Below are 71,676 nucleotides of genomic sequence, written 5' to 3' on the forward strand. Positions count from 1 at the left end.
TAAAAAGTGTGACCATGAGGTGGGTTTAGCCCATGAGGGCAGAACTTTCATAAACAGGATTATTGACTTTATAAGTCAGGTGCTAACTGCCCAGGCCAGCAAGAAAGCCATTATAGAAATTCCTTGGCCTTCATCTTGGACTCTTTGGGCTTTCCAGTCTTTATAACTCTAAAATAAATTTCTGATCTTTATCCATTACCCAGTCTCAGGCATTTTGTTACAGCAGCATAGTCTACCACACCCACTCTCAAACTCATTACTTTCCCCTGTGTTCATGCCTCTCCCCTCTGCAAGCTGAGTTATGCCCTTGCCCCCGAAACTGAAATTAAGCCCCTCCCACTGGAGCCAAGAGCAGCCAGGCTGAGGCTAGCCCCGACATACAGTGATTCCACATGGACTGGGAAAATGTTCCCCTTCTTTACCAGACTTGCTTCCACTGTCAGAAAAGGTCACTGTAAGTGTGCCATCGGCCCACCATGTGCATGGGGCCCACTGGTGTACAGTGTGCTACCTGCACTATTCATGGAGGTCCCCAGCTGCCTCCTTTCTGCCAGAGTGAAAGACCATACTCCAGTCCTTATCTGACTTGACCACTCCCAAGCTCCCCTGTGGCCTCCCCACCTGCTGAGCCGCTATCTTCTGGGCAACTGTGATACCACACTGTGTTTTCTGCTCCTTTCTCACCCCCCTCAAACTCCTCTTCCTCAATATCTTGTCCATTTCAGGGTCCTGTCCTGGATCCCCCCACCCCTTGTAACTTGGTTCACCTCTGAGGGATCTCAGTCACCTTCACTTAGGACTTACCGATGCCTACACTGTGCCTGGCATAGAACAATGCTTAGAACATTGTTCAGTGCCTAGAACAAGGCACACATCACTTGCAATCTCCAAACAGGTGTGTAACTCAGACTCAAGGTCCTCACTGCCTCTATGAGGTCTGGCCTTGGACACCAAGGCTTCTCTCTGTACCTAGTTCTCTTCCCAGGTTCCTGGTTTTAGCCAGTGATGTTCATTCAGTTGCCAGGGCCTGAGCTGGAGAAAGTGTCCTCTAACCTTTTTGCTTCCCAGCTGTGTCTGAGTCTCCCTACTTTTCCCCAGCCCTGTCACCACCACCCAGTCTCTGTGGTGGTAGAAGCCACCATCTCTCTTATGGAACCCTGCAGCAGGCTCCCACCGCCACTGTCTCCGACCTGCCTGACAGTTCACTCACACGACTTTTCCTAGGCACAAAGCAGATGATGTTGAGCTCCTGCTGAAAACCCCAAGATGGTTTCTTCAGCCTTCAGAATTTAAGTTCAGGGCTGAAGATGTCACTCGGTGGTAGATCGCTTGCTTAACATGAGCAAGGCCTTGGGTTTGATCCCCAGCACTGGAAAAAACATTTTTTTTGAATTCTTCAGTATGGTTTGTAAGGCCAATCATGATCAGGCACCTCCTTCACCTCTCTGCTGTCCTTTCTCTGCATTTGCTCCTGCTCTTCATGCTCTTTCGTTCATTCATTCATCCCTCCACCCATAGGGAACTCCTCTTAACTCCTGAAAACACTGCTCATTCTCTCTCTCTCTCTCTCTCTCTCTCTCTCTCTCTCTTTCTCTGTACTTTGCCTATGCTATTCTCGTTACTGGAGCAGTCCACTCATTGTGCCTCCATCCCTTTACCTTTCTTGACACCACCTTTTCTTCAGACTTCAACAGAGATCTTCCTTTATGGAGGATACCTTCTCTGAACCCTCAAATCTAGAATAAGAATCTCATTTTGGGCTGCCATCATAAGCTAGCAGTATGTACCACACTCTGGGGTGACTGCCTGTTAATAGACCCAGGTTTCCCTCTATCACTTCAGCTACTCCATGAGCTCCCTAGTCTCCCTCTAAACATAAGCATGTAAGAAGGCAGGGGACGTTGCCTTGTTTAATTTTTAAGCCTTGCATTGTACCTGGCACATAGGAGATGCTCAGTAAATGTCGGCCTAATGGCTAGTTGGATGGGTAGTGGATATAGAATCCAAAAGGCTTGGTCCTCACACCCCACTGGATCTTTGGAAAGACTTTTTCAGTTCTGTTTACCTCCATTTGTAACATGGCGATAAACTGTTACGTGGCAGTTTTAAACATGCTCTTCAAATTTTTTCACACTCCTCCCACTGAGAAATAGGGCCTATGTCCTTGCCCTTAGAAACTGAGCTCTGTAATTTTTTGACACAAAGATCATGACAAAAGAGATGTTGTGGCAATTTTGGTTTTAAGAAACTGACACTTAGTCGGGTGCTGGTGGCTCATGCCTGTAATCCTAGCTACTCAAAACACAAAGATCAGGAGGATTGTGGTTCGAAGCCATCTGGGCAAATAGTTTGAGAGACCCTATCTTGAAAAAAACCCATCATAAAAAAAAGGCTGGTGGGGTGGCTCAAGTGGTTGAGTACCTGCCTTGCAAGCTCAAGGCCCTGTGTTGAAAAGAAAAGAAAAGAAAAGAAACTGACACTGAGGGCTAGAGGCATGGCTTGAGTGCCCTTCTAGCAAGTTCAAACTCCTAAATTCAACTCCTAGTACTGTTGAGGTGGGAGTGAAGAAAATGTCATCTATAGCTAGAGGCAAGGGGACTCTAGGTATTTTGGAAAACAGGGCTGTTGTCATTGCCCACTGTGCTGTGGAAGTTAGTGAACTTCAGGAACTCAGTGACTTTTTTAAAGATCCCTGGGCTGAGCCTCCAAAGCACTGCTTCCTGGCTGGGAGCACCCTATCTACCATGATGTATGCACCAGGCATGGCTACATGCATAGAAACATATGTACCCTCTGGCTTCTTCAGGCCTCTGAACAGTTGTCATTGTCACAATGAAACTGCCCAACTCCTTGTCTTCCTGGATGCTCAACCCCCTTGGAAAAGGTGGCACACAGAAGGTCCACATCACTAGCACTGCCATCTCAGACAACCAGGAATGGGATCGGCAGACCAGCCACCTCCAAATTGCAAACCACATCACCTGTTCTCACTCACCTTGGTTCATGTGGCTTTTCTTATCACTGTACTGCAGCTTCTCCTGCCCTCCATGATTTTCATTAAATTTTGTAAACAAAGTGTATAAAGAATAACCAGCCCTCCTTGCACCTAAGCCACAATCTTAAATTGTGTTTAAGATTTTCCTCTAAAGACACATACTATATATGTTTCCATAGCAGTATATTTAATTTTGCTTATTTGTGAACAGAAATGGGATCACACTATATGCATTCTCGTACAAGGTTTTTTTTGCCTTAATCATTGCAACTAGTCTATGAAACGAATGGCTACTCTGTCTACTCTAGGTCACATTAGATCAGGTGATCAATAGACACTGCAGGTCTGTGCTGGGTAGATGTGGTCATGGACTAGTCAGCCAGGTGTAGTTGTAACATTTAGGAATCAGAGTTTCCAGATGAAGTATTAAACTTCTAGGCAAAGGGTAAAAATAAATCATTTGGGAATAAATCTTTGCAACACATGTATACAAAATGCATGACTCCACATTATTTAATTTGACAAAAGCACTTTGTACTACAAATGCAAAAGGAATAAAATTTGACTACTCTGTCTTTCCCATCATCCTTGCAGCTCTGCATTAGTGCAAATAATGGAGAGCAAACCATCAGAGGGGGCATGGAGAGACCAGGCTGCCTCACCCTCTCTCCTAAGTGAATGCCATAAGCAACAATGTAGAGTTGAAAACAAAATAACTGAATCCTCAGGGCATCAAGCTTACAACCTAGTATTTTTCTAGGTACTAGAGTATTTTCCTTCTTAGGTTCTCAATCTTGGTCCTTCCTTCCTTCCTTCGTTCGTTCGTTCCTTCCTTCCTTCCTTCCTTCCATCTATCCATCCATCTTGATTCTCCCTTCTTCCCTCCTTCCCTCCCTCCCTTCCTTTCTTTTTTTCCTTTTGATCTGCTTATGTAGCCCAGGCTGGCCTCCAATTGGAGATTCTCAGGCATCAGCCACCAAGATCTGGGATCTGTTCATTTTTTGCGATCACTTTTGAACTTCAAAAAATTCTGATGCCTGTGGGCTAGCAGAGTGAATCAAGTGATAGAGTGCCTCCAGGCCTGAGGCCCTGAGTTGAAACCCCAGTACCTACCAAAAAAAAAAAAAAAAAAAACCTGATGCCTGTCTTGCCCCAGGAGATCCTGATGCAATTAATCTGGGGTGCCTGGGTTCCAGTGACTCCAAGGTGCAGCAGAGTTTGAGAACCTCTGGTTTAAAGTACCGTTGTCCTCCTTTGACAGCATCTAGACAGTGCCTGAGGAGGCTGATGCTCAGAATGAATGCTCTATTGGTTTTTATTTTATTTATTTTTGTGGTACTGGGGTTTGAATTCCAGGCCTTACTCTTGCTAGACAGGGGCTTACCACTTGAATTACTCCACCAGTCTTGTTTTGTGTTGGATATTTTCCGAGATAGAGTCTCGCAAACTATTTGCCAGGAGCTGGTCCTGTACTGCGATACTCCTGATCTCTGCCTCCAGAGTAGCTAGGATTAACAGGAGTGAGCCACCACTCTCGGCTAAATATTCTATTGGTCAGGACAGAGAGAAGCATGGTCTTTGAACCACAGCCATAAATCAACCACAAATGGGCCATAGGGCCTTGGTAAAGGCCATAAGAGGGCAAATCCTTCCTTGTCAGTGGTGAGGGAGGCCCTCCTCACCTCCCCCGCTTTCAGGTTTCTATTTTGACTCTAGGTAGAAAAAGTTTCAACCCTGAAGTGCAGGTACTGCCCAGCCGAGGGTGGAAAGGTCTCAGAAGAAGCTCATGGATGCCTGACTGTGTCTTGTTTGTGCGTGTGAGACAGGTGTGAGCATCGAGATCTGGCCCAAGTCTGAGTGACTTCAGAATCAACCTAAGCCTCTCTGGGCTCCACATTGCAGCCCCTCCCGCGCAGGGAAAAGGAGGTGTGTAGAAGCCCAGTGCGGGCTGGGTCAGGCCTGCTCTGCGGGGAGGAGGGTCTCCAAGCACGCTTCGGCCTGCACGTGGCGCGCCGGGAGCTGCTGTCCCGGGGCGCGCACAGGCAGGGGTGTGGACTACATGTCCCGACATGCCTCGGGCAGGAGCGGGGCGCACAGGAGCGGCCCGGGAGGCCGGCCAGGCTAAGCCTGCGCAGTGGTTCTTGGGAGTGGCGGGGCGGGTCCTCCTGGCTGTCAGCTGTGGCCCCCGGCGCCCGGGTAGGGTGGCCGTGGCCATTGGCCGAAAGGCGGTCAAGGGCGGGGTCGCCGGGAGCCGCTGCGAGCTGGGCTGAGCTGGTGGAGGCCGGCAGCCAGCCGGAGAGGCAAGGTCTGGGTTGCAGAGTTCCGGCCCGGCCATGGCAGTGGCGCCCCTGAAAGTGTGCATCGTGGGCTCGGGGAACTGGTGAGCTGCGGCAGGAGGGCGCTGCGGGCTCCGCCTCCAGGAAGCCCTGCACGGAGGGCGAGGGCTGCGCGCCCCCGCCGCGGCGTGGGCACTGGGCACCGCGTGCAGGGAGGCGGGGCGGGTGACCTCGCGGCCAGGCTGGGTACCGCTCGCCGGAGAGGCCGCGCCGAGGTACGCTCCCCGAGCCGCCGGGCCTGCGTGCCCGCCGGGAACGAGCGGAGAGGGCAGCGCGCGCCCACTGGCACCTGTCTGTGCTGTCGTAACCAACCGCGTGGCGAGCCGTCACCTGCTCGCCACGCCAGGATGTTTTGCACAACATGCGGAGGGCGTTCTCCCCGGTGGATTGCGAGGATCGAGGAACTGACGGAGGCTGAAGCATTTTTAGTGTAGTTTTGGTGTTGGGAACACCGAGGCACAGAAGGCTAAAAAGGACTCTTGCTACCCCAGGTCTCGGGCAGGGCATGTGCTGACCTTTAAGGTTGTATCAGGAAGCAAATCCAAGTTCCAAAGGGCCTTCCTTCCAGGGACGTTGAGAATTCTCTGGGAAGGTGTTTGCAAGGCTTTGCGTCGCCGCTGGGCTTTATTTGACTGTAACATTTATAAGGCACTTTGTGCCAGGCTCTCTTCCAAGCACTTTACAAATGTCAGATCTTTTAGTACCCTTTATCAGACTTACACGGGGGATTCGGTCGTGCATTTGGGTGAATGGAGCGCAGTGGAGAGAGAAGGCGGGGAATAGCAGTGGCATTTTCAAGTTCTTTTCCACTGCGGTGAACTCTTTTCGCACAGCCCAGGGAGCGGTATAGTATAGTTAAGGGCGATGTTAGACTTTCAACGTTTCTGTTCACGTGTAGCCTGCTTCTGTGCTGACTCCAGCTTCTAGGGCTTTTTTTTTTTTTTTTTTTTTTTTTTTTGGTGGTACTGGCGTTCGAACTCAGAACTCCATGCTTGCTAGGCAGGCGCTCTACCACTTGAGCCAGTCCACCAGCAGGAGTTCCTATGAGGTCATTGGTCTTAGTCTCAGTCCTTGGGGGAAACTTTGCCTGGCTCTCCACTTCCCACCCCAGCAAGGCCAGCGACCTCTCCTACCGCTCCTATTTCGGACCGCTATCATGCATTGGTGTAATTTACGTTATTATCTGGCTCCACTTTTCACATGTTTGTCCCTCTCTCCATGATGGAGAACCCAAGGTTACTGTAGTTTGACCTCAGGGCCTCCGACTTAATAGGTAGGCTCTACTACTTGAGCCACACCCCCGGACCGCCACCCAACTCTTTTTGGGGACAGGGTTTGAACTCAGGGCTTTGCACTTGCAAAGCAGGCACTTGAGCCACACCTTCAGTCCATTTTGCTCTGGTTACTTTGAAGGTGGTGGGGGGGAGGGGTCTTGCAAACTCTTTGCCCAGGCTGGCCTTGAACCTTGATCTTCTCAATCTCAACCTCCCAAATATGTAAGCCACCCAACTCTTTATTTTATTTTTTATTTTTTGTGGTACTAGGGTTTGAACTTGGGGCCTACACCTTGAGGCACTCCACCAGCTCTTTTATTTTTTTGTAATGGGTTTTTTCAAGATAGGGTCTCATGAACTATTTGCTCCAGCTGGCTTCAAATTGAGATCCTCCTGATCTATGCCTCCCAGGAGTGGCTAGGAGCCACTGGCGCCCAGCTCCAACTCTTGAAACCAACATTTACCCTGGTGCCTGGAATGTGCTAGTAAGTAAACGTTAAATGAACACTTGAAGGGTGTTTTTTTCCCCATTGTGCTGAGTCGTCAACCCAGGATCCTTTGCATGCTAAGAACATGCTCTACCAGTGAACTACACCCCCAGCCCCAATCTAATTTTTTAAACTATATTTGATTAGATAATGTATTCCCGTTGTATGTGTGTATGTGCACACCTGCAGTGCTGGGGATGGAACCTGCAAGCACTCCACCTCTGACGTTGTACCGCTTCCCAGCCCAACACTCACATGTTTTAAAAACCAAAAGGTACCAGAAAATACAGTGAACCATCTCCCATCCACATTTGTCCCCAGAGGCTGTCCCATCTGAAGGAATACCAGTGTTACTGATCTTTTCTGTCCTTTCTGGGAGAATTCCATGAGATCCAAATGAATGTTTTCATGTGTTCATGTTTCTCTCTACCCTGCAAAATACAAGGGTACTGTTTCAACCAGCAACAGAATGTCTACACAACATCTAATAACAGAGTTGGTACCTGTCCATTGCAGAGCTTTATTTGCACCTTCAGCTTGGCTTTGCCAGTTTGATCTCAAGGTCTCTCCAGTGAGATGTGAATTGTCACTGGAAAAGCATCCTATTAGCACATGTTCTCTCTCTTTCTTCTTGCAGTACTGGGGATTGAACTCAGCCTCTAGCTTGTTCTACCACTTGAGCCACACCCCAGTCCAGCACATGTTGTCTTAGCATTAGTTTCCTCTTCTATAAAGTTCCACAGACAATAGTCCCTGTTCCTAATTTGTGAGGGGCTGGTAAAAGCCACACAGCTTTGCCATGATGGATGGGCCTGAGCAACAGCAAAGAAGTGAACCTCCCATACCCTCCACGGAGACTTGGCTGCCAGCCCTTGGCGTCTTTATTCTGATATACTTGATTGTTTTCTTGGCCCACTCCAGCCCAGGAAATGGAGTAGAACTTGGCCAGTGACACGGAAGCACAGCTATTGAGAAATGTGCTCATGGTTTGGGCTGGCTGCCTGACTCCATTAACTATGGATCGGACAAGAACAATAGTTGGCTTTTCTGCTACTGCCTTGGGTACAGAGCCACTCCAGTCTTAGAGAAAGGATCATGACCTCCCCAGAGAGGTTCAGGCACTAAGGAACTGAAAACGACATGGAGAGGCTCAAAGGAGGTGTGGTGTGTCCAGCTCTGATTCAGTAAACATTCCAGTGTTTGCCTCAGGTAGGTACTTTGCAAGGATAAAGACACCTGGACACAGTCCCTGCTCTTGGGTAACTTATCTTCAGGTCTGAGATAAATAAGGGTTAGGAAGATAAGGTCAAAAGAGATACAAAGTGGGCTGGTCCAGGTGGGTCACACCTGCAATCCCAGCTACTTAGGAGGCAGAAAATTTATGGAGATCATGATTGAAGGCCAGCCCCAACAAAAGGTTAGCAAGACTCCATCTCAAACAATAAATAAGCTGTGTTGGGTATGCTTGTCACTGCAGCTACGTGAGAAGTTTGTATAGGAGGACCTTGGTCCAGTCCAGCCCAGGGCAAAAAAACTGTGAGACCCTATCCAAAAAATAACTAGAGCTAAAAAGGGCTGGGGGAGTGTCAAAGTGGGGGAGTGCCTGTCTGACAAGCAAAAGTGACCTGAGTTCAAACTCTAGTCACATCAAAAAACAAAAAAAAAAGGAGGAATGGAGCATCTATCACTAACATAAGGGTTGTATTTTATTTATTTGTTTATTTTTCAGTACTGGGGCTTGAATTCAGGGCCTACACTTTAAGCCACTCCACCAGCCCTTTTTGGAGGATTTTTTCAAGATAGGGTCTCGAAGACTATTTGTGTGGGCTAGCTTTGAACCTCAATCCTCTTGATCTCTGCCTTCTGATTAGCTAGGATTACAGGTGTGAGCCACTAGTGCCCAGCTGAGGTTGTATTTTAAATAGTGTTTCTTAAACAGTGTGTGGCCCAAAGACTACTTCCCACCAGAATTAGCACTGCAGCCAGGCTTGCTGAATCCCATTCCCTGAGGACAAGACAAATTTTTCCCTAAGGGACTTTAGCCTTTTGGTAATTTTAAAACAGATCACTAGGAGCTGAACTCACCCTTCCAGAAGTGGTCCTCCCTTCAGGAATATAAAGTTGCTTAAGCAATATTTACACTTGCCATTTTGAAGTAGTTTAAAATAAAGATGTCGTCACGTACGTGCTCATAAGTAAAGGACAAACTATAATCCTCCCTGGAGGTCTTCAGTGGCAGTGAATTCAGCTGCTTTGCCAGGGAGCTTCAATCAGGAAGGACCTGGCTGGGAGACTAAAATGGGCCTTGTTACTGTACCCTTGACCTGCCTTTGGGGGAACTTCCTTCCCTCTAGAGTGGTTAGAGAGAGAGGCTGCTGCCTGACACTGGGGTTTAGGGAGAGGTACCTGACTTTGTTGTCTTGTGACTTGTAACTTAAAAAAAAAAAAAAAAAAACCAAAAGCTTCCCAGGTTTTTCCAAAGATGTAACAAAGTTTCTTTACCTTTTTTTTTTCTGTACTAGGGCTTAAAGTCAGGGCCTCAGGCTTGCTAGGCAGGCATTCTACCACTTGAGCCACTCTACCATTTCTTTTTTGTACTGAGTATTTTCGAGTAGGGTCTTTCTGTTTGTCTTGGAGCCAAAATTCTCCTGATCTCTGCCTCCTGATTAGCTAGGATTATAGCTATGAGCCACAGGCTCCGGTCTGTGTTGGGTATTTTTAAGATAGGGTCACGCTTTTGTTGCCTGGTCTGGCCTCCTGATCCTGTTTCCCAAGTAGCTAGGATTACAGTTGTAAACCACTAGCGTCTCACTACAGCCAGACTTCTGTGATACAAAGCATATGTCTAAAAACACATCCTGGTACTCCTTTGGAGGAAGATAAAAGGAGGAGGTTGGGTTTCTGTCCTGGTTGTCAGCAGTCAGACCTTAGGCAAACTGTTTAATCAGTGAATCATTGCGTATGATACTGGTGCCTGCTTTATGGGATTGCGGTTAAGATTACCTGAGATGATCCGAGGAGAATGCATGGCACCTAGTACTCAGTAAGTGTCAGCTGCTATTAGTTATTATCATTTGTATTAGTTTCATCATCTTTGAACAAAGCCATCACTAAGTTACAAAGAGGGCTGGGTTGGAGTTTGGCCAAGAAATTGAGGCAGAGAATGGGAAAGAAAGCAAAAGATAATGACTGATTCTCAGATGACAGTTTTCTTAGGAGTTGCTGTCTCTTTCCCTTGGCATTTTCCCTAACTCTGAAGGTCAGGGGCAGTCTCAGCTCACTTTGCTCTGATGCCTGAAGTGGGGGTGGGTGGGCTTTGGCTCTACAGGAACTTGCTGAGTATGGTACCCAGCTCCTCACCCATCTCTTTGTGCCCTTTGTCTGCTGCTCAGTTCCTGTCCTGATACTTGCTACAAGGAGAGCTGAGATACAGTCTGAATGATTATCATTTAGCAATTTTATGGTCAGAAATGATCCTGTCCCTGTTGGGGGCTGCACTGACACCCTCTGCTGTGGTAGCTGGAGGAAGCCTTTGGTGATGGGTTGAGTTTGAGCTGAGCTGAGAGAAGATTCACCATTCCCTCCTTGAGCAGTGATGCTTAAACCTGTGTCCACCACCCCGTACACAAACCTGCTAGTATCAGTACCACAGAGCTACTCTAACAAGTCTAAATTTTCCTCAGAAGCCCTCATCTTCTCCATCTTTCTCTTCTACTTCCTGTCTCCCTTAGGAGGGGTAGTAGTAATAATTACCACCCAGTGTGTGCTATCTGGATTTTTTTTTTTTGGCAGTACTGGGGTTTGAACTCAGGGCCTCACACTTGCTTGGTAGGTGCTCTGCCACTTGAGCCACACCCCCAGTCCTAAACTTCATACTAAACCCGTGCAGGGAGATGACATAACTAAGATTAAGAGTGAATCTGCTCAAGCTCAGCAAGCGAAGGTGAAGTTCAAATCCAGATTCTTTTCACTCCAATACATTCTCATTATTTTCAGTGAGAAACAAAATCAAGTTGAGCCTGGTGGCACATACCTTAATCCTAGCACTGAGGAGGTTGGGCGGGAGGAACGTAGGTTTTGAGGCCAACCTGGGCTATATAGTGAGACTTGGCCTCAAAAAAAAAGCAAAACAAAAACAAACAACAAAAAAAGGAGAAGGAAATCTCATTAGGCCTTAAAAATCATCATGTTCAATTTCCCTCCAAAGCTGGTACCCCTTCTCCTGCAGATATTCAATCATAGTATAATGCTTGGGGAACTGACCTTAAAACTGGTTTTAGAAAGTATTTTTTGCAGGCATTCTACCACTTGAGCCACTCTGCCAGCCCTCTCTCCTTTTTTTGAGGGTCTTGCTATGTTTGGATTTGAACTCCTGCCTCTGCCTACCAATTGTAGTGCTGAGATTATAGATGTATGCTACCATGCCATACATGAGGCTTTTTTGAGTAGAGTTATCAACAACAGATGATTCATAAATGAAACACAATAAAAATGATTTTTACTTTGTTTTTTAATTTTATTTTTGAAACAAGGTCTTGTTATGTAGCACAGGATAGCCTCAAATTTGAGATCCTCCTGCCTTAGCTTCTTAAGTGCTGTAATTACAGTGCTGGGATTACAGCTACCCCACCAAATGATGTCATACCTGACATCAAAATGATTTTTAGGAAAGCAAAGAAAGAATAAAAATTTAATTTGTTCCAAATTAAAGAACAGATATTTTCCCATTAGGACAATTTATCTGAGTCTATAAGCAGAAAGGGGCATAATTGTTAGAAAAATCTTTTTTTTCCACTCACTTTTGCCTTTCATCTGTTAATCCTAGCAATGCCCGAGTGAGTTACTCTTTTCATAAGACATGCACCTTTGGCTAGAAAGGTCACATGCTCATTAAATCTTACATAGATAAGACCAAGCCAAGTAGCACCCAAGTCCCTCAAGGTTGGAAGTGGGCAATGGTTTCTGCCCCCTCCCCCTATCCACCAGATCACTCCCACTCTGTGATGTCCCAAAGTCTTCTGGGCTCTCTTAAGGTTGTGCTGGTGGTTCTTTCTTTCTTTCTTTCTTTCCTTCCTTTTTTCTTTCTTTCTTTCTCTCTCTCTCTCTCTCTCTCTCTCTCTCTTTCTCTCTTCCTTCCTTCCTTCCCTCCTGCCCTCTCTTTCTTCCCTCCCTCCCTCTTCTCTCCCTTTCTTTCTTCCCTCCCTCCCCCTTTCTTTTCCTTCCTTCCTTCCTTCCTTCCCTCCTCCCTCTCTCTTTTTCTTTTGTGTCTGCTCTGGGATTTGAACTCAGAGCCTCACATCTGCTAGGCAAGTGCCCTACCACTTGAGCCATGCCCCAGTCCACCTGTCATTTTACTTTGGGGCTCAGTTTCTTCTATACCTGGGAGTTGGATCTGAATCAATTATTATTGCTGCCTAGCAGCAGTTGAACTGAGTAGCTCGAAACAGCAATCATTAGTGAGCCAATGATTCTGGGGGCCAAAATGTGGGCTGACTAACCAGGCCAGGTGTTCTGCTGGTCTAGCCTGGGCTTATTCATATAGCTATGGTCAGCTGGGGGTGGGGAGGCTGGGACACTTGGTCCTAGATGGCCTCCTTCACATGTCTGGCAGTGGACAGGCTTCAGCCAGGGTAACAGGAGTGACCCAGGCCACCTGTCTCAGCAGGCTAGCTTGGGCCTCTCTACATGATAGCTAAGTTTCAACATATGTCAGAGAAGACAAAATGAGCACTTTTAAAGCCTCTGCTTGAAGTAGGCCAGGGGCTTTCCAACCTGTGATTTCAGGAGATTCACTCTCCTAAATCAGTGGCTTTAAAAATTTTTTGACTTAAAAAAGAAAGAGAGAGAGAGGAAAAGAAAAGAAAAACAAACAAAAAAGTATCCTTTTTTTGTGGTACTGGGATTTGAACTCAGGGCCTACGCCTTGAGCTACTCCATTAACCCTTTTTACGTGAAGGGTTTTTTCAAGACAGGGTCCACGAACTATTTGCTGGGGCTGGCTTTGAACTGTGATCCTCCTGATCTCTGCCTCCTGAGTAGCTAGGATTATAGGTGTGAGCCACCAGTGGCCGGCTCAAAAAAGTTTTTCTGACTTACAGCTAAGGGCCGTAGGATTTATGTTATAACCCAGGATACTTCACATACAAACGGAAACAAATGTTTCCCATAGGAACTGTTACTGCAGGGGATGAACACCCATATTTTCATTTCCTCTCTGCTTCAGTAATTTTAGTACCTGCATAACCCTTAGTTTGAGAAACACCAGCCTAGGTAGTAAAACTGTTCCTCATTCTCAAGGTTTCAGCCACAGGCTTCCCCAGGTGCCTGTGTATGTCCCAAGAAACCTGTGTCCTCAACCATTTCCTTGTCTCTACCTGGCTTTCCCTGTGCTGAGAAAAGGAAGTAGCTCGCACAGTTTAAAGCCAGAGACACCAAGTGTCTAGAACTTGCATCTGCCCATTCTTAGAGGAGAACTTTGACCTAACATTCTGAACGCTGGCTGTCCGCACAGAACTACCCCCTGGATGAAGTGAGTCTGAAAGTATCTTCAAGCAGCTAAACCCCTTTCTTGTACCATTAGATTGAACCTTTGTAACTTGGGTTTCTGTTTGTTTGTGTTTCTTATTTTTTGAGTCATTGTGTAGCCCAGGCTGGCCTTGAACTTGAGATCTTCCTTCCTCAGCCTACTGAGTGCTAGGATTACAGGTGTGAACCACACACTCAGCTCCTTATATTTAATTTAGTCCTAGTTGGACTAATTCACTTGTACTAGAGTGGAACCCCTCTATGAGGCCGTGCCTGACAGCCAGCATGTGCTTGATTTGGACCACAACTGTGCTGGTATCAGATTCAGTGATGAGACCTAACCCTGGGGACTCTCCACACAGGCCAGGCACTCTGAGCCCTGCCTTGTGGCCTCAGCTCATCCTCGCAGTCAGGCTCCTTAACATCCTTATTTTGTACATCAGGAGTCTGATGCATTCAGAGGTTGTGGCAGGCAGTCTATGTCACGCAGCTACTAAATGGTGGGTAGTGGGAACTTCCCTGTCCTCCTACACCCACTTGAAAGGTAGAACTAAATTTAAGTGTTAATTAACTAAAATTAACACTCAGATTTAAGTTTACATACTTCTTGTGGCTACCACATTGAACAGTGGAATTCTGTATACTACTTTCCTCTTTGACCTTTATCTGTACGTAGAGAATATTCTCGTTCTTTTTTTTTTTTTCTTTTTTTGAGAGCATCTCACTATATGTAGCCTAGGCTGGCCTCAAATTCATAAGCCTTCTGCATCAGTGCTGGGATTAATGCCAAGCTTATAAATTAGACTATTTTCCTTGCGATGCTGGGTATTGAACCCAGGGCCTTGCACTTGCTAGGAACATGTTTTACCACTTAGCTACAGCCCTAGCTCTCTCTCTCTCTCTTTTTTTTTTTTTTTTTAATAGTTGTATTCCCAGGTATGCTTCACCTTTGTTTAATCAGTCTACCTCTTGATGGATATTTGGTATTTGTTTTTTTCTGTTATTAGCAGTTCTGTAGTAAATAACCTGTGCATCCATCTGCAAATATGTCTGTAGAACCTAACCTTATTAACGCATGAGAATTGATTTAATCGTAGTTTCTTATTTCAGTTTTTACTTTGTATCAGGTAGGTATTAGGGTGGCAGCCCATCTACACTGGGGATAGAAACATGAGCAGAAAGTAGGTTTGTTTGCTCTGGATGATTCAGCACGTTAGGGAAGAGCTCAGATTTGAAACTGAGGCTTTGTTCTGTGTCTCTGTGTGTGTTTAGAAGTAGTTTCTAGTGACTCTTGGGCAGGACAGAGAGATCTTCAGTGATTGTATCCACAAAGAGCAGGTGCCAGGTATACTTCCTGGTTCCCTGCAGGGTGTGTTTGTCTAAAAGGCTTGGGCTAGATGGAGGACATCCTCATTGGGAGCTCCAGGGACAAGGTGGCTCACTGCCATCTGTGGTCCCTGAGGCAGTTTATGGACCATGGCGTAGATATCTCTGCAGCCCTGTGAGTTGTTCCTGCTACATGTGTCTTTGATGCCGTATCAGCTTGTCCCTGGGCATCTCCCATTCACTTGGGCACATTTTGCTGAAGCATGTGGAGTTGATGGTATGACCAAGCAGGTCATGGATAGATGTTTTAGAACAGGCAGATAGAGGTGTGGCCCACCCAGAACTGGGTGCTCTGAGGAAACCTAGAAGTACCTACTGGCTAAGGTGAGGCATAGGGACTGTCTATGCATTCCAGTCCCCTCCTCTAGTTTGTATTTTCTGGTTGCCCAAGAGGACTTGGGGCCTGCTGAAATTTGTCTGCTTTTCATTTGGGGTCTGTTAAAATATCCAAAAAGATGAGAATGATTGGTATCAAAATGAAAGCAAATTTACATAAGTTATACATGTCTATTTTGGAAAAAAAAAGTATGAAGAATACAGTACCGTATATCTGTGATTCTACCAACAAGAAGGTGACGCATTCACTTGCAATCACACTTTTCTGTGCCTGTGCATCTCTCAGGGTTGGCTATGATGCACAGTGTGTGCAAACGGCCTGGGGCTCAGCATTCCTGATGGATTCCCAGGGATGCTTTCACTGCTGGGCCAAGAACTAAGTCACCAAGTTCTGTGCTTATTCTTGTGAGTTTGTTTGGATCCTTTCCCTGTGTGTGTGTGTGTGTGTGTGTGTGTGTAATTGTGAAAAGATACACACAAGATAGTTTCTCATCTCGACCATTCTAAACTACACAGTGAGTAGTGTTAAGTACATTCACACTATGGCCCATCTAGTCTCTAGAACTCTCTTCCTCTGGCAACACTGAAGCTGAGTGTTCATTAAACAATTCTCATGCCACTCTCCCTCCTGCCCCTAGCAGCCACCCTTCTACTCTCTGTCTCTATGATTTGACTCCTCTGGGACTTCAAATAGGTGGTCATATAAGTGGAAGCTGCATTACTTGCCCATCTGAGTCTGCTTATTTCATTTAGCATGATGTCTTCAAAGCTCATATATCTATTGCAGTACGTGTTAGAATTTCTTGTTTAAGACTGAATGTACCACATTCTGGTTTGTGCACTGTCAGTCGATGGACTTGGGTTACTATTGTGAATAATGCTGCTATGAATATGGGTACCATATCTGGTTGAGACCCTGGTCCACACCCAGTGGTGGGGTTGCTCGATCTATGGTAATTCCATCTTTAGTTTTTGAGGACCTATATACTGTTTTCCATAGCACTGTAGCACTTTATGACCCTGAAACAGTACCTAAAGATTTCATGTTTCTCCACATCCTCAGCCTTGGCCACACTTGTTATTGTCTGTGATTTGGTAGTAACCATCCTAGTTAGTGTGAGGTTGTGCATTTGTTAATTTTGCCTCCTGCCTTTTTGTTGTTGTTGGAACTGGGTTTTGAACTCAGGGCTTCACACTTGCAAAGCAGTTGCTTTACTGTTTGAGCTATACCTCCAGTGCATTTTTTGCTCTGGTTATTTTGGAGACGAGGGGGTCTCATGAACTATTTTTCTGGGCTGGCCTCAAACCTCGCTCTTCTCGATCTCAGTCTCCCAAGTAGTTAGAATATAGGCATGAGCCATTATCTATCACCTGACTGCCTCCTGCCTCCTGTCTTTTTCAGTGCATCATTCTATGCTAAGCATTTCCCTCTGCAGTAGACAGGTCTTTCTCATCTCCCTCTTTTTCTTTAAGTGAAGATGTTCAAATTGATTTTTTTTCCCCCTCTGTGGCTTCTCGCTTGATTTTAAACTTAGAAAGCCTCTCTATCCAGAGATTGAATAAACATTCACCAAGTTAAATCTAGTTTTTAAATATTTCATTTTTTGCATTTGCATCAAGAGCTCTGGCATTTGATTGTACTTTAAAAGTCCTTTAACTGAAGAAAATTACGCAAGATGTTAACAGTGGTTCTGCCTGGGTGGTGAGACTATTCATAATTCTTTTTACTTTCATGTATTGCTCTTATCTGTTATTTAACCCAAAATTGACTACCCTCTTCTCTTGTCCATGGAACCATATCCCAGATCAGCTCTGGGAGAGATCCCTATCTCCCAGATTCCATGGATTTGGAATCTGGCTGAGCCCTTGCTAATTCTCCCTGGACTTCAGTTTCCTCCTTGGTAAAAGAAGAGATGGACTGAAGGGTTCTTTCTGGCATCACGTGGTTTTGCACCCTAAGAAGGGCATGGACCTTTGAAAATCTGTTGGGCTTTGTCTCCACCTTCCCCTTCTTCCCCTGCAATCCTATTCTTTCTTTCCCTCCTCTTTTCCACTCTTCCTGCCCCCCCCCCCTTATCTACCCAGCCTTTATAAGTTTAGCCCTAGCCATATTCTTCGCAGCTTTCCCTGAATACCTGACAAATGTCATTGTCACTGTGCCATGCCTCCTTGACCACCTGGTCACTGGGCTGGAACATCCTCATTTTTCATTTATCAGTTTCTAAGCTCCACGAGAGCAGTGAGTTGTCTGCTTTTATTCCCTTATATCTCTTACACCGAGAACGGGGTCTGTTTTCACAAATGCTCCATCTGAATTGTTAATAAATGATTTTACTTTACAACAGGGCAGAAAGTGCAGGTTTTGGAAACAGACAGATCTGGTTTGAACTCCTGGCTCTAGATGCACAGTGTAACATTGGTAACATTTATGCTCTCTGAGCCTCTGTTTCTTTATTTTGTAAAATAGTGATAACGTGTGCCTCTCTTGTAGACTGCTATAAAGATTACGTGAGTTCTTATATCAAATACCCACCCAATCCCTCTTCAATTTTGTTTGCATGACATTGCAGAAGTGAACCAATGTGTACTCTGAGGCTTGAAGGTTAAGGTATATTGCAAGGATAAGGGTGATTTTATACATGAGTGTAAAGACCCAGGACTGGCTATTAGCTGACCTGAGTGTATCCCAGTTCTGCCAGTACCTAGTTACTGACCCTGGCTCCAAAGGCCTTCCTGGAAGGCTCCTCAACCCCTCCCTAGGTCATGCCTACCTGGGGGCCACCCCTGAGGCAAGGTCAGAATCCTGACAGGGTTAACCCATCCTTATGCTTGCATACCTGAAGAGTTATTTGCTTGCTGTTCCTTCTTTAAAAGAGGGCTTTAGAGCACTACAGTAAATACCACAAAGAGAGGCAACAACAAAACCCAGTAGCATGAAAACAGAATTCTTGCCATATGTTACTACCTGCCATGGCTGAGAGAGGCCTCTCCCTACTTTGTGACCAAGCACAATGGCACATGCTGATTGATGGCAACACACACAGGGCACGCAAGCTCTCTGGACCAGGGGGCTGACAAGGGCACGAGTGAGTTAGTGTTGTTTGGTGCTGTGTGAGTGCAGCACTCAGCCTTTGGGGTACCCCTGCCTGCCATTTCTCACTTTGGGAAGCACTGGATTCTATCAAGACCTGAAAAGGACCTTACAGGCCATCTGCCCTACTCTTTATTTTTAGATGGAAGAGCTGCTCATGCCCTTGGCCCAGGGAAGAACGACCCATGCTGACTGTGCTTGTACAGTGTCACAGCAACCCCTGAAAGCTGGGGAGCCCATCAGTGTGACTGTGAGACCCCAACATGCCAATCATAAACAAACCACCCTTGAGGACTGCAGACAGTACTTTGATCTTTTTTGTTTTTTATTTTATCTATCTATCTACCTAGCATCTCTCTATTTATTTTTGGTGCTGGGGATTGAACCCAGGATCTCACACATGCTAGGCAAGTGCTCTACCACTTGAGTTGTGCCCCAGCCTTCCTTCTGATCTATTTTCCTACTTGATTTGCTAGACTTGGATTACTAGTACCTTATAGCCCCCACCAATGGGTGCCAGATCCCCACAATCCATGTGTTCTGTTAGCCTTGTGGAAGTTACTTGATGCCAGGGAGCTCTATGCATGAGCTATTTCCTTCCTGTGAGTACCTGAACAGCCCTTCCAAGATTAAGGAACTGGTGATAGCGATGAGGAGGGGAGGCTCCTGGCCTCCTGTCTACAAAGTGTCAGGAGGAGAATTGGATTTATGGGTGTTCGTCTAATGAGCTGTCCTGCTGGCATTGATAAGGCACAGCTACCTAGCCTTGACATTCACAGCCATTCTTTTGGCAGGTTGAGGGGATGAGAGTTCTAGGTCATTGTGAAGAGCAGCAGTTTTCAGCCCTTGCTGCACATCAAGTCACTGGTGGCTTCAAAAATGACACCCTAGAGGTGCCAATCTCATGCCTGAGACTCAGAACTTTCAAACCTCCCAGGTAATTCTGGTGTGTAGCCAAAGTTAAGATCACTGGTTTAGTTTATCCTACCTCAGGAAAGCAGAAGTAATTACAACTTTTGTAGTTGTCAAAGCACACAGATTGAAATGTTGGGACAAATTGGATGATGAACATCTCCGTTACGTTCTACCTCCATTTAACTGCCCCTCCCCATTGTCACCCCCACTCTGTCTCAGTCGTCACGAGACTAATTATTAGAAAACAACAGGCGCCCTAACATGCTTTCGTTTGTTGCTTGCACTGGGAAAGTTGTCTAAGAAACAAGCTGTTTCTCAACTCAGAGTCTGCGGGTGGAAACTTACTGGCTCAGCTCGTGTCCACTGCTGCCCGCTCAGTGGATTCTTTGAGACTGCAGAGGGCACCAGGGCCAGGATGACCCCTGCTACACAGCCATGCTGTCCAGGACTGGCGTGAACCAGTCAGGGTTTATTCACTTCCCTGACGCTTTAGGAGAGACTGTACCAGAACTTGTTACCTAAATAGAGATGCAGAAATAGGAGGTTGGAGACTCGAGGTTGCCTGGATGCAGTGGGTGGTGCAGGTACTTGGGGACCTGGGTCCAGTGCTCTTTGATTCGTTTCTGAACTCCACTCAGGTTCTTGTCTTTCTGATGATGATTCTGTCTTGGGCCTGCTTCAGTTTGTCAGAACACAGTTTATTTTACAGTAGCTACAATTTAATTTCCTTGATGGATTTGAAATATAACTTAGTTTCCTTGGTGGCTTGGAAAACCCTTAGTATTATTTTTGTGCTTTTAGGTGAGTTTCTCTTCTTTTTGTGACACTGTCATGAAGTAGGCTGATTCTTACTAGTTTCAAGGGGTGGTGCTTTTTTGACTTTGTACCAAATTGTGGGGTTTTCCAGGTGAGAACAAGTAAGTTTCAAGTGACTCAAGGCTAATATACATCTCTTCTTGAGCACACTCAGTGCTTGAATCAGAATTGAAACACAGGTCTTCTGAATTTTAATTGAATACGTTTTCTTTTCTGCCCAAGTGAACTTAATTTTTTTCTTCTCCATGATATCTTTTGTAGGGGTTCAGCTGTTGCAAAAATAATTGGTAATAATGTCAAGAAACTGCAGAAGTTTGCCTCTACTGTCAAGATGTGGGTTTTTGAAGAAACAGTCAATGGGAGAAAACTGACAGACATCATAAATAATGACCATGAAAATGTAAAATATCTCCCTGGACACAAGCTGCCAGAAAATGTGGTAAGACTGTGAGATGAAAGGTATATTTGGCTCACTCTATAGGTCACGAATGGCTGAAGGTAGCAGCTTTCCTTCCTCCAGTTCTTCTCTATGCCAGTTACTGGCATGTTCTGGTTTTCCTGACTCTGAAAATACTTCATAATTAATTTTCTAGGACTGCTGTAAATTAAGTGCCATGGGCTGCATGGTTTAAATAACAGATATATTGTTTTTTACAATTCTGGAGGCTTAAAATATGAGCTCGAGTGTTAGGGTTGTTTCTTTGGAAGCCTCCCTTAGCTTGTAGATGGGTATCTCCCCATGTCTTCTTACAGTCTTTCTCTGAACCCAACTGTGTCATGACTACCTCTTATGGGGATAGCAGTCATATTGGATCAGGGTACCCCATTGACATTGGTTTTAGTTAATTTCCTCTTTAAAGACACTGTTACAAAATACAGTCACATTCTGAAGTGCTGGGGACTTGGATGTCAACATATGAGCTTTTTTTTTTGTTATCAGGCTTCTTCCTTGGCATTCAGAGTGTGGGTCACATGAGAGCTGGAACTAACAACTGCCTTCCCTGCTTGTGTTCCTCTAAGTGGCTTCTGATGTGCCTTCTCTCAGTGCATGTGACTTTGATCAGCTCTCCAGACCAGCTAATGCCCTGGCCTGTAATTAAAGTCAGGATCAAGGCCTAACTTACAGATGGAGATAGAAGACAGTGGAAAATTGTAAGACTAACAGTTTGAAATTCAAGCTTCTTAGGTCTTGGAGAGAAAAACATAGGTTATTGCCTGGCCTCCTTCTGATTTGCAGGGGTAGAGAGAAATGGGCGTGGGAGAGAACAGAGTGTGTACCTTGCTGCTTGTGTGGGTAGAGTTTATAAACTTCATGTGCTGCCACGTTCACCCCTCAGTGGCTTTCTATAATAGTCTGTTTGAAAACCAGACAACTGTGGCTTCCTGATTCCCTGGGCTTACCTGAAAAACTCATCTCCTTTGTAGCAAGATCCCTTTGCTGCATGTGTGCACTCACCCAGGCTCCCTGAGCATGTCCTGTGACTGTGTGCAGGGCTGTGTGCTGGGGACAGAAAGAGGAATAGGCTGGCACTGCCTTTTTGGAGGAATGAGCAAGGAGGCCTGTTTGAAAACCAGTAAATGTGGGGAAGTTTGGAGATGCCAAGGCCCAGCTTTCTGTCCCACCCCCACACTGGAAACTGAACCCTGGGCCTTGCACATACTAGGCAGGCACTCAGCTATACCCCCATCCCTTTTTATTCAGCTTTTAATTGTACAGTAGTCATTAGCATGAAGCACCATGCTAAGCACTACATACATTGTCTCATTCCCTCTCAACAACCTGTAGGTCCATGCTATTTTCCTGTGCTGATGTTATCCTTGTACAGGGGAAGAAACCAAGGCTCAGGCGGATGGACAAGCTGTGTCAAGGCTGCATGGCCAGGGTTGACCTTGGGATTTGTCACCAGTGGGCTCATTGTTGAGTTTGTTGAATCTTACTTTCTAGACATTAATGGTGTTCTTTGTGTCTTTGTGTCATTGAATGAGCACAAACCACATTTCCCCTAAGTCAATGCTGGTGCCTGTGTGGGGGAGGAGGACTGTAAATTTGAAAGTTAAGTTGTTCAAATAACTGATGGAAAGAATAAGAGAGGCTGCCACTGAGGGCATCAGGGGCATCTCTAATCCATTAATCCATCCGTTTAGGAGAAAGTTCTTTTGTGCTTCACTTTCCTCATTTATATCAGAACTGGTCCATACTTGTAATGTAACTTTGCTTCCCTTAAGAACCTTCCTTTTTGTGTGTGTGTGTGTGTGTGTGTGTGTGTAACTAGGTTTTGAACTCAGGGGCTACACCTTGAGCCACTCCACCAGCCCTTTTTTGTGAAGGTTTTTTTGAGATAGAGTCTGGAGAACTATTTCCCTGGACTGGCTTAGAACCATGATCCTCCTGATCTCTGTCTCCTGAGTAGCTAGGATTACAGGCGTGAGACACTGGTGCCTGGCCCCCAGACCTTCTTGACAGAACTTCACCATGTCATTGACAGCTCACTCAAAGCAGGCCTAAGTCTATGATTTTCTCTTAGACCTGAATGGAAAGAACACTTATTATTTCCTGTCATTGCAAGATAAAAATTGCTGGTCCTATTTTATAGCTCTTCATCCAAAGCCTGTGTTTACTTAGAGTTCATCCAGATAGAGGTTCTTCTTTTCCCTCCAGCTTCAGCCAGCCCCACTTGACACCAGGATTATAATCACAGCCTTCTCCATGAGATTCAGTTGTCTTAGTCTCATCTTCACTCTCTGAGTTCTGCCAGCCTCTTTTAAGAACTGCTTTACTAGCAGTGGCTCACACTTGTAATCCCAGCTGCTCGAGAAGTAGAGATTGAGAGGCCAGCCTGGCAAAAAGTTCTTGAGACCCCATCTCAATAAACAAAGTGGAGCAAGGTGGCAGGTGCTTGTGATCCCAGCTACTCTAGAGGTTAGGGGAGGAAATCGTGGCTCGAGGATGGCTTCAGCTAAAAGCCTAAGACCCTAATTTGAAAAATAACCTAAAGCAAAAAAGGGCTGGAAAAGGGGATGTAATAGAGCACCTGCCTAGCAAGCTTGAAGCCCTGAGTTCAAACCCCAGTACTGCCAAAAAATAAATTTAAAAAGCCCTGCTTTACTGAGCTTTAGTCTACAGGCCACACAATTCAGTGATTTTTAGTATATTCATATAGTCGTACAACCATCACCATAATCAATTTTCAAACATTTTTATCAACCCAAAAAGAAAATATGTACCCTTTATTAAGTCCTCCAGTTTTCCCCTGTTGCTCCCCAAACCTGGGCAACAAGTATATTTCTATTTCTGTAGATTTGTTTTTGTTTTTGTTTTTTTATTTTGTGGTGTTGGGAAGCAAACCTAGGTCCTTACACATGCTAGGCAAGCGTTTTACACTGAGCTACATACCCAGCCCAACTTGCCTATTCTGAACCCTTTGTATAAGTGACATCACATAATATGTAGTCTTCCGCATTTGGTGCATTTTCAAGGTTATGTGTGTCATGGCACCTGTCCATTAATGCACTATGTGTATGTGTCTTAGTCCATTTCCTGTTGCTGCAACAGAATGCTGCAGACTCATCAATGGACAGAGGAAAGAGATGTCCTTCGCTTACGGTTCTGGAGGCTAGGAAGTCCAAAGCAGGGCAGCAGCAGCGTCCTGCCTCCCAACATGTCAGAAAGGGAAAGGGCGAGTGAGTGCAGTGTGTGCGATTAGACAGAGCATGAGGGTGGGCTCGCTTCGGAACAGCCCTCTTTCATAATACCCAGCCCACTCTCACAATAATGTCATCAGTCATGTGTGGGGGTCTATGCCATGACCCAGTCACCTCCCACCAGGCCCCACCTCCCAACAACACTGCTTGGGGCTCCAGCTTCCAACACACACATTCTGGGTTGTGCACTACAGCCATCATAGTGCAGTTGTAAAAAATTCGTCCATCATTTGTTACTTGACGGGTGTTTGGATAGTTCACACTAATACATTTTGGTTGTTGTTATTGTTGGCTTTTGTTTTGTGAGATAAGGTCTTGCTTTACAGCTCAGCCTGACTTCCCAACTCACAAACCATCTACCTCAGCCTCCTGAGTGCTGGGATTATAGACGTGTACTAACCAGGCCTGGCCCTATCTGACTTTTTAATCCTGGCCATCCTAATGGGTGTAACGCCCATTATTTCCTATTGGTTTGATTTTCATTTGCCTGATAGCTAACAAGCATCTTTCTAAGTGCTTGTTGGCCTTTTTGTTTGTTTTTTGGTGTTTCTGGGGTTTAAACTCAGGGTTTCATGCATGCAAAGCAGGTGCTCTACCACTTGAGTCACAACTCCAGTTTTTGCTGTGGTTATTTTGGAGGTGGGGTCTCGCAAACTATTTGCCTGGACTGGCCTCGAACCTTGATCCTCCCAATTTCATCCTCCCAAGTAGCTAGAGGAGTGAGCCACCTGGCAGTTTTAAGAATTCTTTATATATTCTAGACACAAGCCCTCTTTCAGATATGATTCACAAATATCTTCTGCTATGGGTTGTCTTGTCACTTGCTTTAGAGTGTCCTTTGAACACAAACATCTTTAATTTAAAGTCCAATTTTTACTTTTTTCTGTCCTGCTAACTCTTAGGATATGGTTTCTTGCATAGGTTTGCTTTCACTGGTGTTTCCTCAGCACCTAGAATAGTGCTTAGCATTATTTGTTGTTTGAATAAATGCCAGGGATAGGTGAAGGAGAACAAATCAGAGTGTGGTCCTGTGGTAGAGTGCCAGCCTAGCAAGCTGGAGGCCCTGAGTTTAAACCTCAGTACTGCCAAGAAAAAAAAAATGAGGACATTTGTATCTCTTCTTTGGATTATCATTGTTGTGATATTGGTATAAAAAGGATATGGTAAGATTTATGGATGTAGGTTTTTTTCTGATGATAATCTCTTTCATTTGCTAAGATATTTGTAGTTTCAAACCCCTGCCATTGATTATTTATTTATTTATTTTTGTGGTACTGTGGCTTAAACTCCAGGGCCTTCACCTTGAGCCATTCCACCAGTGCTTTTTTGTGAAGAGTTTTTTAAAGATAGGGTCTTGAAAACTATTTGCCCAGGCTGGTTTCAAACCATGAACCACCTGATCTCTTCCTCCTGAGTAGCTAGGAATACAGGTGTGAGCCACTGGTTCCCTGCTCATTGATAATTATTTTGAAACCTACATCGCTTCTTTGATTCTTTTCCATTTCACCATGTTAAAAATGCACTGAAAAGGAGGAAAGGGAAGGGTATATGTTTTAGAGGGTGATAGGTAAAGAAATAAACAGTAGATCCAGAGATGTAGAAAGGCTCACTTAAAATCCAGCCTGCCAGGCTCCACTGGAGAAGCAGAGCAGGGAGTGTAACCTTCTGCCTGAGCAAGGGTGGTAATTCTAGGAATATGAGGGCTCAGAGTTGTTACACAGGTGGGGGTGGGGGAGCCACAGGCAAGGGCCTGAGAGCACAGTGAGCTTCATCAGTGAGGGACAAGCAGGTGGAGTATGTACAGGCACAGGGAGGTTAATGGCACAGAGTAAGAAACTGCTTTGTGGGAGGAGTGCAAACTCCAAGGGCAGTAGGGCTAGTAAAAGAAGGTGGACCGCTGGTACAGGGGCAAAATGCAGGGCAGTCCCTTCCTGTCCAGCATTAAGATCACGGCCAGCATTCCTGTAACAGAAAGGTTAGCGAGGAAAGCATAGCACATTTATTTGAGCGTGTTTTAGGTGACATGAGATCCAGGGTGGACTGTCCTTTCATGCTAAGGCTCAGCGAAGCCAGGGCAGCCATATGGAGATAAGATTGGACAGAATGTGATCCAGTGGTGAAAAATGACCATGACCTCCTGGCCAGCAAGGCTTCCTGCTCAGAGTCCTCTTTGCCCTCACAGTGCGGTTCTCCTTGTCTGGTACGGAGCAGGAAACTTTCCGGAATAGGGGTCTTAAGCCCTACTATCAGACAAGGTAGATTAGAGAATTTCCTTATGGTCAGCTCCTCCACAGAAAGGTGGTGTGTGAGGCAGGGGCAGGGGAAAGTCAGAGCAATCTTTTTAGGTTTTATGGCTGGCTTTGGGCAAAGGGGGCTCTGGTTTCTCTGCTTGTTTTGAGGAAGGGAAATTCTAGTTTCTATGGTGGGGAGGAAGGAGGTGTGAGAGACAGAGCAGGAGAAGGTCAGGGAGAAACTGAGGGCTTTGCTTTGGGACATCATTTTTTCTTTTTTCTTTTTCTTTGTTTTTTTGGGTGGTACTGGGGTTTGAACTCAGGGCCTCCAGCTTGCTAGGCAGGCATTCTACCACTTAATCCACTTCGCCAGTCTCATGAATTATTTGCTCAGGACTGGCTTTGAACCATGCAATGCTCCTGGTCTCTGCCTCCTAAGTAGCTAGGATTACAGACATGAGCCACCAGTGCCCAGCTGGGGCATCATTTTCTGAGCCCCAACATTGGTAATAAATCCTTGCTGTCATCGGTCCCCCAACTAGATTACTGATCTGGAGAGTTCTTTGGGAGAGAAACACAGGCTTCCCCTGCCTCTGGCATGTGAAGAGAGGGAGGCAGTGCTAGGCTTCTGTGGGGAATGACTCTGCTGCCATCAAACCAGCGTAAGCTAAGATAGAGAACGATTGGGTTCCTGTAACCAAAACATCCAGGAAGAGCTGGATTCAGGTGCATTGTGGTAATGAAGTCAGTGAGATCCTGCTTTTTCCTCTGCCTTCCACAGTTGGCTTCATCCACATAGGAGCCTCTGGCATAGGTTCTCCCCACACATTTCTTTGGGTTTTTTTTTTTTTTTTTGGTGGGACTGAGGTTTGAACTCAGGGCTTCACACTTGCAAAATAGGTGCTTTACTGCTTGAGTCACACCTCCAGTCCACTTTGCTGTGGTTATTTTGGAGATGGAGGTCTCATGAACTATTTGCCTGGGCTGGCTTCGAGTCTCTATCCTTCCAATCTCAGCTCCCAAGTAGATAGGATTATAGGCGTCAGTCACTGGCACCTGGTTTTCCTCACACATTTCTAAAATGGTTGCAGTAGTTCTAGACTTCACACCACCAATCTACACTGTTTAAGGAAGAGACCCATAACCACTGCTGAAGAGTAAAGAAGCATCCATTTCCCACAAGCCCCCTCAAACATCTGCCAGCTTGTTGGCTCTGCTTGTTTGATGTACCCATTGGTTTGAACAAGTTACAGACCATCCCTGGGATGAGGGAGGGGTCACTTCTACCCAAACTGCAGGGCTCAGTGAAGCAATAGCTTATAAAAGAAATGTGGGAGCTGTTTTCATGGTACATACCTGTAATCCCAGCACTTGGAGAGGTTTGAGGCTGGGCTACACAGCAAGACCCTGTCCCAAAAAAATGGAAGGAAATGTTGGGGCCCTTTTCCTAGAAAACAGGGGAATGAGGGCACCCCTAAAGTGGAGTGTTATGGCAGTCCCCCTCGCCAACTAAAGGGGTAAAGGAGTAAAGTGTCAGAGATGGATACAGGTGTGTCTGTTTCCCCTCACGGTTGCAGGTGGCTGTCTCCAATCTCAGTGAAGCCGTGCAGGACGCAGATCTGCTAGTGTTTGTCATCCCCCACCAGTTCATCCACAGGATCTGCAATGAGATCACCGGCCAGGTGCCCAAGAAAGCCCTGGGCATCACCCTCATCAAGGTGAGTCCTGAGCCAAGTATGCAGGAAGCCCATCCTGGAAAGTTCACTTCCTCTCCCGTCTGCCTGCAATGGAGAGCTGGTGGGACATGGGGTTAGAGTTTCGGATTTTGTTTGTGTTTTTAAGGATGTCTGGAAGGTAATTTAAAACATACATTCCACAAGCCTAGTTCAGGTCAAGTTTAGGAGTGGGCTGTTTTCTGCTGCAGCAGGTTAGCCCCAGCAAGGCCAAGAAGATAGCACCAATGCTGCCTACTCATCTAGCCAGCACCTGACGTCCACAATGTTTTTTTTTTGTTTTGTTTTGTTTTTTGTGGTACTGGGGCTTGAATTCAGGGCCTACACCTTGAGCCACAGGATCTGTGAAGAGATTTTTCGAGATAGGGTCTCCCGAACTATTTGCCCAGGTTGGCTTCGGTCCTCTATCCTCCTGTTCTCTGCCTCCTGAGTAGCTAGGATTCAGGCGTGAGCCATCGATGGCTGGCCTCAGTGGTTTGCATTGGCCAGGATGCTAATCACTGTCAGCCTGCACTACTGGGTGAAGCCCCTGAAGTGGGGCTTTTTAAATCAGAAGTCCTTAGCCCACCCTCCAGAGGTCCATGCACTTGACTGTGGAAGAAAATCCCCGTGTGTTTATTCATTTTAACCTCTTAACTGGAATGCACATCTTCTTTATTTAATCTGCTTCCTAAGGGATCTTTTATTTTATGCATATGGAATTCTGAAAATAACTCCATAAATTTCACTACATTGCTAGGGGTGGATCCATATAAAAAAAAAAAAAGGCTAGGAACCTCCTAGAGTGTGCAGAGGTGAAAGTTTGTGAAGCGAACTGGAGCAGTCTACATGTCAAACGGATGGAACATACAAATGACAGATAATTTCAGTGAGCAGAAATGAACTAGAATGTTCCTACAGCATGTGGGTGAACTCTAGAACAGTGATGTAGCACAGAACAGACCATCCAGATAAATGGTGCAGTTCCATTTAGAGACTTTCAGAAATGGGCTTAATGACCAAACATTGTTTAGGGACAGTTACATGTGACAAAATGAAGACGAAAAGTAAGGGAGTAAAGCTTGCAGCATTCAGAACAGTGGCTCAGCTTGGGAACAAGGAGGAAGAACTTGGGGAGAGACACTGGGAACTTCCAGGATTTGGGTGATATTTCTGTGCTTGTGTGTGTGTGTGTGTGTGTGTGTGTGTGTGTGTGTGTGTCATGTTCTGCTTCTTAATTTGAATGGTAGGTACATGCTTATTTACTCTTCATTTTATTATTACTTAAGCAGTACCTATGTACTATATATGATCTCTCTTGTAAGTAAGAGATTTTTCAAGTTGTGTGTGCCGTTGGATATCTAATCTAGATTACTTATGAAGCAGCCTCTTTGATTTGGTGATCACCTTCCAACTTCTCAACATCCTTGTAGGGCATAGATGAGGGCCCCGAGGGGCTGAAGCTTATTTCCGACATCCTCCGGGAGAAGATGGGCATTGACATCAGTGTGCTCATGGGTGCCAACATCGCCAGCGAGGTGGCTGCAGAGAAGTTCTGTGAGACCACCATCGGTAAGGGCCACCCGGGGGCCCCAGGAGCTTGGGCGGTGACAGTTCCATTTCTGGTGTTTGTCCCTTCCCTCCTCCTCTGCCCCCCTGTGGTACTGGGGATGGCACCCAGGGCTCACGCATACTGACATGTGCTCTGAGCTATGCCCTCAGCCCATTTCTGGTATTTTCTGCATTGGATTCTTCGCTGCCCTGCTTCACAATGCTGTGGCGGCCATTTAGTGGAGTCAGGACTTTATGTAGGGAAGCCATTCTGTGTACTTGAAGTGTCTCAGCAACCTGCAGGATGAGTGTAGAGCCGAGGACACTGCCTGATTTTTGTGTCACATTAGGCACAAAAGTTCAAGGTGCTTTGTACCAAGAACTACGTGGGACACTCATGTTGGAGGTCTTGGCCCAAGAAATCCACTTTTTGTTGTTTTGAGACAGGGTTTTCCTATGTTGCTTAGGCGAGCCTATCTTCCTGCCTCCACCTCCTAAGTAGCTAGGACTTCAGATATGCACCGCCACGCCTGGCTCAGCTTTTCATGACTCACAAATGCCAGTCTCTGCTGTGTCATTCTAATGAGAACTAAACAATTGGTGGGAGTGGTTCCCATTTTCTGGCTCAGTAAATAAGTTACCTGCTCCAAGGTCACACCATAGTATAGAACCCAGGCACAAATTTGGGTTTCCTATTTCCTGAAATAGTAAGCTGCTTCTGTTCTTATACATTGTGAAGCAAGAAACCTTATTCTCACATTCATGTTGGGAAAATTCTCATTTATTTTAAAAAGGGCTTTGAGAGTCCTCATGTACCCATGGACTGTTGGAAAAGTACTGTTACTGCATTTTTAGATACTGTGTAAGCATTTAAGTTTTATCTACCAGTGCAGAACTTACTTCTACCCTTGCCAGATGTGCAAGTAATGGGAGTCCTTTCTCCTTGACAGCTTCATAAGACACACCTCGGAGAGGGAGGCCAGGCTCCCTTGACTGAGGTGGGGTACAAAGAAAAGTACAACTCCAGATTCTCATACTTGTCCTAGACAGGACATTTAGAGTTTCACTGCATTTCCCCTTTTTTTTATTTTTAAATATATATATATATATATGTATGCATTTTTACTGTATCATTAGGAAAAATAGAAATAATCCTTTTTAAAATTTAACTTTCATTTGGTGTATGTCCTATTTTTCTATGTGTGAAAACTATTAATTTATATTTATTGTAAGCATATACTGTTTTAGAATTCCTTTATTTACTTAATTTGTAACAAAACATTGTTTTATAGTTTGTTAACATGCATCTTCATAGTATTCTTTATAGTATTCTATCAACAATTGCAGACACTTAAACATTGAGGAATTTTTTTTGGAGAGTAAAGGTATGTAGCCAATATAAAGATGTACAGGGAACTTCAAACTTGCCTCTGAAGGTTTGGTAATGGAGTCTGCTGAAACAAACTGGCAGTAGAAAGATGAACAAAAGAAAAAGAACATTATTTATTAACGTACACAGATGCATGGGAGCCATGCAAAATAGGAAACTCCAGGCAGGGCTGGATGCTGAGGCTTGCATACTCTCCAGAGGGAGAGGGAAGTGGAGGCTCTAGGCTGTTTCAAAGGATAGTTAGTGGATTTTAGGAGAGAGAATGAGCTAGGAAGAGTGGCCTGGGTGGAATTGCTCTCAGTCTCCTTTTGGGGAGAGTTGAATCTTCCTTGGTGAGTGACATTTCAGCAAGATTCCCTGGCACTTACACTCCTTTTGGTTGGTAGATGAAGGACTTAGAGAGAGTCCTTCCTTGCATTGGGGCTCCCAGGTGTTCTCAGTTTTAAGTCCAAAGCAGAATATTTGGGGTATCATTTTCCGAACTCCAACAGAAGAAACCAAGAATGGCCAATTTACAAAGGTGATACACAGATAATAAAAACAAAACCCAGAAAACTTCAACTGGGCACTGGCTGCTCATCCTAACACAAAAAAGGGCTGGTGGAGTGGCTCAAGTGGTAGAGCACCTGCCTAGCAAGTGTGAGACCCTGAGTTCAAACTCCAGCACTGCAAAAAACAAAAAAACTTCAAACAGTATGAGAATGTGGAAAATAAGAATTAAGATTGTAATTTCCATCAAATTCCTCTGCCCAGAAACTGTTGGCAGTTTCTAAATATCCTCCCAGGGGGGAATTTATTTGCTTATGTCCACTGGAATGTGCTAGTATAGTATACCATACACATCGTACAAGTATGATCTTTCACAGGTAATTCTTTCTTCCATTTGCCATTTTAATATAGTCTGTAAAAGAAAGTTTGTTTTTTTTTACAAAACAATCACCTAGTTGTTCCAGCTCAATCATATTTGCCAATAATCCTTTGCCAGTTGATTGGAAATGACTGATTATTTAGTTCTGTAAGGCTGAAAACTAGATTTACCCTTGGAGCTATCTACTTTCCTCCAGCCCTGCCTATTATAGGAAAGTGCATTAAGGCTGTTTGTACAGTGACAAACATCCAGACCTTACATTTCTGGCTTCATTTACCCAGCGCATCTGTGTCTCTGCGGGTTGAACGTGGGTGGTGCTGGTGACCTGAGTTAAATTAAGCAAAACATTGAAAGTAGTTAGAACATGAAAGTGATATTTTTAAAATGTTTTATGTAACCTAAGTTTAATCATGAAGAAATATCAGACAAGTCCAAAGTAAGGGACAGACCTGTTACAAAACAACTGACTCATACTCCTCAAAATGTCCATGTCATGAAAGATGAAGGCTAGTGGAATGTTCCAGGTTGAAGACAACTGGAAGCCTGACCCCTGAATGCAGTACAGGGTCCCTCCTGGGGAGGGAAGGTTGTTGTAAAAGACAACGATGGGGTGGTTGGTGACACTTGAGTCTAGATTATGTGTTACATAATAGTATAGTAACATTGAATTTCCTGTATTTGATCATTGCACTGTGGTTATCCAGATCTCCTTTCTCTCTCTCTCCCTCTTCCTTTTTTTAATGGCGCTGGGACTGGAACCTGGCCCTTGTACATACTAGGTAAGCACTCTACCACTGAGCTACACCCCCACCTCCCGATCTGCTTTATTAATGACATTAGGGACCAGCTAATTTGTGTGTGTGTGTATGTGTGTGTGTGTGTGTGTGTGTAACTGGGGTTTGAACTCAGAACTTCACACTTGCAAAGCAGGTGCTCTACTGCTTGAGCCATGCCTCCAGTCTGTTTTGCGGTGGTTATTTTGGAGATGGTCTTGTGAACTATTTGATGGGGCTGACCTCAAACTTCGATTCTTCCAATCTCAGCCTCCCAGGTAGCTAGGATTACCAGCATTAGCCACTGGTACCCAGCAGGGACCAGCTAATTTTTACTTGTGGTAGACTGAAGAATCTTGGCCTACTTGTGTCTTCTACGTGGAAGAAAAATAGCACAATTTTGAACATCTTTTAGAATACAGTCATGGTGAGCTCTGGTGCCCCCTTGTGGTGAAAGCTCCCTTTGTTTTGGGGTTTACCACAAAATCTGAATCTGATTCAATCATTCCATAAATACTTTTCAAAACCTATTATGTATCAGGTCTAGGATACATAAGGTCCTTGCAGGGCTTTAAGTGAACAAATATGAAATCAGACCAAGGATTGGAAGGAGTTTTATGAAATAGGTTGATTACCTCCAAAACTTGGCAGGAGAAAGGAGGGGTTTTCCTTTTGGTTCATATTGAGGTTTGGATAGCCCTTCCACATGGCTCTGCCTGTACTACATAGATACTCTGAGGCCCTGCTCGTTCATCACTGCTTATGGCTGGTAGTAATGATAAAAGGAGCACCATATAGATGTGCATATACTTTCAAGGATGTTCCTGAGCATCCCCTCCATTAGGAGGCATGAGAGGTGGTGGGCAGTGAGGTAGAGTCAGTGTGCTGCGGGGCAGGTGCTGGGGCTGCTGTACCAGCCAGATTGCCCAGGTCACCTAAACATCTGCTGGACTGGAAAAGAGGAAGGGGGCCATTTGCCCAAGTTGACACAGCTAGTGTCTGGGAAAGAAGAACTCAGCTAAATGCCTGTAGCATAGGAAACAGGTTTCTATGAATTGAGTATAGATTTTTATTTATTCGTTTTTATTTCATTTATTTATTTTAGATGGTACTAGGGTTTGAACTCAGGGCCTCACGCTTGTGGGCAGGCACTCTACCACTTGAGCCATTCCGCTAGTCCAGGTGGAGATTTTTAAATGTTCTATTATGGAACGTTTCAGAGAACAAAAGTAGGCAGGACAGATAGTATCACCAACCCTGCATACCCACCACCCACCTTCAAAAATGATTAAGTGGCCAGTTTTACTTCATCTATATCCAGCTGGATTATTTTTGACTTTGACTCACTTCTGGCTGTAGTTTTAATTGTTGGCAATCTTGCTTTTATCCTGCATTGAACTGACAGTTTTGATGCTTGTTCAGTTTCTGCTCATCTGTCTGCCACGCCCAAGAGGTGGCACAGCATAGAGACAGAGCTGAGGCCCTGGAGCCAGAGCAGTGTTAGAATTTGGGCTCTGGCTCCCATTAGCTGTGTGGCCAAGGCAGGTAACTAAACTCCTCGGGCCCTGTCTATAACCGTAAGTCAAAAGAATGCAAGTGTCCCATGTTGTGTAATGGGCTCTTTGAGCACTGTTACAACTAAGACTGTTCTGCGTTCACTTCTGGTTCTTCCCTAATTTGACAGCCCTCCTGAGGGCCTAGTACTTGACTCAGGAGAAAGCTGAAGCTTAAATCAGGTTTGCAAACTTGGGAGCCTCAAAAACTAAGGCTCCAGAGATGCAACTTCACTGGTCTAAGCACCAGAGTTTTTCTTTTCTTTTTTTTTTTTTTGATGGTACCTGGGGTCTGAGCGCAGGGCCTCACTTGCTAGGCAGGTGCTCTACCACTTAAGTCACTCTGCCAGCCTTGTTTTGTGTTGGATGTTTTTTTCCAGATAAAGTCTCATGAACTGTTTGCCCAGGCTAGCCTTGAACCACAATCCTCCTGATCTCTGCCTCCTGAGTAGCTAGGATTACAGGCTTGAGTCACCAACACCCAGCTAGGAGTTTTTAAAGATCACCAGGTGACTGCGATGTCCTGGAGCTTGGGAACAACTGGTCTCCCACCTGGAGACAGGAGAACCAGTGCTGTAGTCCTCAGCATCCTTTCTGCCATCTCTCTGTGGGGGCATTGGCTTGGGAGCCTGGATTGGTGGGAAAGGTTAACTGACATCCAGGATTCAGAGCCTGATAAAGAGGTGGACTTTCTTAGCTCCATGCCCCCTCCACCAGCCAGCGATTTCCCATGAGGCCTTATGTGTAAGGTTTCGTTTTTGTTTGTTCCATTGATTGATGAAAACTGTCTTGTCATGTAGCACAATATGATCTTGAACTTTTGATCTTCCTGTCTCTCTGTGCTGGGATTACAGATGTTCAACACCACACTCAGTTTATCTTCACTTTTTAATCAAAGGTCTCCAAAACAAAAATGAATAAAAGTGATAAATACATGAAAATCACTGAGAATTCAGCATGCTCCAGGAGGGGAATATAGTCCCCAAAACAAGTACTCTTAATTGCATCCCGTCTTCTAGAGTTTACAGAAAGCAGATTATAAAACACCCACATATGTGCTACATTCCCAAGTCTGAGATAAACTATGCTCAGATCCAATAAATGAAAGGTGCGTGGCAAGCTGAAAACAGCGATCACTGGGATCGTGGGAGGCCTTACATTCTACAGCTACTGCGTGTTTTCTAGATTCTGGGAGATAAGCATGATATTTTTGAAGTAAGAGAAAGGTTACTAACATCTAGTAGGTGTGAAAACTAATGCTGGAGCCTTCTTCATTTCCTTTTTCCTAATCTTTCCACAGGCAGCAAAATAGTGGAGAATGGTCTCCTCTTCAAAGAACTCCTGCAGACCCCCAATTTTCGAATTACTGTGGTGGATGACGCAGACACAGTTGAACTTTGTGGCGCTTTGAAGGTAAAGTCTGCCTTGTCAGTCCATCCTTGGGGAGGCTGAGGTTAGCGTTCCTGAGTCTAATTCCCAAGAGCGCCTGGCTCTGTGCTGCACGCTTACTGCAGTGAAGGACAGTGAGTGAAGAGGCCTGTTTATAACTTCCTCTCTTGCTCCCCCTCTCCTAGATGAGGAGTTTTGACTTGTAGATATGGGGTACTTGCAGTGCTTTGTTCTTTGGGTGCTTCACATTTGGTTTCTCTAGTCAGAAAAGAAGTTCGTTCCCCCTGCATTCTGCTGCTTTACTGGTTTGTTGGTTTGGTTGTTCTTTTGCAAGGAAAAAAAAAAAAATAATCGCCTGCTGACAGGTTTTTCTAATCGTTTATCTTGCTCACTAGAGGGAAAGGATCCTGTTAAAGAAGCAGCTTCCACTGGCCAGTGACTTCAGAGTGTTGAGGCATAATTACAACAGATTTACTTGCAGACCAGTTGGCCAATGTTCATTTCATTGGTAGGAGCAGCCTGTTGTAACATGAAAACAAAGACATAACAAGAGGAAAAGCCTGAGTGGTTAATGCCACATCACTTCTGGTTACGTTTTGTCAGGTTTAAAGCAGAGGGGACTTTCTTATCCTAACTCAGGAAGAATTCAGTCTCCTGCTTTCAGGAAGCGCTGGCCTGCTTGGCATCTAGCTGCTTCCTTAGGGGCTCAATTCGATAATGTGGCATTTGGCACATGAATGACTCCATTCTGCTTGGTCTAGTCTGTGGGGCCTGGTACAGGAGTACTGTCCAAAACAATGGCTTGAACTGGGGGCCTGTATTGCTAGGCAGGCACTCTACCACTTGAGATCCCCAGCCCAGTCCTCCCATAATTTTTAAGTTAACAGGAGGTAAAGGTAAAATCTTCAGCACCTGGCTCCTGCCTCTGAAAGCCTTGGTCAAGGCTTCTCTCTGTCCTGACCATGGGAAACAGCCAGAGGGGAAAGGCTGTGACAGCTACCTGATCATTCTCCCTTGGGAGTTGCTTTCACTGCCATCTACCAAGAAAAGGAAAAGACTTCTGAATGTGAATACCCCACTTGATTCACTTCTGAGGTTTTTTTGGGTCAGTACTGGGAATTGAACCCAGGATTTTGCATGCTAAGCAAGTACCACTTGAGCTACACCCCCTACCCTTAGGAGTCTGTTTGTTTGTTTTTAAGACAGGATCTCATTATCTTTGCCCAGGCTGGCCTCAAACTCAAGCTCAAGTGTCAGGATTACTGTATGTGCCACCACACCTGGCTTGCATCGTCTTTTTTGTAGCAAAAAGCCGATTTTCAGGAGTTGAACATGGGGAAAGGAAGGTAGGTGATCCATATTCACCTGCCTGTCAGCTGAGGATTGTAGTGGTTCAGAGAACGCTGAGAACAATGAAGCCCAAAGAATGCCTTCCCGTTCTTTCTCATAAGTTGTACATCTTTTTTTTCTAGTTCGAATTTAAAGCCACTTTCTAGAATTAATATTATATGTACATGTGTGGTCATGGTATACAATGAGCATTAAAAAAATTAAAGCCAATTAAAACCTGGGCCTCCAGGCAGCAGGCTCCCATAATTCTAAGCGTGCATGGAGCATTCCTCACATTATGTGCACAGGTCCTGTGACACATTTAAGAAGCTGGCTTTGGCTGCTTTGTTTATTTTTGGTGAGGTTTTTATGTGATTTTAATAGTCCTCCATTAAACTAATGACCACTTGACAGCAGGGGGTATCATGAATGCCTAATTGCTCAGCGCTGGCGGAGCTGCTCCAAAGCCGTTTTTAAGTGACTGGATGTTTTTGGTGGTCATGGAGAAGCTGTGAAATCCTCCCAGAACAAAGGATGCCGGGTGAGAAGATTCTAGATTGAACATTCTGGAAAAGCTTCAGCTAATGCGAGCCCATGCTGGTCTCGTATTTGAACTAAGAATGGCTTTCATTTCTCCTGGCAGGAAGCCTGTAAGTGAATTTGTGCCTGCTACCCACAGACAGTGATTAAGAGGGGTGGAGGGCCCTTATTGCTCCCCTCCTCCCAAGCTATCCTTGGAACAGAGATCAGTTTCCGTTGTTCCTATAGCCTGCGTCAGAGCTAGGGGTCTTGGAATCTGAGAACCAGGCCCTGAGTGCAGCCATTGTATCCAGCAGATAAAGAGAGCGAGATCCAAAGAGCAAATGACTTGAGGCAGCAAGTATTGGCACAGTTGGAGCGTGAGCACGGGTTTTGAAATCTGAGTCCCATGTTCTTTGGGTGCTATGTATAACTTTCCTTTTCTGGTTTATATCCAGGCACTATGAATTCAATGAAGCCCTCCATCCCCAGCTCCTGCCAAGCAATGGTGAATGGCTATATATTAAATTACATTAATAATAGTTTTGCTGCTATAAAGGTAGCACATTTGTTGTGTCTCATACAATAGAAAGGTGTAGAGAAGTGGAAATCATCTGACATCTGGAACACCCTCTGCTCATGCTCTTTGTATTCTCCACACTTCTCAGCAAGTGGCCTCAGGTGTATGTCCTCTTTTGAAAACTGACTAGACCTTACTGTTCAGGTGGTTCCTATGTCCTGCTCTGTTCTCACATTAATAACCTTTATAGTAATCGCCATATTATCCAATAGAAAAGTACACAATCCTTTTTGTACTCAAAACTAGGAGGGTGTTTGACTTACTAGAAAGGAAGACAGCTTCCCGCAAGGATCAAATGAAAAGAAAACTCAGAGAAATTATGCAAAATCATTTGTACTGGTTCATCTTACCACCCTTAGGACATCCTTCACCTCTCAACTGCACCAAGCTTTCAGTCGGCTTTCTTTGGAAGAAATCAGCTTCAGAGTTATGGGGTGCTTTTCCTCTGATCTTCCCCCACTTGGCCTCCATCCTGCTTCCTGGCACTTTTTGTGAGGTCCAGCCTGAGGAGGAGAAGCAGAGAGCCCTGGTGCGGAGATAATGTCACAGCTATTGGTGTGCTTGGTGGCATGAGTGTTACTCCAGAGGAGCTTGGGGGAGGATGTGCAGTCTTAGTTCAATAAACCGTTGCTGAAAGACATTTTGCCACCATGAGGGAATTAAGGAAACAAGACTTCAGTCAAAATGGAATTAAACTTTTGGAGATGTCTGGAAGGATAAGTGGATCTTGGATAATTATTTGGTATATGCAGGAAAGGAATAGAATTGAAGGGTGCTTTTCTGAGAGAGTATTGTCAGACTTATTTGATCAAGAATTTGAAGATTTGTGGCCAGGCACTGGTGGCTCACACCTATAATCCTAGCTACTCAGGAGGCAGAGATCAGGAGGATTGCGGTTCAAAGCCAGCCTGGGCAAATAGTTCTGTGCAATCCTGTCTCAAAAAAACCCTTCACAAGAAAGGGCTTGTGGAATGGCTCAAGGCATAGGCCCTGAGTCCGAGCCCCAGTTCCACAAAAAAAAAAAAGAATTTGAATATTTGTATAGTAAGGCTGGGTTTGAATTCAGTCTCCTGCCTCAGCCTCCTGAGTAGCCAGGATTACAGACATGTACCACCATGAATTTTATAAAAGAATGCAGAAAATGTATTCTAAACAAAAAGCTGAAAGTTATTTGAGCTTAAATTTCATATTGTACTTTGAATTAAACGTGTTTGCTTCATTCTTTCAACTTTAAAAAATGAAAAATATGATAAGTTTCCAAATTAATAGATATGGTTTTGAAAAGGCAGTTGGAGAAGAGACTTTTGATAGTCATCTTTTCTTAGAAATAATGATCTAATCCTTTCAGCCCCTGAAAGTCTTAGAAATCATGACCCAAGTGTAGATTTATTATCTGATATTCTGTAAATGACTGGTAGATATGCCAGTGGATGTTTGTCCTTATAAGGACAGATCTCAAATCTAATACCAATTCTGTCATTAATTGGGCACATTACTTTACACATTTTTCAAATTTGGTAAGTATATACATCCCAAATAAAGAGTCTCATGTTAATTTCCTATTTCTTAGATTTTACAAACCTAAAAATTTATTTAACATTTTTGTAGCTCTTAGTGAAAAAATTTATGAAATAAATGCATTTAAAAAACAATAAAGACCTGGTAGAGTGGCTCAAGTGGTAGAGTGCCTGCCTAGCAAGCATGAGACTCTGAATTCAACCCCCAGTACTGTAAAAAAAAAAAAAAAAATAAGCTGAGCATGGTGTGGTACATGCCTGTAATCCCAGCTATTTGGGAGGCAGAGATAGGAGGATCATGGTTCAAGGCTAGCCTAAGCAAAAAGTGAGAGAACCTATCTGAAAAATTAACTAAGGCAGAAAGGACTAGGGGCATAGCTCAAGTGGTAGAGCACAAAGCCTTGAGTTTAAACCCCAGTACAGCCAAGAAAAAAAGAAAAGAAAGAAAATTAAAACACTAGTGGAATTAATGCTGCTGTTTTGCTGAAAAGTAAACATGGTAGTGGTTGTTGTAGAACAAATTTACAGTGTACTATCTTAGGCTTTATGGTGGTTGTTCCATCCAAAACTTTGCTCTTTGGAGACCTGAAGATCATTGAAGTGAGAAAGGGGGTCAAAATTCCCTATAGAGTATCTCTGGACTGTCTGAAAATCCTAATTTGAAGTATTCTGCATTAAATTATCTCCAAACATTAAATAAAGAAAAATAAACTTAATTCATGTAAGCTGCATCTGTTTTAGGCATATACTGCAGTGGGTTTGACAATAACATACTGTTAAAAGACAAAATCATAACAAATTTAGATATAGGTCTAGTTGGGTTTTATTAGTATTCATGAGTTAGGGTAGCCTCCTTTCTGAAAACCAGAATAAGCACTCCAAGTGGCAGAACAGTGGGTTTTGTGAAATGAAAACAAGGAAACATAGTGATGAGGGGAGGGAGGACTGATAGGTTATCTTCAGGTTGCTTTTTTATGACTTAGAGCAGCAGAGTAACTGGGAAAATGAGCTTGTTTGGGGATCTGTCTTCATTCTTATAGTTTCAGTATGACAATGTGTCAGTTAGCATGAGTGACTCCATTTTGGTCTGCTCTGGTCTGTTGGGATGTGTATTGTAAGAGTGTAGTCTAAAATGGTGGCCACCCACAATTTTTGTTGAGTCGTTTATATGCTTGTGAAAGCCACAGCACAGTCCAAAACTCTTGCACATGTGGTCCCCGCCTCCAGTTAGCAGCTACCTAGCTACTTTTATGGGTTATAGTTTATATTTTTATAAATGGGATTAGATTATTGTTCTTCACAGAAGCACTGTACTTCACAGAAGTGTTCTGTGTCTGTCTCGTTCCTCTGGATTATATTTTTGTTTTAATGTAAATTTTAAAGATACACCTATACAGAAAAGTACAAAACTCACAATTATATAGCTCAGTCTATGTTCTTTTTAAATAGATGCTACATCATGACTAAGTTTTGTAGGAGAGACCCAAAATAATAGTAACTGGACAAGGTAGAAATTTATTTCTTTCTGTAAAAATCGACAGTGGCCTGGAGGTCTGGCTCAAGCAGTAGACCACCTGCTTAGCAAAGCATGACACCCCGAGTTAAGAAAATCCAGACTATTTATGGCCAACTGCATTCCACAGGATCCTGAGGCTCCCTGGATTTTTCAGTTTTACTAGGATATGACCCTTGTCCTCCTAGTATTGCCCTGAAAGAAGGGCAGAGTAGACTGGGGTAAACCGTTCTGTGCCACAGATTCTGACATTCTGCCGCAGGGCAATCTATAGCTTCAGTTGCTAGACATATGAGTTTGCTCCAGGGCTTTGGTGGTGGTGCTCCATGCCTGGCCATATGCCTGATCTCTAGCCAGGGCCTTTGTGTGAACCAGAGGAAGGCCTCACAGGCCGGTGAGGTGGCATATATTTATATTCAAATTAAGTAAAAAAAAAAAAACTTCATAGAGAGTTATTTATTGCTTTTAGAGCAAAGTAAGATGGTCTCATAACTTTTTTAGTGAAGAAAATACTTTTAGAGTTTTTCTAAACTTCTGTTTTGTCAGCTGAGGACAGCTCACAGCTATGACCAGGACTGTCTCAACTGACGTACACCATCTAAAGTGGCACTGTGTCTGTGGCTGAGTGTCTGTCTTCCTTTCCTTGGCGCCTGTGCACTCCATCTTCTCCATTCCCCACCTTGCAATCCTGTCTGAGACCCTCTTGTTAGTGAACATAGACTCCCTGGCTCGTATCCCTCCTGGGGTTTATTTAGTCCCTTGGCAGAAAAAGTAAAGGGTATTTGGACATAAACAGCAGAAGAACTTGCCTTGGTGCTGTAGGGCTAGCCCACCACCATGCCTAAGGTAAAGCCAACCCTTGTGACCTGGCTTGTGATCTCTGAGTTCTCGGGACACAGCTGCAGGACAGTTGGGGCTCCACAGACAGAACAGAATAAGAAGGAAAAAGTAGGACTGGCACCTGGCAGGGGCAGATTAGCATTACAGAACCACTGCATAGCAGAAATGCTAACACAAATGCCAGTAGAGACCATTTTGAAGGCGATGCCAGGCCCATGTTCCCTCTGCGTCTCAGCCCTCAGCTGCTTCTAGGATGGCAGGACTGATGCCTGCTCCATTGTGCCCCTCCGCTCGCCCACAGCCACAGCCAGTAACCAGTGTCAGCAGGGCTGACAAGGAGCTCGGATGCTCAACTGGCCTCTTCTTTGTGGTCTGACAGCAGTCATTTGTGAGCATGCATGTCTGGGTTTCCTTCTTGTCATAAAACAGCTCTGTGCTCTGGAACTGGTCTCTGGCAGCAGCCCCCCATCCTCATGCCTTGGCAGCATGCTTCTCATTAAAATTTAAATTCAGTGTCTGAGCCAGGGATGGTGGTGCACATCCATAACTTGGGAGGCCAAGACAGGAGAATCACAAGTTCAAGGTCAACTTGGGCTATATAGTAAGACCCTATCTCAAAAAAAAAAAAAATCAGTTTCTGAGTCACAGCAGCCATGTGTGGCTGGTGGCTACAGTATTGCATAGAGCAGATATAAAACATCACATCATAGCAGAAATGTCTCTCTCTCTCTTTTTTCCCTCCTAGGTTCTGGGATTTGAACTCAGGGCCTTGTACTTGCTATACAAGCATTTTACTACTTCAGCCACACCCAACTCCAGAAATGTCTTTTGGTCATTGCTACTCTAGCTAAGGCAGCTTCATACAAGGGTACCCAGCCTGGTGGCCCAAGTGTGGGCCTAACTTGGTGTTCCTTAGCCTCCAGAAAAAGCAGATGGACTGGTGGACTTACAAAAAGAGGGAGTACTGACCCTATTTCCTGGTGGATTCTTCCTATGTGATGGGTGTCAGCATGGCCTGCAGCTGGCAGGGACTTCTCTCTGTGGTTTTCCATTCTTTTTGGAGAGGGGGCAGTAAGGGGATTGAAAGAGGAATTGAACCCTGTCTAACCCACTCTGATGCAGAATTGCAAAGATTGTGCTTTGGGGTAGATGACTGCCTCTGAGTAGTGCCACAACCCAGGAAATGGGGAAGGACTTAAGCAGCTCTGTCTTCTGAAAATCATGGTATTTTTAGCTGCATATAGTTTAAAGCAGATTTGAATGTGCAGTGGGTAATGATAACTTTCACAGCTGAGCGATCTCAGTGGATATCTGCTCCAACACTATTTAAACATGCTCTGTCTGGCTCAGTGTGTTTATTTTTCTTCTGACAGTGATAAGTGGTGGAAAGAGCGCATGAAGATTTCTAGATCCATCCTAAGGCGATTAACCTGGGTGGGGACCCCTGGTCCTGTTAAAAGAGGTTTACTCTGAAGTGGCCCCCTACTCCCTCTGGTGGGAAGGTTAGATTCTTGTGGAAACTTTGAAGTGGTCCAGGCGCCTGTGCCCTGCAATGTAGGGGTCATGGAGGGGCTGAGAAGTCCCTGGCAGCCTCATCTGTCTACCTGCTTCCTTGTCTGCCTTTTCTCTGAGTGCAGTGACACGAAAGCACACAGTCCTGCACGGATGGTTCCAGTGACAGAGCTGTGGCCAAATCTGATGCTGGCAGGGAGCCTTTGAAATGTGGCTTTGCATGGTAGGTAGGTGGAGGAGCACTCACAGGTATAGGCAGAGGTGAGTGCCCCTACAGGCTGTTGATTCCTCCCCAGCTATGCCTGCACCTTGGGGAGAGCCAACTGGAAGCAACTTTGCTGATGCCCTAGAGCTCAAAACCTCATGGGTTATGAGACCCTCTAGGACACAGAGTAACTGGTGGGAATTTGTCTAAAATGCATGCAGGTTTATGTCAGCTTTCTGATCGGGTTTAGAGAATTTTTCTGCTTTTTCCTTTCTCTTTTGAGGAGGAGAATAGCCAGCAGTCAACCCTGAGGAAGAGAAGACAGTACTTTCAGGACCTTCCTGTTCCTATCTTCTACCCTCCATCCCTCTTTCTGCGTTTGGTTCCCCAGCTCCCTCCCCTGGCAGTGGACAAGAGAACACTGTGTTCTCTTGACGTAGAGTAAGTGGGCAAAAGCTTCAAGAGGGCTCCTAGGATGTGCTTCTTATGGTGGAGGGAGTGCCATGACTCAGTCTCCCAGGAGTGATAGCTGAGGCCTCATGACAGATCTACCCCCATGTTCCCATGCTGTGCACTGCAGACATCAGAGCTACACATGCGTGTAGGGGGTGAAACACCGGGACTATGCTCCTCAGCCATCCTACTCTCACCTCCGGTTTTATAGGGCTAAATTAAGACAAATTATTCTTTCACTAATTCAATTTGGATTCTTTTTATTTTATTTATTTATTTATTCTTATTTTCTTTTATTGTTGTGCTGGGTGGCATTTACAAAATTTCTTATGATATATCAAATGTAGCAGCTTTTTTTTTTTTTTTTGGTGATATTGGGGTTTGAACTCAGGGCCTCACACTTGCTAAGCAGGCACTCAACCACTTGAGCCACTCCACCAGCCCCTTCAAATGTATTATACTTAATGTACCTCCTCTGCTATTCTCCTTCATACTCCCCTATCCCCCATTCCTGGAATAGTTTCAACATATATCACTTTTTCATTTGTATATGCATGTACACAGTATTTACACCATACTTTCCCTCCACCATTTCTTCACCTCCTTTCTACTCCCACTGGTATGGATTCTTTTTAGAGGAAAAAAAATGCCTATCTACTTTCATTTATTTCTCTCTCTCTCTTTTTTTTTTTTTTTGAGATCTGGGGTTTAAACTCAGAGCTTTGCACTTGCTAGCAGATGCTCTGCCACTGGAACCATGCTCCCAGCCCTTCTTGCTTTGTTATTTTTCAGGTAGGGTCTCCTGGTGTTTTTACCCAAGCTGGCCTCAAACCAGAATGCTCCCAATTTTTGCCTCCCTAGGGTAGTTGGGATTACTGGTGTGAGCCATGGTACATGGCAGGGTATTGCATTTTTGCCCAAGTGGCCTTGGACCACAATCTTCCTACCTACACCTTCTGCTTAGTTGGGATGACGATGACAGGCATGTGCCACCACAGATGGGATCACACTAACTTTTTGCCCAGGCTGGCTTGGACCATGGTCCTCTTGAGTAGCCAAGGTCACGGGTTCATGCCGCTGTGCCCATCCTCCGCTTGCTTCATAAGACACACATCCCCGCCTTGTTACCAGATATTACTGAGCACAGAGTCAAAATACTTACATTTACCTGACATCCAGTGGCCTTGGAGAAGGGCTGGAAGGTGGAAGGGCCAGGAAGCAGGGGTCCTCTTGGAGGCCCAGTATATGCCACTTCTCCAGCTGGGCAGGTGAACTGTTGTGTGACAGTCTGACTTTGACATGTTATTTGTGAGCCCTGCTCAGACAACACAGCCTTCCCTGCTTTGATAGGATTTTATTTTTCCTTTTGGTACTGGAGCTCAAATTCCCTGCTTTGATAGGATTTTATTTTTCCTTTTGGTACTGGAGCTCAAATTCAGGGCCTTGCACCTACTAGGCACACACGCTACCACTGTGCTACATCCCCAGGCAAGCCTTTCCTGCCTTGAAATGAAGTCACATTCCCTGCCCCTTGTCAGTACCCTCTTCTGTCTTGTTCCGTGCATTATTTCATCTGCCGTGGTCCTGAGGACAAGCTGTGTCTCATTCTGTCTTTGCATCTTCCCTGGGGCACCCTTGCCCCACCTGCCCTCCATCCCTGTCTCTCCAGGGTCAGTGAGGCACTTCTCTCACAGGCATATGCCAAGACACATGTGTTGAAATGAAATTTCAGGGTTTTGGTGACATTTGGATCTTGCTTTCTGCTGAGTGTTATAATTATTTGTGTACAATTTTATTTTTCCTGTTGGGAGAGAGTTGGATGAGCATCTTCTGTAGGGCCAGCTAGAGACTATCTTAGGTTTTGTGGACCACCTAGACTGTGCTGCAGCTCTTCACATCTGCTATGGGCAGCAGAAAGCAATCAAGGGCAATACTTAGTGAGTGGGTGCGGCTGGGGTCCCTGAAAACAGGCCCTTACGTTGCTAACCTAGACTCTCACCTTCTGAAGAGGTGGGCTTGCTGTCTAATTTGTCTTGTGTATAGGAGAGGCCATGCAAGGAGTGAGCACTCCATAAACATTCATTTAGAGATTATTAAATGAAACTTGAGCTGCACATATGCATATCTAATAACCCAGCATGTATGTCGTCACCAAAGGACATGAACTGGGGCCCGCAGTGTCACCATTTATAATGGCTCCAAACTGAAATCTACCATGATGCCAATTGACAGACGAATGGATGAATAAATCACTGTATACTCACACATGGAATACTACACAGGAATTAAAATAGATTGCTATATTAAAAACATGGCTGAGTCAGACAGAAGAGATTGCATGCCATATGCCTCCATTCATACAAAGTTTAAAGACAGGTCAAGTGAGTCCATGCTGTGAGCGGTGAGAGAAGCAGTTACCTTGGTGGGGATGTGGCTAGCAGGGGCACCAGTTGCTCTGTTTCTGGATCAGGTGCTGTGTGGATGTGGTCAGTTGGTGAAAAGTCATCAGGCTGAGTACCTAGAACTTTTGTGTACTTTTCTGTATGAATTTATGGTTGAATAAAGCAGTCAAGAACTGGGAGTACCTGCTCACCAAGAGTGAGCCCCTGAGTTCAATTGCTCCACCAAAAAACAAAAAAATGGCATTAAATTTTATTTTAAAAAAAACCCAAAAGGCAAGTAGTTTGTCCAAATGGAACCTAACAAGAGCTGCTACCAGCCTTTGTGACTCTCTGGCTGATGCTCTTCCACTGCCACCTCCACTGACCTGCACGTGGTGCTGGGCGGGGGCTGTTTGTGGCACTGCAAAGGGGCATGTGTGTGCTCTAGTGCCATCCTGGCTTTCTTCTCTCTGCAGAACATTGTCGCCGTGGGAGCTGGGTTCTGCGATGGCCTGTGCTGCGGAGACAACACCAAGGCTGCCGTCATCCGCCTAGGCCTCATGGAAATGATCGCTTTTGCCAGGATATTCTGCAAGGGCCAGGTGTCCACGGCCACCTTCCTGGAGAGCTGTGGGGTAGCCGACCTGATCACCACCTGCTACGGAGGGAGGAACCGCAGGGTGGCTGAGGCCTTCGCCAAGACTGGAAAGGTAGCCCTAGTTTGCCTTTCCTAGACCTGGGGAGCCACACTCCATGCCATGGAACATCCCTCAGCACCTGTGTTGTTCTGCTGCCCTCCTGTCCATCACCTGCTCTACCTTCATCTTCCCTTGAGGAAAGCAGGGCATTCGGCTTTCCTCCTTCTATTGAAATAAACAGTTCTCCAGTTTTTACTGCGGTTTCTTTTTTATCCTTTGCTTTTAAGACCATTGAAGAATTGGAGAAGGAGATGCTGAATGGGCAGAAGCTCCAAGGACCCCAGACCTCTGCTGAAGTGTACCGCATTCTCAAGCAGAAGGGACTCATTGACAAGTAAGGCTCCCATTGTTGTGATGCTAGTTCTAGGCCAGCCCTGGGCAGATGAGCCCAGCTGTTTGCCAAGTGTTCCTGGAATTTACTTGATTCGTTCAGTCCTCTGTGTGATGTGAACATTGATGGCAGGAAACATCTACCTACCCTAAAATGTGTGTTTACACCAGTGCCACAGGGTGACGACCAAGCCTTCAGCACGTGGGGGATGCTCTAGTTCTAAACTGTAGGAGTGCATACCCTTAGGTCTCCCCTGGAACTCCCTGAGAGGGGAGACTTGACTGCCTAGGGCTGGAGGGAGCTGCACAGCTGGCTTGACGCTCTCTGGTGGCTAACCTGGAGCAAGTGCTTCTTTCAAAGCCAGGAGGTGGTTTGCAAGCCACATCTCTGAGGGTGTCTCCCTCACCCTGTTCAGTCAGCCCAGGTGTCTGTGTCTTCACACACATCTCTACCTTACCCTGTACCCATCTCCTCCTTTGATGCAGACACGCAGCTCCCTCCTGGAGGTTGCAAAGGAGGGCAGAGGGGGCATTGATCTTTCCTCTAATTTATGCTGCATTTTTCTGAAATGGCTTTTAAAACCAGCCAGCCAGAGGTGGAGGTCTATAAATGTGCCACCAGGGAAGAGAATGACCTTTAACCTGTGACAAAGGAAAATACCTGTGCCATGCCTGATTTTCCTTACCTTCTTAGTGGACAGTGATGTGTTTCATGTGGTGGGGCTTTTAATACCATTATTTATTATTATTAATATTATTTGTGGTACTTGGGGGGTCAAACCCAGGGCCTTTCACACAGAGAGCTACATCCCCATCCCCTTAGTTTTTTGTTGTTATTGTTGGGTTTTTTTGGAAAGGGGGTTTGAACTCAGGGCCTACACCTTGAGCCATTCAGCCAGCCCTATTTTGTGATGATTTTTTTTTTTTGAGACAGGGTCCTGTGAACTAGTTCCCCAGGCTGGCTTCAAACCTCGACCCTCCTGATCTCTGCTCCTTATAGGCATGAGCCACCCGCACCCAGCAATATGATTTTTTATTTTTTTTAATTAAGCCTTTTTTTTTCTTTTTTCTTTTTTTTTTTTTGGTGAGACGGAGTTTGAACTCAGGACTTCACACTTACAAAGCAGGTACTGTAGCACCTGAGCCACACCTCCAGCACTGTTTTGTTTTGTTTTTGTTTTTTAGCAGTATTGCAAATTGAAATCAGGACCTTACACTTGCTAGGCAGGCACTCTACTACTTGAGCCATGTCTCCAATCCTTCTTGGATTGGTTATTTTTTTTCTATTTTAATTTTTTTATTATCATATTATTGTCTTACTGGGGTACATTGTGACATTTACAAAAGTTCTTACAATTTATCATAGTTAAATTTACTCCCTCCCTCATTCTCCTTTATCCCCCTCTCCCCCCATTCCTGGAATAGTTTCAACAGGTCTCATTTTTCCATTTTCATACATGAGTACATAATATTTCTACTACATTAACCCTCTTACACTCTTTCCTATATCCTCCCCCCTCCCACTAGTACCAACCCCCAGACAATACTGTTTTACCTTCCTGTTCTCTGTTTTTGAAAAAAGAGATTGGCTAGTTTTTTGATACAGAGTCTTGCTTTATGTCCAGGCTGTCCTGGACCTCAGTTCTCTTATTTGTGCTTCCCACATCATAGCTGGGATAACAGACTTATGCCACTGCACTTGCCCACCATGTTGTTTTTAGAAACAAGGTCTGGTGAGGTAGCCCAGGCAGTCCTCAAGCTTGTGATCCTCTTACCTCAACCTCCTCAGTGCTGGGATTTCCAGCTTAGATAATTTTTTTAAATCTTTTTTTAAAAAGTACGTAGGTATTTGGAGGTGGTGAGGCTTTCCCAACAGGAATTTGCAGGTGTCTGTGCCCTTGATAGAATTCCATGGGGTGGGCGATAGATTAGTGGGCACTGGTCTGTACTTGTCATTAGCTCCAGAGGAAAGCAGACCTGGAATCCTGGGATTAGTAGCTGCCTGGTTTAAGGCTCCACTCTGTGCTGAGCAGATGTCTCTCCCCATTCATGTCGTGTTTTTCCTTCTGACTGGAAATTCAAAGGGTCACGCTTGTGGTAAGGGATGCTGCTGCTGGGTTGGGTGGGGCACCACCTTCTCTGTGCTGAGGTAGAGAGTCCCTGGGGCCCTCTCAGCAGCACCTGCTCCTGAGCTGCACAGGTAGAGAGCCCAGTCTTCCTTCTCACTTGACACCACCATCATCTGGATTTCTTTTTTCATTCTCACCATAACTACTCTGGTCTCCCTTTGTATCTTCCCCTCCTTTCTTCTTCATTGCTGTGGAAGGAGTAGTTATTGGGAGGGCAGCATTCAAGATCACCTGGTGGCTCACTAGATATAAGGTCTCCGGCAAATCAGCCTCCCACTCTGACAGAGTGAGGGGCAGGTCTGTAGGCAGCCCCTGGGGTCTAGCACCATCCAGACTTTTTGCCAGTACTTGTGTATGCATTTGCTGACACCCTCCTTCACTGCATCCACCCTCTGGCAGTCCCAGGCAGTCCTTGCTCAGAAGCTTTTTCATATCCTCCAGCCACAAGTAATGATCCCTGCTTGGAACTTAATGTTAAGACAGTGGTCAGCCGACTTGTCCTATAAAGGCCCACGTAGTAAATACCATTTTTTCTGTAGGCCACATACAGTTCTCTGTCACTTCTCTTCTTTGTTTGTTTTTGGCTTTTTTGTTGTTGTTGTTGTTTCTTTTACAGCCTCTGAAAATGTGAAAATCATTCTTGGCATATAGGTAGAAAAAAAAAAACTATGTCACAGGACAGATTTGGCTCTCAGGCCGTGGTTTGCCAACCCTGGGTTTAGATAATATAGACCTTATGTGATGTGGACCTATTATGTGAATATATTGTTTTACTTTTATTCTTCAGATGTGGAGCAGGAAGTACAAAACCAAAACTAAAAGCTAAAACACAGGAAAATAAGGACACAGTTCAGAATGGACTTGGCCCATCCTAGACCCTGGAGGTTCCTGAGTCTAGGGTGCCTTTAAACATGGCCTTTCATTTATGAGATGGGTAGTGGGTACTGCTTTTCTTCACTGTAAGATTTATTTTGAAGATCTCTCACATCTACACATAGAAATCTCATTCTTTAATGGCTGGAACATTCTTCTGTATGACAAAAACAATTTATTTTAACCAATTTTTTCTAAATAGATGCTGAAGCTGCTTGTGGTTTCTGTTCTTATGACATTCACTAGCTTAGCTCTCCTTTATGAGCATGTGTAAGGCATTCACATTAGGTGGTTAGAGTTGTCTTAACAAAGTGTCCCAGATAAGTGGCTTAAGCAACAGATATTGTTCTTTCACTGTCTTGGAGGCTAGAAATTCAAGTCAAGACAGCCTCAAGGTGGGTTTCTTCTGAGGCCTCTCTGCTTATCTTTTGATGGCCATGTTGTCACATCACCCATCTGTGCATGTCTCTATCCTAATGTCCTCCTCTTATGAGAATACCACATCAAATCGGATTAGGGTCCACCTGAATGCCTTCATTTTAACGTAAGTGCACTAAAGGCCCTGTCTCCAAACCCAGCTATATATTTAGGGCTAGGACTCTGACATCTATAAACTGGAGGGAGGGCACAGGTCAGCTCCTGACTGTGTAGTAAGCTCCTCGAGGGCCAGGCTTTCCTTCCCACACCACACACCCTGCATCTCACAGAGGCCTGAAATGTCTGCAGTCCTCGTGTCCATACTGGGATGACCAGTGGATTGGCTTATGTTGGGTTTTTTCTATGAAATGTTGTCTTTTGCCCTTTTTTCATCTCTGACTTTCTTTAGAGAATCTCCCAACAGATCTGATTGGCCATGTAGTGTTTTCTGTTATATAACATAATATGTAAATGGGAAGTATGGCTTAGTAGTTGAGTACTGACTCAGTCAGAAATTGTGCTTCAGTTTCCTCATCTGTAGAACAGAGATAATATTATTTTCTACCTCATGGAGTGGTTAGGAGGATTAGATAGTCGTCCACATACACTCCACATTAATATCCCCATCTACAGGATATATTCTGAAAGCGCTAGTTTTAGAAGCTGGGAGTGCTTTCAGCTGTGAGAACGACACTTGTGGGCAAGGGTGTGGGATGGACATTGCCACTGTCAGCTCAGTGGCTGTGCATTAAAATCTCCATGATCCTTTAGCCTTTCTTCCCTTGAGCCTCAAGATGGCTGCAGCAGCTCCTAGCATCACCTGCTGTCACACAGTTGCACTTGGGAAGGAGCAAGAGCACTGTGGGTGGCAGTTTCTCCTTCATGCCTCTCAGGATGAGAATTATGTCTCACTGGCTGGACCTGGGTTGCTTGTCTAATTCTAGGTTGAAAGAAAGGTTGAGAAAATGGGCACTGGGCTATTTCCAACCTTGTTAAGGGAGAAGTGAGTTGAGAATGGCTTTGGGTGGCCAGTTATCATGTGCCACACTGCCTTGGGGACATGCACCTTATTTTCCTTTTAGGAACAGGGAAACTAAGATGTGCAAAATAAGGAGCTAGAATTTCCAGGCTCTCCATGAACAAAACAGATGTGGCTCTTTCCTCACAGCTCACAGTCTTGGGCCTGGAGACCATCCTGTGACTGTTTAGAAGGTGACATTTCCACATTGCCTTCCCACCTCCCACCCCAATTCCAAGGCCGTTCTGTGTACTTTACACGTGGATCCGCTGAAGTTCACCACAGGCCTACATACTCAGCACCCCACTTTACACAGGTGTAAACAGGTCCGAGGCTCTTGAAATTTGCCCACAGTTAACTGGAGTTAGATTTGAGAAACCTCCCCAACTCCAGAAGGTAGCATAGCTTTCCATTCCTTAAAATATCTAGGGTGGCAGACTTATAAAGACATGCCATGCCACAGCACTGTACCGTGTGCTCTTAAGTTAAATTGTCCTCATACAATTCTATCCAGGATATCCTCAGAACGGCCTAGAGGCTCTAAAGCTTTTGTGTGTGTGTGTGTGTGTGTGTGTGTGTGTGTCTGTCTGTCTGTCTGTCTGTCTGAGGTTAGTTGTTTCTTTAGTGATTTCTGCCATTAAAGAAAAAAAAACAAGCCTCGCTGAGCAGCTGCACTCTGGATCGTGTTCCCTTTTCTCCCAGGGGCTTGTTAGCCACTCCTCTGTTCCCTTATTCATTACATGTGTTCACATCTCAGAAGAAAGGCAAAATAAATGAAGCTTCCTCCATGAGATCCCAACTTTGCTAATTGTAGGTCCTCACTTTGATTCTTGCAGGAGTGTTCCAGGCCTGAATTATTTATGGTGGTGTGTGGGCTGCCTCTTGTCTTCTTGGGGTGATCCTTTTAGGAGATGGGAGAGCAATACCTCCTTGCAATTTAAAATTTATTCTGCAGTCTTTTAAAACAGTGACAGAAACTTGGGTTCATTCTAGATTCAGCCAAGACCCTGAGCCCCAGCCCTTTTCTGTACTGACCACCATTCACCCTGGAAGGACAACTCTGTGACTTGTTCGCCAGCATGTTTTATAGAGGCAATGCAGAGGCTCTGCCCTCTGTGGACCAAATGATAAAGGAATGTGGGAGGTGGTCACTATTTTCTATGCTGTCAAGTAGGACGAAAAAACAACAGTGTTCTAGGAGATACATCAGATGCCTAACCTCATCTTTCCACTTCCTCCCATCCAGGTTCCCGTTGTTCACTGCGGTGTACCAGATCTGCTATGAAGGCAGGCCTGTCCCAGAGATGCTGTCTTGTCTACAGAGCCATCCAGAGCACATCTGAAGTGAACTGTGCCATGGGCCGGGGAAGTTCTGCCTCTCCCACTTGGGGTTCATGGGAAACCTGGACTTAGCAACAGGATGTTTGCTTGACCATACTCCCATCACGGACATGCATGAATTGTGAGCAGCGGTTCATTACTAAGATGTACTAGGAAACAATGAAACACACGTGTGAACATGTATGTGTTCATTTCTCATTCTATGGGTGTTTCCTTGAACCAAAATTATGTGTCCTTTTTAATGATTGCATTTGAAATTTCCACACCATGGTAGCCTATAAGACTGGAACTAGCTCAGCTAAACTTTTAGATGTAATTCATATGTATTTGAGCAGAGGGAAGAATTAGTTTTTCTCATTCTTTTGATAATCAATTTAACCAGCATTAAAATGGTAGATATAATGGAGGAATAAGTGTATTCAAAACCAAAATATTTTACTTTGGAACCACTATCTCAAAGCCAGCATAATTAACTACTTTGATCATGAGTTGATTTTTTTTTTAAACAAATAGATATTTTAATTAGATAATCCACTCATATAGTCTCTCTGGCTGCAGTTTTCTGCATGTCTAGCTCCTTTCTCGTCATTAGCTGCCAGCAGAGCTTTTCTACAAACCATCAGTGGCCAAGGACAGCAGACACACCTGGCTTTCCCTGCCCTGACCAACACACTCCTCTGGCCAGCAGACACTGGACGAAGCTTTTTGTTAGGTCCTACTTTCCTGCAGATATTTCTCTTAATCCTCACAGATCCTTGGAGGAGCCACTGTTATTCTTCTTGTAAGATGCAGTGCTGTACCTGGTCACCTGTGCAAAGGGACAGGCACAGGAGCCCCATGCAGGGCACAAGAACTGCCAAGACATGCCTAGGCCAATATGACCTCCAGCTGCTTGCCATGTGCAGTCTTTCTAGAGGCCATAACTTCCTGCCCCAGAGTTGTGGATGGGTGAGGGTCTCAATGGTCACCACTCCAAGTGTGGTCCTCAAACCCAGTAGCATCAGTGGCACTCAGATACGCAGGCTCCCAGGCCCTTCCCACACCTCTGAAATGGCACCTATAGTTCAGCAAGCTTTCCATGTGCTTCCAATGCTCACTACAATCCAAGAGCCACGATGTTAGGATTTACTTTAGCAGGGCCTTCTCCAAACCATGTTCCATAGGAAGCAAGGATCCCAGGGACCAGGAACCATTCCAGGTATACCCTGGAAAGGCTTTGGGAAAAGGTGCTTTGGTGCACCACTGTTGAAATATAGACTATGTGAGAATGTTAGTGGAACCTGGCCTCAAACATGTTAGGCTATGGGAATTTTTTTGGCAAGGAAACTAGCCAGAGTTTCCAGAGACCACTGTTGTAGACTAAGGTGACCTTCAGCCAACTCAAGCAGACACTTCACTCCCTGCAGGAAATTAGGATGACTAAACTACCTGTGGCACAGTTCTGTTCTGCTGTGAATCTATGATGAAGCTTAAGGGTGACGCCGTCAAGTACAGCCAAGTAGATGCCAGCCTCGCTGAGACGCACATTATGTGGAATAAGTGTTCTAGTTCTAGGATTAGAATGGGAACCTTTTTCAGATGAGATTGGTTCAGAGCACCCTTCCACATGACGCTCCATAAGTGTTCAAAGAGCACGTGAATGTTACATATTCAGGCAATTTTAGTTACTTTGTGAGATTTTTGACTCTCCCCCACACACCCAGTTTGGGTCTTTTTCTCCCCCTGCCCCATAACTGAAATTATTGTAAAATAGATTTTTGTGGGAATTTTAAAGCTGTGTCCACAACATTTGGGGGCATTTTAAAGCCTCCTCCTCAGAAGCCTGGGAAAGCACACAAAATGCTAACCACATGTCAGCAGTGTTAGTGACACTGTTGAGTCAATCAATTTTGGCTTGTCTCCTGATGAATCTTTTTTAAAGTTTGTACATAGATAATGAAGAGTTACTTTCTAAGATCTGAAAAGGGCTGTAAGGTAACTGTGGTGTCTATTAAGTAGGATCATGAGGAACTGGGATTGCATGTTTGTACAGCCTGTCTGTATTCCAGTCTTTCCTTTGTAAACACTCTCTCCACTCTGAAATCCACCAACTCTCCCTCTTGAGCATACTTACAACAGCCTGCACAGTGTGGGGAAAGGGACATTTTATAAGTTTGTGTCTGCTAATTGTAGATATTTATTACTCTATGAGTCATCTATTTTTATAACCACTGTGGTCTGTCATCTATTTTAATTCATGTTTCTTACTAATTATGATAATTGGGAGGGAGACACCTAGATTAGAAACTTAATCTATACTATTTCAGCTAATCTGTAAATGTAAAAACTACATTAGCCAGGCATGGTGGTGTGCCCCTGTAATCCCAGCACTTGGGAGACTGAAGCAAGAGGATCTAGAGTTTAAGGCCAGCCTGAGCTACAATACAAGGGCTGGACTGGGATGTGTGGCAAGTGGTAGAGCACCTGCCTAGCTGTGCATGGCCCTGAGTTCAAACCCCAGTACCGCCAAAAAAAAATATTAAACAAAGGGGCTGGGATGTTTCTCAGTGGTAGAGCACTTGCCTAGCATGTGCAAAGCCCTGGATTCAATCCCCAGTGCCTCATCCTTCCTCCCCAAAATAAAGTAACTACACTGTTGCCTTGCTATAACTCACCCTACTATAATATGGAAAAAAATCCCTCTCTCAAAATCTACCCTAGCAGATGGAGTTGAGTTAACCTTCCAGTTTTTCATTTAACTTTATAACCCAGCCCACACCACCAGCCCAAGAAAGGTGTGTGGTGAGGTGCCGGTGTCCAAAGGGAATTTTAGTTTTCCACTGGTTCTAATTTGCTAGACTTTTATTTACATGTGTACTGTATTTGTTCACAGACTATATATATGTGGACATATAATTGAAAAAGCTTGGTTTAATAAACATTTAACCCTCTAAACCTCTTCTATGTGTCCTATATTTCTTTTTATCAGCTTAGTTAATAGTTTTATTTCAGTCAACTCTTTTTTTTTTAATTCTGAGTTGTGTTGCTTTACCAATATTAAAGGCACTTTTTAAAAGAAAGGCTTTGTCTCTGGTGCCGGTCCAAACACACATCACACATCTGTTTCCATTGCTTGCTGATGAAAGCACGTTGCTATTTGTTGTTGCTATTATTTTGAGACAAGACCTTGGGTATATTGCCCAAGGTAGATTTGAACTCTGGGCTCAAGCAGTCTTCCTGCCTCAGCTGCCCAAGTAGCTGGGGCTACAGGTGTACACCACTATACTTGGCTTGCTGATACTTGAACATAGTTGAAAATTTGGATGGAGACCTTACAGTTCCAGTCATATAGTGAAATCCCCTCTTCCTCATGCCAAATACCCAGAAAGGCTGGAAGAATACCCAGGTGATCTCACAGAATGCAAGTATAATCCTCAAAATCCTGCGGCAAGTTGGGGCTGAAGGAGCAGTGTGGCTTGTACTAGAACCAGAGCTCATATGCCTGAAATCGCAGCACTCGGGAGGCAGAAGCAGGAAGATCAAGAGTTCAAGGCCAGCCAGAGTGAGAAAGAAAGAGGGAGGGTGGGAGGAATGAAATGGGAAAACAAAGGAAAGGAAAAAAAGAAGAAAGGGTTGGGGGTTCAAACCTTAAAGAGACAGGAAGGGAGGAAACCTGGGTCTGGGCACGAACAAGCTGGACTTCAGGTGCAGAAAAATGTCACTGCTGAGGGAAAATGAGCGTGGGGAGGGATTTGAGACAGGGCCTCGCAGGGCCTGGAACTCTGCATAAAAATTGGAGCTTGGGTAGGCAGTGTGGGTAGGTAACTGCAGAAGCCAACACCAAGTATGGCAGAGGTCCACTCTCCATCCAGGCCCATGGGCTACCCAGAAATAGAGTTCACTGAGTATGCAAGGAACATAAAATGGTGAAACAGGTTTTCTAAGTCAGACCCTTGCAGTTTCAGATAACGCAGTAATATAGCAGAGGCTCTGGAAGGTATTTTTAAACTCAAGACATAGAAGAAAAATTTAAAATATTAAGGGAGAATTAAGAATGTTAAAATGTCCATACTACCCAAAGTGATCTACAGGTTCAGTGCAATTGCTCTCAAAATACCAATGACATCCTTCACAGAATTAAGAGAAACAATCCTAAAATCTGTATGGAAACATATAAAACCCCAAGTAGCCAAAGCAATTTTAAAAAGAAGAACAGAGCAAGAAGCATGCTGCCGGGTGCCAGTGGCTCACTCCTGTAATCCTTGCTACTCAGGAGACAGAGATCAGGAAGATCACAGTTCAAACCTGGCCCAGGCAAATAGCTCATGAGATCCTATCTTGAAAATACCCAACATAAAACAGGGCTGGTGGAGTGGCTCAAGCCTAGCCTAGTAAGCATGAGACCCTGCAAGTTCAAGCCCCAGTACTGAAAAAAAAAAAAAATTATGCAACCCAACTTTAAAATACACTACAAAGCTACGGTAATTAAAATACCACTAATTGGCATAAACACAGATTCATAGATCAATGGGACAGAATAGAAACCCTAGAAATAAACTCACACATCCACAGCCAACTGATTTCAACAAAGATGCTAAGAACACGCATAGAAGAAAGGACCGTTATTTCAATAAATAGTGCTGGGAAAACTGAATTTACACTAGACCCCTGTCTCACTGTTGCAAAAATCAACCCAACACTTATAAGCCCTGAAACTACGAAAGCACTAGAAGAAAACAGGAGAAATCCTTCAGGGAACAGCAGAATGAAGAGACAGAGGCAGAATGGGAGAAATAATTGCAAATGCTACATTTGGCAAGGGGTTAATACCCAGAATATATGCAAATCAAGAAACTAGCAAGAACAAAACAAAACAAACAAAAGCCAGGTGTGATGGCTCATGCCTGTTATCCCAGCTACGAGGGAGGATCATGGTCTGAGGCTGGCCTGGGAAAAACATGACCCTATCTGAAAAATGAAGTAAAAAGGGCTGGGAGCATAAGGCCCCGGGTTCAAATTTCAGTACTGAGTGGGGAAACTAAACAATGGGCAATAGATCCAAATAGACATTTCTCAAAAGAAGGCATATGAATGGCATCAGGTACATGAAAAAAATGGTCAGCACAAATCACAGAACTGCCAATCAAAAAGAATGAGATAACTGCCTCTAATAAGAATGGCTGTTGTCAGAAAGATGAAAGGTAAGTGCGGAGAAGGAGATGGAGAAAAGGCACTGTGGTCAGGGATGGAAATCAGCACAGCCATTATGGAAGGGTGGAAGTTCCTCAAAAAATTAAAAATAGAGCTACCGTGTGATCTAGTCATTCCCCTACTGTGTACATGTGCAAAGGAAATGAACTTGGTATCCTGAGGAGACATTTTCACCCCCACGCTCATTGCAGCACTGTTCACAACAGCCAAGAAATGGGAATAAACCAAGTGTCTATCAGCTGATGAATGGATGAGAAAATGTGGTACGTATATGCAGTAAAATACTATTCGGCCATAAAAAAAGACGAAATTTTTTTTCTTTTATTATTCATATGTGCATACAAGGCTTGGTTCATTTCTCCCCCCTGCCCCCACCCCCTCCCTTACCACCCACTCCCCCCTCCCTCTCCCCCCCCATCCCCTCAATACCTGGCAGAAACTATTTTGCCCTTATCTCTAATTTTGTTGTAGAGAGAGTATAAGCAATAATAGGAAGGAACAAGGGTTTTTGCTAGTTGAGATAAGGATAGCTATACAGGGAGTTGACTCACATTAATTTCCTGTGCGTGTGTGTTACCTTCTAGGTTAATTCTTCTTGATCTAACCTTTTCTCTAGTTCCTGGTCCCCTTTTCCTATTGGCCTCAGTTGCTTTTAAGGTATCTGCTTTAGTTTCTCTGTGTTAAGGGTAACAAATGCTAGCTAATTTTTTAGGTGTAAAAAGACGAAATTTTGTTATTTGCAATAACACAGATGGAACTGGAGGTCAGTATGTTAAGTGAAAGAAACCAGGCCCAGAGAGACAAGTATCACATGACCACACTCGTGTGTGGAAACGAAAAACGTTGATCTCACAGAAGTTGAGAGTAGAATGGTGGTTTAAGGAATGGGAAAGACTGATGAACAGATACTATGTGATACTTAGGAGATGTTCTGGTGTTTTACTGCTGCAGTAGTGTGACTATAAGTAATGACAATGCACTGTCTGGGCTTAAAGGCTAGAAGAAAGGATTTTGAATGTTTTCACCATAAAGAAATGATTTAAGGAGATATTTTTACCTTTATTTGAGTATTACGCAATATATACATATATTGAAACATCATATGGGACCTCACTATTGTACATTTTTATGCATCAGTTAAAAAATTAAATGTATATATGGCAAAATACTGTGTGCATGTGTGTACAAAGCCCTGAGTTCAAAGCTCAGTCCCACCAAAAAAAAAAAGTCATTGAACAAATGGATAGATGGAAGTGTCAATCTGATGAAGATACATGTAGAATTAGCAAATGGAAAAACAGATGTAGAGGTGTTCACAAAATAGCAAAGAAAATATGTAAGAATTTAAGAGGCAAATATAAGATTCAGGATCCCTCTGAGGAGTTACAGAAAAGAGGAAGGGAAAGGCGGTTAAAGAAAAAGCTGAAATCCTCCAGAATTAGTTGTATGTATTCAGTTTATATTATCTTCCTTCCTTCCTTCCTTCCTTTCTTTCATCCTTCCTTTCCTCCCTCCCTCCCTTCCTTTGTTCCTGTCTTTCTTTTGTGATACTGAGGTTTGAACTCAGGGCCTTTCACTTACTAGGCATGCACTCTACCCTTGAGCTCCACCCCCAGTCCTTTTGCTTTTTAGTTTCTTTGTCAGATAGGGTCTCTCGGTTTTGCCTGGGGTGGCCTCAGACCTTTATCCTTCTGTCTCTGCCTCCCAAGGAGCTGGGGTTACAGGCATACACCACCACGTATGGCCCTCAAAAGCTTTTAATTAGAAATGTCACTGGGGGGCAGGGGAGGGAGGTGGTCAAAACAATATAAGTAAATGTAAAAATGATAAAAAAAAAAAAAAAGAAAGAAAAAGAGAGAGAAAGAAAGAAATGTCACTGGTTCTTAGCTAAAGCCACACGCCAACTGCCATCTCTGGAGAACATCCCTGGCTAAAGCCAAAAAGAAATGACTCTTCAAAAATGAAGGAGCTAAGCCTGTCTCAGTTTTGCACACTGAGTGACATAGGGCCATTGAAGTTAATGTAACATGTCAATTTCAAGTTGTTGGTTTTGTTGAGTCCTTGCTGTCACTCCTGATTCTTTCCACCATCTCTGTGCGTGTGCTGAGCTCACGCATGGTCAAGCCAATACTGTTCTACAACCTTCTTTCGTAGTCTTAATGTTAAAGAGCTTTTCACGTCAGCATTGGTGGGTCCCCCATCATCTTAAACACATCCATCACAGAGGATAACCTTTCCATGATGCACTGCCGACCCTTAGGTGACTCCTGTTTCTCCTGTCACCGTAATTGTCGTGCTAAGCGTTCTTACGTGAGTGTAGAATCCGGGAAGTGGAGCGCTGCCTCACAGGCATGTGTGTTTCACATTTTATTTGATGTTGCCAAATAAATTCCTCTTCAAAAGGCTGGCTGGAATTTGCGCTTCTGACTTCACCTCTTCTGATTGCCTCTACGACATTTATTAGGGATCCTTTTGTAATAATCAGACCCAACTGAACCAATAAATCCCAGAGATGTGCAATTTTGTATTTATTAAGAATTTATAAGTCTCTAAATCATTTCACCGTAAAAAGTAACATTTTGTTATGCAAAACTACAACTTTGTTGGGCTGCCAGAGTGGCTCAAGCAGTAAGAGCACCTGCCTAGCAAGCATGAGGCCCTGGGTTCAAACCCCAGTGCCACCAAAAACAAAAAAGCAAAATCCAACTTTGTTAAAGGAGCTGTTTTACTAATCGCTCTAATAGCGATAGTAGTTGCTGGTGCTGAAAGTTTGTAAAGCCACGGAATGGCTCACGTGAGGGAGTTGTTTACAAGAACTGTTGACCCAGGAAACATTTTTCAAAATCCACAAATTCACTGTTGAAGCCAAACCCCAGGAAGACCCCATAAGAAGCATCTGAATGGGGACAAGGTGCTTTCCCCTGGGGCTCTGAGTTGCCATGAACTATGACCCTCATGTCCACTAGAGGGCAATCTCCACAGGTGACATTTCCCTTCGCATTTTATGAACAATAGCGTTGTTATCTCTGTGCCCTTTCAGTCCAGTTTTTAAAAGGACACACATTTCTTATGAACTAAGATGAGTTGGTGCTAGGAAGTCATCTGGTGTTGAGGTTTCATCGTGACATTTTTTTGTGGGACAGAGGTTTGAACTCAGAGCTTCACGCTTGCAAATTAGGCGCTTTACCACTTGAGCCACACCTCCAGTCCATTTAGCTCTGGTTATTTTGGAGATGAGGTCTCATGAACTATTTGCTATGGCTGGCCTCAAAACACAATCCTCCCAATCTCAGTTTCCCAAGTAACTAGGATTACAGGCATGAGTCACTGGTGTACGGCTTCACTGAGACTTTTTAACACAAACTGGAACACACATTTTGATGTTCAAGCAGTGTTATCTCTTTTCTGGCCTCTGGCCTCTTAGCCATCTGGCTGAATTCTATGGCTTCTGCATCACTCTCCCTCCTTGGTGGTAGAGACACAGTTACAAATGTGTCATTGCATTTCTCTGTTCTGCTCTCTCTCTCTCTCTGACAGATACTGCAATAAAGCCCAGGCCCTTGTCCTCCTAGGAAGATCCCAGAAACCCCCGGGCAGCACTTCTAAAGCATGGAGGGCCTTCCAGCTCTGAGTCTCAGCAGGAAGAAGGACAGGCCTAGGAGAAACCCTCTGCTCTGTGGGGAGTGTCTGAGCCCCCCTCTGCCTGGGCTGCCCAGCAGGTCACGAAGCTGGAAGTTGAAGCTTCAGGGACCTGGCTCCTTCTATGGCCCTGTCTCAACTTTGTTTTTGTAAATTTATGTTTCTGTCATATTATTTTTGTTATTATTATTGCTGTTGTTGTTGCTGGAGTTTGAACTCAGGGCCTCATTCTTGCTAAACAGGTGCTCTATCACTTGAGCCACTCTGCCAGCTGTTTTTGCCTTAGTTATTTTTTAGGTAGTTCTCACATTTTTGTCTTGGGCCAGCCTTGGGTCACAATCCTCCTACCTATGCTTCCCACATAACTGGGATGACAGGTGTGCATCGCCACACCCAGCTTATTGGTTGAGATGGCGGGGGCAGGGGGAAGGTCTTGCTAACTTTTTGCCCAGGCTGGCCTTGAACCAATGTCCTCCTGATCTATGCCTCCTGAGTAGCTGGAATTATAGGTATGCACCACCATGCCCAGATTTTGATTCTTTTTCGTAAAGAGAGTTCCCTTCCCCTACAATGCAAAAGTTTCTCACCTCTTCAAACAAGTCTATCCCAGAGAAAGGCAACCAGGGGGAAGGAAGCAGATAGGATAATGCAAGGTTAATATGATCAAAATGTATTATATACATGTTATGAAAATGTCACAGTGAAACCCATTATTTTGTTCAATTGTATACACTAATCAAAAAGGGAAAAGACAGATTTTTAATAGGCTATTGGATTATTTAATAACCCAGTTAATGAAGAGGAGTAATTCATATGGGCACATTGGAAAAAGTTTTTCATTTCTTGGTGATTTGATAAAGGTAACACTTATAAAACAATGGACCACCGTACTAAGACAAACTGTTAGTGACTGCTGTCCTTTAAAGCAACCATTTAGGATTGGTTACTACATTAGAAACTTGAACTAGCCTCAATTTTTTTAATGGCAGAACTAGAACTTGAACTCAGAGCTGTGTCCTAGCTCCTGTCCCAAATCTTCAGTTCAATTATGAAAAAATAGCTGGACGCCAGTGGCTCACGCCTATAAGCCTAGCTACTCAGAAGACAGACATCAGGAGGATCATTGTTCAAAGGAAGCCCAGGCAAATAATTCAAGAGACCCTATCTTGAAAAAAACCTATCACAGAAAAGGGCTGATGGAGCAGCTCAAGTGGTAGAGCACCTGCCTAGCAAGTTGAGGCCGAGTTCAAACCCCAGTACTGCCAAAAAAAAAAAAAAAACAGAAAAAAACTTATAGAGGCTTTTCATCTTTGTTCCAAATTTGACCTCCAAAATTACATATGGTTTTGGCAGTAGCAATTTTAAAGTTGAAAGACCTTTGTTAAAATTATCAAATTTTGATCATCCATGCTAGAGGAAAACTGAATCATCTTTCTGGTTTTACTTATAAAAAATTTTTACAAAATCATTATGAAGAATCAATCACTTGCCTGGTGCGGAGGCTCATATCTGTAATCCAGCTGCCTGGAGGACAAGGTTAAAGGCCAGTGCAGGCAAAAAAGCTCAAAACACTACCTGAAAAATAACTAAAGCAAAAAAGGGATAGGCTTGTGGCTCAAGAGGTAGAGTACCTGCTTCACAAGTGCAAAGACCTGAGTTCAAATCCCAGTACCAACACCAAAAAAAAAAATATCAGTGGAAAAGCTGGGCTCTCTTGCTAATCAAGGCCCTGGGTGCAAACCCCACTATTGTCAAAAAAAAAAAAAGAAGAAGAAGAAGAAGAAGAAAAAGAAAGTCAAAGAGCATGTAGTCAAAAAAATAGAAAAATTTGTGTGTCAGGCAGTTAATTAATAAAAATTATGTTATTTTCTGGATTTTTAATGACTTGATTTGCCTCCTTAAAAAATATAATTTGTTATGATTCCTTTTATTATTTTTAAGGTAAAATTTCACTCTGTACCTAAAAAATTCAAACAAAGGACAAAACCTAGTCCAGCCTTAGTTTCAGGACTTGGACTCAGGTCACCTCTTGAGGTTTTCTTGAGAAGTCAGAAAACACGTGCTTTCTCTTCACCATTCCTTGATTTCATGATGGAAAGAAACTGTGGAGAAAAAGGACACCCTCATGTTTGGTCTGATTTATTTGGGGCACCTGTAGGGAGACATCTAGGAAGTAAGAGGCCACTCTGGACTACAGATCAGAAGGGAAAGCTGAGCCTGGTTGTTCAAATCTGTAGTCCCAGCTCCTAGGGAGGCTGAGGCAGGAAGATGGCTCCAGGCCAGAACGTGGAGACCAGCCTGGGCACTGGGCCAAGTGAGGGAGGCATGGGGGAGGCCTGGAGGGGAGTGGGACCACAGCAGTCACAGCTAAGTGAGATGCAGTGTCCAGGGTGAGGTTTCCACTGAAGTTTCATGTATGGTGCCTTTGGGAGAGTTTATAAACCTTGCATCCATTCCTCAGGATTCACTCACTCTGTTCTAACGTGTGCAATCCACCGAGTCAGTTAACTGCTGCATTACCCAGAGTGTGTGCAAGGCCGTCCTGCCCACCCCATTCACTCAACAGACACTGAGGCTGGTGGATCTATGCTCCGGGCATTGACCTAGTGTGGGAAGTCAGGGGAGGCTTTCCTGAGGAAGGGACCCTGAGCCATGTAGCAGTAAGGGAGAGAAGCATGAAGGGGAGGGAGAAATGTTCCAACAAAGGGAACAGTAGGTACCAAGGTGTGCTGGCTACTGGTGGCTGCGAGTGAGCAGGGTGACATGGGGGAGGATCTGGAGGGAAAGGAGGGCTGGAGCTCCGTTCCTGATTCTATTAACTTTTGTGACACGCATTCTCCCACACTTTGTTTGGAGCCAGGTGGGAGCCCCATTTTACTGAGGCCCAGAGGCGTGGCTGCCACTAGCCTTTCTTCAAGCCACCTCTCCTTCCCAGGTTGTCCTTTTCTCCACGGGACACTGAGTCCTGCCTCTCAGCCGGCACAGGGCTCAATTCTCCCTACCAGCTGCACGTCTTACTTATCTCATTTGCTATGCCCTGACCTCCTGGCTGGACCGTGTCTCCCTGAGCCAGAGGTTCTGTGGACAAGTCACGTGCCTAGTGTGTAACACAGGGGCACAGATGACAGCCAGGGGCTCCGTTCTAGTTGGCTCCTGTCTGGAAAGAGACAGGATGACATGGTGGTGTGGCAGCTTTTAATCGTGGCCCCATTCTTCTTATCTATATATATATAGATAGATAATATATAAAAATATATTAATGTGTGTATATATTTATATATATATAATATGTGTGTGTATGTTTATACACACACACATTTTGGTGGTACTGGGGTTTGAACTCAGGGTCTACATGCTTGCTAGGCAGGCTCTCTACCACTTGAGCCACTCCACCACCACTAGGGCCCCATTTGTCACTTTTCCCTGAATCCATGCATTTGGCCACAAGACATTATAGCATCTTTCCCAGCACAAGTCTAGACTTGGCCTTGTGACTTGCTTTGCCAGTACAGTGTGGTAGAAGTGAAGACTCTCTATTTCTCAACTTTCTCTTGTTCCTTTACTCTCTTCAGTCTTATTTCTGGAGATAAAATAGGAACCACATTTTAACTACTTACTGCAGACAGTAGCTCAGACTCATCTGCCGTCTAACTTTCCATTATATGAATAAACTCCACCACAGTGATCTATTCTGTTGATGGGATTTGAGTCGTTTGAAGGTTTTACTAACACAGAGAAAGCAGAGAAAGATTCCTGTATGTGCCTCCCACGTACGTGGGTGAGACTTTGCCAAGGGCCCACACTCCCAAACACAGGCTGCACACATCTCCAACGAGACCAAGCTATTGCTAAATTGTTCTCTAACGATTTGAGGCCAATTCGCTCTCCCACCCACAGCCTAAGAAGACTCTCATTTCTCTACACTGGATGTCACCCACCGATGCCAGATGAGCTTTGGCAGCCTTTTGTTCTCTGATGGGTCAGAAATGATACTTGGTGACATTTCGATGTTTATTTCGCTGGTCCTCTGGCTTCTTTTCCTGATGTGTGGTGTATAGCCTTTGTCCATGTCTCCCTCAATTGCCGGAAGTTTCATTTTCAATGTCAACTTGCTTTTCATATAATCTTTATATTTTATATTATATATTATTTGCATAAAGAATATAGTACATATATATTATATATTTTTTATATATTTGGTTGCCTATACATACTGCAAAGATCTTCTGGCACCTTTCAAACAGCCTCATTAAGTTTGCATATCATACAGTTCAATGATTTCTAGTACAATTTTAGAATATTTTCACAACCTCAGAAAGAAACGCAGTACCCTCCAGCTATGGCTCCCCATTGCCCATCCCCCAGCTCTAAGCAACACGATCTACCTTTCTCTCTGTAAATACACCCATTCTTGACACTTCATAGGAATGGACTCATGTAATATGTGGTCTTTCGTGACTGACTTCTTCCACAGTGTATTTTCAAGGTTTTTCCATGTTCTAGTGCAAATCAGAACTTCAGTCTTGCCTGGCGTGTGAGTGGTGCGTGCCTGTAAGGAATGTAACCATGTCTCAATTTTTTTTTTCATTCTTTATTATGACTAAGTACTAGTCCATTACCATGTTATTTATCTGCTCATCAGTAGCAGTAATGTTTGCAGAAAAATGTAACAAAAATTGGAAATTGCTTTAAATGGCCTCTGATTTCTGCTTTTCTGATTCTCTTACATGTCATTAGAAAAGATGGGGGAGACAGCACTAGGGATTGAACTCGGGGCCTTGCACTTGCTAGGCAGACACTCTACCGCTTGAGCCAGGCCCCAGCCCTTTTGCTTTAGTTATTTTTCAGATAGGGTCTCAAGTTTTTGCCCAAGAGAGCCCAGACCTTGGTCCTCCTATTTGCCTTCCAGACAGCTGGGATGATGGGCATCACCAGGCCCACCTCATCAGCTGAGGTGGGATTTTGCTAATTTTTTTGTCCAGATCCTTCTGATCTTTGCCTCCTGAGTATCTAGGATTATGGGAGTGAGACATGGTATATAGCCAGGAAAAATTTTTGGCCTCAAACTCTTGATCCTCCTGCCTCAGACTCCCAAGTGCTGGGATTACTGGAGTGTAAACCATGGTTGAAAAAGTTTTTTAACCACAAGGACCAAAAGGCTTTGAGCTGTCCTCTGTTGGCAAGGTTCCTCCCTTCCCCTCCTCATAAATAGGTCAACTGGAGACCCCTGTTGGTGATCCAGACCACTCAGCAAGGCTGAGACACACCTGCCTGGAGTGGATGTGAAACTGTGAAGTGGAGCCAGGTGAGCCTGGGCAGGTCTGCCATGGAAGGCCTGTCCTCTACGGCCATTTCTCACATTGTCCATACAGAAGTCACTTGGAAGGCTATGCAACAAGGTGAGTGGCCACCTGGCAGAGGTTCTGACTTGGCTGGTTTAGAATAGGTCTTGGCTGGGCAAGTTTCCAGGCTCCCAGGGATTCCACAGACCAGCCAGGCCTGGGAACCCCTCACTCAAACACATTTTTGGAGCAATTTCAATAGTTTTTCTGAAAATTACTTTAATTTAGGAATATTTAGTCTACGTGTTTAAGCCACGGGATTTGCAATTTGTTTGTGAAAGCTGACTGAGCGGCTCTCCAGGAAGGGCCTGCCCATCCCTTTTCTGAAGAACTGGAGTGTGACGACAGCCACTGTTCCTCCTTTCCCAGACCTGCCTCTCCAGTGGGTCCTCAGAGCTCACTTAACAAAGATGTCTGTGTTTCCAAGAAAACACAGCTGAAGCACTGGCAGGGCGGTTTGCCACTGATATGCCAGGGTTTTCTTTTTTTTTTTTTTTTTTTGGTTCATTTTCAGTTTACAAATTTGCTCTGCAGGCAGTGGTATCACCTTCAGCGACTTCTACTCCTGCCTCATGGAATCCTACAAAAGCAAGCTTCCTGGGGACACTAGGCCTGGTCTCTTTTTAAATAACCCCACCAGATCCTATCTTTGTTAAGGAAGCTGTGGCAACCATTGCCTCTGAATCTACTTCCCCGCCTCTCATCTCCCCGAGGACATCCTTCTGTGCATCCTTCTGTGCACGGGCTTCCCATCGTTCATCTGTGTCCCTGTCATGTTGTTGCGATCACATAGCAAGAACTACACTAGCCATCTCACTGGCAGAGCGGAGCTGGTGGCCATCCACCTCTCACATACACAAGAGTGTCCGCCTTTCCTGGGAATTGTCTCTCTGTCCCTCGTCATTTACGATCCTGCTTAATATCTGCACCATGGTTTGAAGCCACTTTTTGTAGTTAAAGGAAACAAGGTGGGGACAGAGTGTGAGTTTGTGCAGGGTGGTGTCTTTAGACACCTCAGAGCTCCTGTTGCCTGGACTTAGGGGAGGGAGTGACCACTGGAAATCAAAAGCGTGGAGGTACCTGAAATTCACACCAGATGGGGTGCTCACAGGTGTCCCATGGTTACCTGAGCTCTCGCCAGGGCTGCTGAATTGCTAAGCTGTAACCTGATTCACTTCTCTCATACTGGGCCAAGGAACCCTGCTTTATTTTCCAGGCACCAAGTGCAAATTTTCCCATGTTTGTGGCACATGCTTAATCCCAAATCTGGGACATTTGCTATTATTTGAAGCTGAGTTCTCCAGCCTGGGAAGCCCAAGGTGGGAGACTTGGTGTGCGAGCGGGCAGCCCCATATTCACCAGGAATCCACAGCAGCAACACCAGCGGCTGGCCCAGCCTGCTCAGCACTGAAGTATCTTGGGCTGGCTGTAGGCAATAATTATCATTCCTTGTTTTGAACTTGGCTTAATTTGCTGGGATACTGCCTTTCGGATCACATTCCAGATCTGCACCTGCACGTGTGTGTGCACACACACACACGTTGCCTGCGAGAACTAACAGCCTGTCTCTTCTTTCAAGCTCTGCCTGGCCTGCTCCCCTACCATGCCTTTTACAGTTTTTAAACTGTGTCTCTTCTTTTCAGTGAAAACTCCAAAAACCAGTTTAGTAGCCTGGCCTGATGTCCCCACCTCCTGGAGGTGTGAGTACCTGCAGAAGCCCTCAGAGCCATTTGCAGCAAGATTTGTCTTTGCTCTAGAACAGCTGATGACAACTTCCCAGACACCTCTGATGTCCTCCGCAGGCTCAGCCCTGTGTTCCCACTGATGTTCTGTTGATAAGGATTTGATGTGAACATAGATTCTTTCAACGTTAGTGCTCTTGTCGGTTCAGAGCTGGCTTCTGTTATAGAGTGTTCTCAAATAGACTGTTCTGTGCATGTGTGTGTGTGTGTATGTGTGAGAGAGAGAGAGAGAGAGAGAGAGGGAGAGAGGAGAAACAGCACCTGTGAGTTGATTCCATTTGACCATTCTAGGTTTCTAGGTGTGTCAGTTGGTCTGTTTCTCTCCCTGCCTCTCCTCCACTATGCCATCCCTCCTAGAAGCTATCTTCTTTTGCTTCTTTCCTTCATTCTTAACCACCACATCAAATCTCACTCACCTTGACACATCTTATATAACTCCAAATTAATTGAACTTAATAAGTTTTAGTGTTCTCTGTTATTATCAATTGAATAATTGAATGGTTTTTGTTTTCTCCTTAAAAAAAAAAAAAGGCAGGGAAGGAGGAGTGATTAAAATGCTTTCTTTTTTTTCCTGCTGGCTTTTTAAATGCCACATATATGGGTTAGATGTCAAAACCTCAGTCATGGGGCTAGGGGTGTAGCTCAGTGGTGCAACATTTGCCTAGCATGCATGAGGCTCTGAGTTCAATCCCAGAATTTTAGAAATAAATAAATTATTAAAATAAAAATTTCAGCCATCCTGTCTGATGTCACTTTTTTTTCATTTTTCCATAAACCAGACACATTTTCCCATCGTATTAAATATTCTTACAAAAGGGACTTAATGATTTAAAAGTTGATGACATTTTTAGTGCTTTATTTTAGTTTAGGGATGCACAGCCTAATTATATCCACTGGTTGAATTGCTCGTTAAATTATAGGATTTATATTTTCAAAGTTCTCAGTGAATATGGTCAAATTGCCTTGCAGACACATAGCAGGGCCAGCTCACTGGCCGAATAGCCGACATCAAACAATATGCTAGAAAAATAAAACTGCCCAATTAATAGGTGAAAAAGGTATGTATGTTGCTATTTTCATTTGTATTTTATCATCAGTGAATTGAAGATTCCAAGATAACGGCAGTTAGGAAGCTGACTCTTACCAGATGAAAAGCACGAGGGGTCACTAGAGCTGGCTGCAAGCTGTGGAGGCACTGAAGTCATAGTCGAGTGCTCCAGCCATTTTCCTACAAGGCTATCATTTCTCCAAAAGCCCTGCAGGTCTTTAGACAGCAAGGTGCAAAGGTCAGGGCTAAAGCGGCTCACATTCAGTAGTCACCAACCTCAGGAAATACCCAGGAGTTTATTCCTTTAGGTTTGCTCTGTAATTTTGTGGGGGCTTATCTTTTTTTTATCTTTTGCTTATTGGATTTTATCTGCTATGTGTTTAAAATATTTGTCATAAGTTGTAAAAAAATGACCTTTTGAGTTGGGTTATGATATTTTTATTATAGGTAACACTTTTATTTAAATCCACCAATTATTTTTTCTTATAATTTCTTTTTGTTTCCTTTTTTTCAGCCCCCCCTTTCTTTTTCTCTTTTGGACAATAATGAGGTTTGAATTTAGGGTCTTGCCTCCCACTTAGCTGGGATTTTACTGATGTGAACCTGGTCAGTTTTATTCCGGGAGTATGAGGTTCTACAAAGGATATGTGCCTACTTTTTTCTTTTTTTCCAGTAATGGAGCTGAGGTTTTTTTGTTTTTTTGAAATAGGGTATTGCTCTTGTATCCCAGGCTGGCCTCAAACTCTTAATCCTCCTGTGTCAATGCTAGGATTGCAGGTATGCACCAGACACCTGCTGGTGTCATTCTTAGAAAGACTTTGTCAGCTCTTTTACTATTGTTTATAGGCAGCTCACAGAATGGGAGAGAATATTTGTGAATCAGATAATGTTAACAGATTAATATCTGTAAAGAACTACTACAACAACAAAAAATAAACAATTTTTAAAATGATCAGCAAAGGACTTGCATAGACATTTCCCAAAGATATACAAACAGCCAATAAACACATGAGAAATGCTTAGCATCTCTAATCACTAGAGAAATGCAATTCAAAACAACAAGATACCATTCCGCACCCATTAGCAAAGTGGGAGCAAGGTCCAGGCTGAGTGATTCCTCTGCACCTATGGTGTTGGCACTCAGCTGGTGGAAGAGCCTGAACATCCAAGATGGCCTTACTCTCCTGTCTGAAGCCTCGCTGGGGATGGTGGGGATGGCTGGATGGCTGGACTCAGCTGAATCGATGAATTAGAGAATCTACTGTGACTTTTCAGATGGTGGCCTAGGGTAGTTAGATTTCTTTCATGGTGTCTCAGAAGTCCCTGAGTGAATGTCCCAAGAGAACCACACAGAGGTCTTTTCTGTGGGAAGTCGACAGCACTCAGTGTTACTTCCTCTGCTTCTGTGGACTACAGCATATGGGCAGTCCCGATCCAGTGGAAGAGGATGTGCCACTTCCCAACAGGGAAGGCACAGCCATGCTGAGAAGAATGTATGGGATGGGGGTAGTGGTGTGTCTTCTTTGGAAAATTTGATCTACTGTATTGCTAAGAGAAAAGATTTTTTTATAAAAAATACAAAAGAGTAGAACTAGGAAACCCAGAACAGAAGAAGGGCAGTACAGTCAACTCCATCTGTACATGTTTACCTCTGCTTTGCTTTCTGCTGTTTTCCTTATTTTCCCTCAGCCTCTGCTCCTCCAGCCCCCTGGTCTGAGACCTGCTGTGG

At 44.5% G+C, this 71,676-nt stretch overlaps 1 protein-coding gene across 1 annotated transcript; it reads left to right on the top strand.

Moving 5' to 3' along the window:
- Nucleotides 1-5,132: 5,132 nt before the first annotated feature.
- Nucleotides 5,133-55,920, top strand: Gpd1l (glycerol-3-phosphate dehydrogenase 1 like). Its single transcript, XM_020184894.2, has 8 exons — nt 5,133-5,375; nt 20,424-20,601; nt 27,673-27,813; nt 29,241-29,379; nt 35,243-35,355; nt 46,657-46,890; nt 47,106-47,212; nt 52,892-55,920. The coding sequence occupies exons 1-8, from the start codon at nt 5,329-5,331 to the stop codon at nt 52,986-52,988; spliced, it is 1,056 nt and encodes a 351-aa protein (XP_020040483.1). The 5' UTR covers nt 5,133-5,328; the 3' UTR covers nt 52,989-55,920.
- The last annotated feature ends 15,756 nt before the right edge of the window (nt 55,921-71,676 follow it).

The sequence above is a fragment of the Castor canadensis genome, chromosome 5 (genome assembly GCF_047511655.1).
Source record: "Castor canadensis chromosome 5, mCasCan1.hap1v2, whole genome shotgun sequence".
NCBI classification, from domain to species: domain Eukaryota; kingdom Metazoa; phylum Chordata; class Mammalia; order Rodentia; family Castoridae; genus Castor; species Castor canadensis.

Excerpts from the sequence above, each read along its gene's own strand:
- Gpd1l (XM_020184894.2), top strand. The coding sequence starts at position 5,329 with ATGGCAGTGGCGCCCCTGAAAGTGTGCATCGTGGGCTCGGGGAACTG. Across the intron at positions 5,376-20,423 it reads ATCGTGGGCTCGGGGAACTG|GGGTTCAGCTGTTGCAAAAA; the intron begins GTGAGCTGCGGC and ends TATCTTTTGTAG. Across the intron at positions 46,891-47,105 it reads CCTTCGCCAAGACTGGAAAG|ACCATTGAAGAATTGGAGAA; the intron begins GTAGCCCTAGTT and ends TTTGCTTTTAAG.